Genomic DNA, 68,093 nt, shown 5'->3' with positions numbered 1-68,093 from the left:
CTCCTCCTCAATAGCTACATGCAGAAATGGCACATACTAAGGAAAGCTCATTGTGGGACTGGCTCTGGTGGCTGTAATTCTGCACCAAGGCTAAATTTCGGGAAAGAGACTTCAGATACAGTATTAAGGGACCTATAAGGTCTATATAAAAGCATCCCAAGAGCACCATGTCATGGGACCTTTAAAAATAGGCATAGCATCTATGATACATTACATGGCACTGACCATGTGGATCTATGGATCTAAATGTTATCTCTATTTGAAAAAAATAAGAGACAACATTTTCCATTTGAATACAATTTGTGGTGGAAAATGTGTTTGGAAATAATTTTCACACACGTCAGAATTAGACTCTGGAAGCAGGAAAAAGGATGTTTCTAACACCTTTGGCCTCAAGGTGGCAGTGTCTGCACAGTGTACGATCCAAGGGTGCAGTGTGGCATCAAAGCAACAACACATAAATATAAAAGGCAGGGACTGGAATCAGTTTAGCGTAGTAAGTGTGTAACACACCACAAATATAACCTTACAGAAAAGTGGTACACTGCTCCGTTCTTTGTTCCCAGGTGTATGCAGATGCCTCTTTAGTCTTCCCTCTGATTGTGGCCGAGACCTTCGCTCTCCACGCCGACAAGCTGACTGCTGGAAAGAAAACCGATTAAATGGTTGCCCCCCTTCAGTGCTCTGTTAGAAACAACCAGCTTTGTTCCTTTGGATCTTCCCTTGTTAGACTAATTGCATTGCAGATATCAGTTTGATCTTTAAAACATTTCGGTTTAAAATACATGGTTAAGGATTGGCAACTTTAAGAAGCAGCATTACATACAATGCTGCAATTGAAAACCTTATTTACTGGGAGTTAGTGGTGGGGGTTTCCTGTCTTAATGCTTATGAATGAAAATGTTTACTTGTTAAAACAAGTACAGTCCCTTTCTATTCAGATAGCTGAAATAGAATACTATTGCATGTTCCAAAGAGACTGTCTAAAATGCATCAGGTTTTAGGGTGTGTGTGTGTGTGTGTGTGTGTGTGTTACACACATGAGGGAATGTTATTTAAGAGTTTTGATTTATATTTAAGTTTAGTTGTGGCATGCCACATCACTTGTATATTACCTTATTGCTTCTCAGTATCCACCTTCTTGTCACTGTTACAGGATGGAAGATGTGCCTGTATAACTTAATAAATCATAAATTAATCATTTCTTCCCATTACAAAAAGTCTTTGTGCAGTAGTGTTTGAGAAGGCCACAAGGCTTCCATCATGTGACACTTTAATTTCACATGACTGTGACAGAGCACATAAGACATTACTGCTGATTTGTGAGGACAAATTAATATTTTTCTAGTATTAAAGTTTGCAGCTCCTCAGTTGCATTTGAAACATCTGAACTGCAGAAAGTGGCCACTTTATTTGCTACACTTATACAATCAATTGCAATTTAAATGCTCTGCCATAAATTCTACCTTGTATTATAATGTTCAGCTTTTGATGATGAGAATCCATCTATATTTTTTTATTATTGAGGCCATAGTTAAAGGTGGTTTTATTTACATATAAGGGAGGATAATATTAAAAACACGTCTAAATATAATGCAGTCTGGTCCATTGCCACCACTAACTATGACCTCAATGCTTTAACTTATCATTTACACATGTCTGTGACACGATCAAAAAAAACAGAACATTATAGGCATAATAAAAGTAGACTTCATGCCAGAACGCATAAAGTGGACACTGAGTGTATTTACCTATTTTATAAGCCTTCAATTTGATAAGCTTTGTTTTGTTTTGTAATTGAGAGACCTTCTGTAAACTCTGATTCAGTTTTCAACCTTTTGAAATTTCTCTTCTTAATAAACAGACAGAACTTAGCACTGTGTTCTCCATTACACTTTGAGTTTGTCAAAGTGTAAATAAAAATAAAAATTGTAAGCATCACATTCACGTACAAGTGGTGGCAAACTTGCTCAACAACAATCCACTGAGAGGCGAATGCTGCTTCAGAGATGAAAGGATGTCTAGTGAGATCCTCCAGTCACCTTAGTGCTATTTGTAAGATCCTCCCCTCCAATCCCCTGAGGGGCCCATAAGAGCATCACTTCATGTGTGGTTAGTGCTGCGACTCACAGTTCCTTCCCCTTTTAGCTTTCTTCAGCAGAATCAACCACATAATCTAGTAACAATGTTAAAGCCATTTCCCATCACAATACATCAGACTGCTATTGTGGGAGTGGATATTTCCTCTGGCTAATCACTGCTCCCATATCCTTTACACACAGTCACTGTTACACTCACAACCCAGTTATATTTGCAGACATTGGAATGGAAATGTTGGGTAGTTTTTGTGTCAAAAGTGTATATCATATATTCACTTTTTTCCCTAGAGTTTATAGTGTCAGTGTGTCTTTTTTTTTTTTTTTTTTGTGGGAATGGTGACCTTTTCTTTTTTGGAAACAGAGATGGAGAAGTGGAATTGGAACTGGGATAAGGTCAACTTTCCCAAAACCTCAGCCCCATGTCTGTCTCTCTCTCTCTCACTCACTCACTCACTCACTCACACTCACTCACTCACTCACACTCACTCACACACACACACACACACACACACACACACACACACACACACACACACACACACACACACACACACACACAAATTGGGCGTTTCTGTCTTGGTACAAACTGCTTTTCCATTCAGTCCTTTTATCATTTCCTATTGGCGGTGACACTGTGTGAGTGTGTGTTTACCCAGGGCTTGACAGTTAAAAGATTAATTTAAAAGGCAGTGGTGTATGGATTCTCAGCTCTTTAGAGACGTATGTTTGCTTTGTGCTTAATGGAAAGATAACAGAAATACTGAGAGGACTGAAAAGAGTGAGATAGAGACTGTGTGTGTGTGTGTGTGTGTGTGTGTGTGTGTGTGTGGATGAGCTGTAGTCACGCTATGATAATATTGTGTGGCGTCTGCACAGAGCAGACAGTGTTTCCCCCCTCCTCCTTCTGCAGAACAATCACTACACTGTGTGATGTGCAGGGCCACAACAGTCATAATGGCAATTATGTCTTCTCCTGGCCAGATTGGGAGCTTTTTCTTTCTTTTTTTTTATGGAGAGAGAACCAAAGAGTCAGACATGGAGGGAGAAAGAAGAAGGAAAATACAGAGGGAGAGTTGACCTGCCTCACAGCTGCAGGGTGGGGAGGATCTGGGAGTAGGGCTGGGAAAAGAAAGGAAATACACAATGGATAGATTTGTGCACATTTGCATATATATCAATTTAAAAGTGTGTATGCAAGGGCATTATTTCCCTTGGGGATAGGTGGGGACGTGCCCTCACTTTTCAAAATCCTGTTGTTTTTCCTGCTACTTTTTGTTGTTTCAGGTTTGTTGTTTTTTAATTGAAGTCTCTGAACAGTGTCTAGATAATGTTCAGCCACCATATTCCATTCACAGCAGAAGTGAAGTGCTGATAAAAATGTGGATGTATTTGTCTGAATCACCTTCAGTTATTACCCTATGCTCACAAGAATTAGCTTAATGTGCAGTTTGCAGACTTGTTTGACATGGGATTTGCCTCTCGGGCTGCACAGTGCAAACAGCGTTTTTTTGGTAAACATAAATGCAATCTATATTTCTACAGTTAATATTCTCTTAATACGCTCAAATTCAACAGTAAACCACAAGTTTATGCCCCCCCACATGCATCTTCCTGGCCATGGATGTATTCTAGTCCTGGCTCCTTATCGCCACCTCTGTTTACTTGTTATGTTGCCACAGGAACTCCCACCTCGGAAGCCTATTGGCCAACCTGAGCAAGGTGCGGCAGGTGAGGGAGTGGAAGTGCGTGGGTGTAAAGAGAGAGGGGGAAAAAAAAGACATTTGCAGAGTGAGGAGGGGCTGAGCGAGACAGAAAGACAAACATTCAGATAAAGAAGAGAAACAATAGAGCAATAAACGTATAGAAGGCGGGTAAAGAACTGCATACATGGACGAGAGAAGTAGAACACGAGTGATAAAATGGTGACTTTTACATCTACCTCGCGCTGCTTTCTCAAACAGGAAGTCACCAGTTGAACCGCCGTCTCCTCCTCTGACGCAGCTGGCTGAGGCTGATGACGGCCATATGTCACTGTTGCTCTAGCAACCACCCCAGCAAGGACAAACATCCGGATAGATGTCGTGTCACTAAATCTGTTATAATGTAATACATCCATGGTTACAATTGTAGTTTAACCATAGCGCACTGTCTCCTGTGGTATCACCAGTGGTAACCAGTAACATAGTTTTCACAAAGTATCTTAAATGTCTGTAAACCACAAATAGCCTACATTATTAAAATAGTAGCCTAATCATAGTAGGGGAGAGCCGGGACGATTGAAACATTCCAGTTTTCTCCGAGTGCAATGATGATACACAGACTTCCTTAGGTCAAAACATAGAGCGTGTTAACCTCCTTCTATCAGCCAAATATCTTCCTTTTATCACGGAGTTACAGGCGACAAACGAGTTTTGATGGTCCAAAGTAAACTTCATTAGCGTCCATTTAAATGTTCGACTACATGCTTATTCAGTGTTCTTCACAATCCCATACTTTCATATTGCATGCTTGTTTACATGGAAAGCAAAACTATATGGCATAATGTCTATGTCGGGACGATGTCCCGCCCAGGCTGTAAAATATCTGTGTTTATACAATAATTTATGGAGAGACATGGAAAAGCAGTTTCAGAAAGATGAAAATATATTTGGGCCCACCATGTAGGGGGTCGAGTTTTCCCATCCTATATGAAGACTCTGTTCTCTCTGGAAAACCCGAGTTGTCCAGAAAGCAGACCGAATACTGTGCCAACCAGATCATGTAGGCTAACGTGTGGATTTACGGGAGAGAGAGAGAGAGAAGGTTCTGTATACAGGGGGATGTATGACTGCTGCAGTAGCTACTATTTGTCTATTGTTTATTTTAATTTATTATTTTATAACATTACATTATTACCTTAAATTGCGTGCTAATGCACTTAATTATAATGCTTTTTTTTTAAGTTAGTTTAACCCTTAATGGATGGTTTGGCTGTAGCCTAAAACTGAATTGCCCCTTTGGGGACTAATAAAGTTATCTGAATCTGAATCTGAATCTGAACTGACGGGCTGTGGTGGGTCGTTAAGGGCACTTATTTGGATGTGCATGTGCAGTGGCCTAACCCACGTAAAATCCTAGTGAAACGACATTTTCCACAATAGAAACACGATATAAATGGGAAAACGTATAGCCTACTGTTTTAATTATAAAAATGGCAGAATCATCCACAGTGCATGACATTTCGCTTAATACACACTTCACGATGCAGACATTCACGAAGACGTAGCCCAGCAGCAATCTATCTAAAATAACACATTTTGGGAGTACCATTCATGATATGTAGTAAAATATTGAAGTGGTGGGAAGTTTATATGGCTTAAACTGTATGTTTCATACCCCCCCCCCCCATGCCCGACCAGGAGGGACGAATGAAACATTACGCACGTCCCACTTTTGCTGTAATAATTCCTGAACGGTTTTGTTCAAAGCTGAAAATGCAACTGTATTTGACAGATGACAGGTGTAGCTTGTTAGTAACAAAATATTAGCTTTCAGTGCGATACGATCGCTTTGTAAATTAAAAAAAATAAGTGTTTCAACTGTCCTGGCTCTCCTAACATTTTAAAACTGAATTCATATTTTCAGTGATGTAGCTACAGGCATACACAAACTTGAACAAAGGAGAAACGAGTTGGGATCAAATCACTTTACATTGAAATATATTGCATTATAGTTTTATGTCTGCTGTATTTGTGTGTCTAAATAGTAAAACAATATTTTTTACAACCTACAACTGATCTATAGGCCTAATAATATTTTAAGCGATTATGACTCAAGAGTTGGTCATTTTTATGGTTTTCATGTAGGCCTATTGTAGGTTGCTGGCAGCTTTCTACTTTGTTAGATTGACAAAATGAGAAGTCAGACTTTTCTTCTTGAATGCATGTGGGTTAAGTCAAGTTTACACATTTGATTTATTGTAATTTGAATGTAGATGTGTGTCCTGATTCTTTCTCTCTTTTTTTCTAAGCTGGCACCTCACTAGAATAGGTTTTTCTTTTTCAGTAACACCATGAAACGTAATTGTTATTTTTCTTGTTTTTTTCCCCCTCTGTAGTCATCTGTATAATATTTTCAGCTATGCAAATGTGTGGTAAAAGTCTCAGACTGTGCAGGGCTAAGAGGTAAACAGTTAATGTTGCAAGATCTTCCTGTGATCAAACTGAAGTAACACAACGTGAAAATAGATTTTTATTATTATTATTTATTATTTGGTCGGGAGTAGGCAGTAAGGTGCCATGAGAGTGAGCTGACTTTTATTCCAGCCAGAGACAAAAAGCTGAATGGAGGAACTGTTTATCAGTTAAATTTGCTGTAATCTTTGTTTAAAATGGCCATGTTCCTGACCTGAAACAAGAGAAGAAGGAAAAAGGGAGATAGAGAAAGGTAACGGGTTAAATATATATACTGTATGTTGGGTTTTTGATGTAACATTTATTCTATAATTGTAGGCATAGCTGAAAAAAAAACACAAGACGCATGTACTGCTTTTTCAAAGGCATTTAATTTGAATCAAATTCAATGCACACATTATCAATCAGCCATCATATTTATTTGATACATTTTGGGTTAAAAAGTGATCGGACATATGTAGAAAATGCAACTCTGTCCCTCCCGTATTTTTTTTTTTTTTTACAAACATGGCAACAACAGACAATTAAACAGAAAGTACAAAGTAATTTTGGTTTTGAAACATCAAAAAAAAGATAAGAGCATCACATACAAAACACTGAAACCAATGTAGCAGCAGACCTTATTAGATATATTTTACTACAAGCGAGCTATGGAGTTCAAAGTTTATTTGTTTCACATAGATTTTCTTTAATTAAAGTAGCTTTTATGGTTTCATGAAAATTGAAGATTTTAATAGTCTGCAAATGCAATAAGAGATCAGGCATTAATCCAAGTAAAGTGTTTCATTACATCATGCGAGTGTGAGGGCTACATCTTTTAAGGAAAAACATGTTGCAACTAGGAATTCAGTGAGACAAATGACTTTAACATAAAGAAAAATATTTCATAATTGTCAGTCATTTCAAAATACTTTTATTTAAACATGCACGTACACATCCATACTTCGAGACGATAGCTACAGTCATTATAGTGGAGTTAGAATGAGCTGTGTGTGTGTGTATACACTTTGTGTACTATGTGTACTGTGTGTGGAAAGGAGACCAGTCTCCTGTTCCTGCTGAACTGAGCCAGCCAACGTCACACACTGATTATCAGCACAGCAGGCACAGGAGACTGACCCAGCAGGGGATGAGGGGGGGGGGGTAGGCAGAGGTGACTATATGCACACACACACACACACACACACACACACACACACACACCCTACAGGAACAGGAGCAGTCTTCGACACTAATGAGACAGCTGACATTTAGCAAACACTGACACACTGAAGCTGCACAATTTCAGCTAATTCAACAGATTACCAGTTATTACCAGAAGCTTATGGATAGTGACACCTGCCCCCATACACCCCTCTTGGCCTTACGCTTTCACGACACAATAGTGAGTCATCCGTGAACCACACACACATGCTGTCACGGCAGAAGTGATTAAGTGGGAGTCTGACTTTGTTGGGCCCATAAAAAGAGAAAATGAGCAGGAGCACGTTTTTCCTACTTCTTTATCGAACGGACTGTTTTAAAAGAGGAAGTGCTTTTCCATACACAGTTTTCATACGTTAACTGGCACTGAGCTACACTACTAGTCAAGTTTCCGTCCAAATTTAGTGTACATTTTAACTTTCCAGAAAAGCTACATTTCCAGAAAATGTATAATGGTTACTATCCACTACTGTTATGTGAATATTAGGAGTTGGGCACAAAAAAAGAAAGAGAAGAAGGTGCAACGAGATGATGTACTCAAAATGAGTAAATGAGAATTTATTGATGTATTTTGTGTTGATGTCTTAGAAAAAGAGACGGCTGCATGAGGCAGCTCAAATGACCTGGAACTGTAAATGATTTTGTGTTGATAAGGGGCAGACATTATAAGTTTTACTTCTTTCTGCTCCTTTTCATTCATGTTAAATGCTGTTGTTGCATTTGTTTTTAAATGAATGAAATAAATGAATAAATAAAATAAAAATGTAAATGCCAACGAATGTAAATGAAAACATGATGGAAATATGCCATTTATGTTTGTTTCATGGATTGATTTGAGGAAGGTCTTTTCATTAATGCTCATAAAGACAGGTAGATGAAAACACCCTTTACATCTTAAGCGTTCCATATTTTGGGCTTGTCTGAAATCTGCATGGTGTTAATGTGAAGAGCGGTGGTTTGATGATCCGGCCCCTCCCTGACCTTTACTCTCCCCTTGCCGACTGCAGCCCTGTGGCGGCAGAACTTAACCACTGTGAACATGGCAAACACTCACTGTTCACATGTGGGTTAAGTCCTGCTGCCGCACAGCCAGGTCTTACGAGCACCTGTTCGTGACACAGAGCGGGATGGTGTGTGTTTGCGTATTCAAATTAGAAACATGGATGGGACTGTGTGGGAGTTAGCAAATTAGTGCATTTGTGAGAAAGAGCTGGCTTTCTTCATGTCAGCCATTGGAAATCCCTGGCAATGTGATTCAGTCCTGTAGTCTCAAAAATCACTCTGCCAGGAATTCCCCTGGCCAACAGAGACAACTAGACAGTTTGTGGTCAGAGGACTTAAAAGCATGCGTAAAACTAATAATAAACACCAAAATAGACCTTCTCTTTCATTGTCACCTCTGATGCTTTATGTTAGAGGCTATTAATATCCCTCATCTATAACTTTCTGTAAAGGAATGAATTGTCACAGTAGTCCTATGTGCTACATCTTTTTCATTCACAGGTCGTAGTCAATGCACTTTCTCAGCCCTGTGTGTACTGTATGTGTGCATGGTTCTCGTCCACTCCCAGACTTCCTGTGGCCTCTTATAAAAATAGCTTTTCAATGACAGAATGGAGAATTACGTTAGAAGGAAGTGGCCAGTCAAGTGGCACTCCCTTAAAAAGTTTGCCCCACTCTGTTCTACTGTACTTCTGCCCCTTTATCTGCAAAATAAAAACGGCCCAAGAGCACTGGGCCGTATTTCCTCTGCTGCGAAGCTACTGCTAAATCCATATTGAGTTCAGAAAACTGATAGTGTATATATATATATATATATATATATGTTATTGCTTCTTATTACTGCCTGTCAAACAATACCTGATATCTACAATCACATACGTTCATTACCCCTGGAGCAGCATCTATTAATCTGAATTCCTTTATGCTGAATTTTACCTCTAGAAACGACACATTTAGTAAATAATTGAATGTCATTCCAAACTCCAGATCCACATTGAATGCTATTTTTCCATCTTCTTCAAGTCTCTTTATTTTCAGCAGCATAAATATTCCACCATGTACAAGGTATGAGTCAGTGGGACACTTTTGGGGAACTTCAGACTCTAAATACGTTTAAGCCGGCTGTCTATTGTCACTATGGGCTGAGTTGTTGCAGAGCTGCTCCAAGGAAGCAGTGAACTTGGGCACTATCACTAACGCTGTATCGTTGTTGTCACAAATCTACTGCAGCTAGGTCTGAGAGTTTGGAAAGAGCTGAACATTTTAAACACCACTCACTGAAACAATTTTGTATTTAAATTTTTTAAGCAGGAAACCTAAAACTCTGCTCTTAACCTCACACAGAGTAAAAACCCTGTTAGACGCGTTCTAGTTTCCTCCAGGCCAATGTTCTTTCTCTCAGCCTGTGGTCCAATCAACCAATAACGCCAAAGTATAACCACTCAGAACACACTTTGATTTTGGAGCTACTGGGAAGATAGCGTAATTTTATTATTTGTCACTCAGTTTATGGAAAACACAGAATTATGAATCTTTAACATTTTGTGTTGCATTTTACCGTAGCTGTAAGCGTCTCCTTAAATTCTGTTTTATTTTATGACATGTGCATTATTTTCTTTGGTCGGTCTCCACATGTTCACAATAAAAAAACGTGCCGTCTCAAGAGAGAAGGTCAATTAAGGTCCCAGCACCCATCAAAGACAGTACACTTACTCCTTTTTAACTCCTCTCCTCCATCAACCTAAAACCCTCTATCCCACCGTCCTTTCATCTAGCAGTGGCTCGTCTCGTGTTATTTTCTCTGCCTTTTCATCTTTTCCATCGGTTTCTCTTTTCCCCTTTGCGTTCCCCCAGTCGAACCCACAGCCATTAATGTCTATGAGCTCATTCCTTCCCTTCCCCTGTAATGACAGCACTCTGGTTGATGCACGCTATCCAACACCTCACCTCAAACGCTCGCTGTGAGGATCTCAACGTGTCTCACTTTTGCATTTGGCCTGTCTTGCTTTTTGAGTGCTACGGTGGAGCCAGGCAATCCTGTTGTTACACTCTTCTCAAATTGGATGTTTATTATGGTTGGGAATAATCATGAGCTTCTGCCACGTGGGCTGCAACTTATTGACAGCTCGTAATTTTGCCAATGTGTTGCATCCTGATAGAGGCGCAGAATTGGAAAATTAGTGTCACTGGGGTTACGATCAGCTGCAGATGTTCCTAAGCAGAGTTAAAATGTTTTTAGAATGTTTTCATGGCCTACAGCCTTGTGGGTTGGGTGCTTTGATGGTTTTAGGGTGTGCGCTTTACACTTTGTGTGTGTTCTACTCAGTTTATAACACAGTTGCACACGATGTATGGAGGGCCCAAGTGTAGACGTGGCCACTCAATGTTTTTTCAAACCGGTCTCTCCCCTTCAGTCAGAGTGCAGAAATTGACATTGCCGTTTACACAAGGGCACACAGTTAAGTGGAAAAGCCTCTGTTGAGACAGCTGGATCTCAACCCCTCAGTGTTTCATCACATATCTCCTCACACACACACACACACACACACACACGCGCGCAATCAGTCTCTCAGCACATAATATGCTCACTATCAATAAACAAACACAGGTATGCCAGTGGGCTGCAGGGCAAACATAACATGAGCATTAGCCGGGTTCTCACCCAGTCTCATGAACAGGAATAGTACAAATACATACCAATCTGACACCATTCACACCTCCAGGCTGTATGGCGCTTCACAGAGCAAACAGTGAGCAGGGCAACTCACAGGCTGGCTGTACTTTGCTATTGTGCACCTCATTAATGATTATGTATCAAACTGAAGCATATGTAATTTTTTTGTATCTTTCCATTGCATTAGACAGTTTTACAGAGGGCAGTTTGTTTCCAACCCCAACCTCATGTGAAATCAATCTATCCAATGGTTCAAGACATTATGTCAACATTGGGGCACGAGGGTTATTATAACGCCTGAATTCCCTTCTTAAAGTGGCAATCTGTAAGATTTCAGTCCTGGTTGATTTAGAATTTCTATTTGAGTGAAATCAATGGAATTGTGCTGCGAGTTTAGCAGTCTGGAGCATAGAAATACAATCTCATTCCATTTCTATGGTCTGGAGTCTTGTTGTTGATACATGAGCTTCAAGTTTTCAGAATTGTGTGCATAGTTCCATTTTTTGTGTGTATACAATGGAGAAAAACATAAATATTTTAGGGAGATATCACGCCAGACACCCAGTTTGTAATACTGCAAATATATAAATATTGCAATACTTTCATCAGTGGGCCATAGGCTTAATCATCATTGTGTTACCTCTTTCTGCAATAGATGTTGACTTAACATATATTGTATTTAATTGAAAACCTTCAAGATTACAGCTTTACAGTGTAAATAGGCCACATTTGCTTTTCATAATAGCTGTCGTATCCATTACACCTCTAAAGAGTCTGGGTCTGTCCGAGGTTTCTTCCCAAGAGGGAGTTTTTCCTCGCCACTGTCGCACTGCTTGCTCTTGAGGGAATCACTGTAATTGTTGGAATTGTTGGGGCTTTGTAAATTATAGAGTGTTATCTAGACCTACTCTATCTGTAAAGTGTCTCGAGATAACCTATGTTATGATTTGATACTATAAATAAAATTGAATTGAATTGAATTAAAAACGCACTCGCACTGATAAATGCAGAGGAAGAAAATGTGGAAAAGTAACTATTAACCAGAGTCCACAAAGGTGAGGAGATCAGTGTGGAGAGGAAAGATGCCTGACACAGCAGAAACTGTGGCAGCATTTCCTCTGCAACTTACAGAACATTTTCATGACAATGTTTTCTGCCAGATGCTAATTCAGGCCTGTCAGTTTCTTAACCCCGACCATTATATCTGCAAAACGGACAAAAAAATGCTGTAGTGAAAAACATATAACACATCCCAATGACCTTAACCTAGATCTCTGAACTCACACACCTTACAGCACAGCAGTACCACACCCTGGCTCTCTTGCTAGCAGACAGACTGTGTGTCTGGGTATGTGTGCGCATGTGAGTAAGACTGTATTTGTGTTAGGGCGTAATTATTGCTAAGGCCGTGACATTCAGTGACATTCATACAAGGACTCAGGCTCTACTATGGGCCCTATCTGTTGCAGTTTTCCTGAATCAAAGTGGAACGTTCATTGGCTGGCCTGGAATCAATGGAACGCACCACATGTGGGACATTAGTCTGAGAATAAAAAAAGTATTTCCAGCTCCAGATTTGAAAAAAAGAGAAAAGCTCAAAGTCTCTTTGGGCTGTAAAGCTAGCCTCAGCAGTGAAGAGCCCAGCCCGAGCCCGTGGTCCGCTCCCTGTAGCCCTATGCGTGTAACCCTATCCTCCGCCTGATTCGTTGCCAAACACTCTTACCACCACCAGCCCTGTACTTAGTGTACAACCGCCCTGCTGCCACTGAACCACACATGCACAAATGGATGCAAAAAGTATACACACACACACACACACACTTTTATTCCACTACGCCACGGTTTCCTGAGCCTGGGCCCATTCCTACAGATTGCTGCTGGGCACACCCACCCACCCAGCCACCCCACCAAAGCCAAGGCTTGAGTCCTGGATCCCCACGTTCTCTTCTCCTTCAGCTCCTTCTATTCCCTCTTTCTTCCATCTATTCCTCCATCCATTCACCCAATTGGCCTTCCCTGGTAGGCTTTCCAATCTAATGATTCCTCACTGTAAACCTCTCTTTCTGTCTTTCCCATGTCTTTTGGCAGAGAGGTTATCTGAAGTCACAGTCAGTTGCACACAGAGTAAAGAAACATATCCTTCTGTTACTTTTGAATACTTCCTGGACTAAATTAAATAATTTTTTATCTTGTCTTTCGTCTGTGCTTCAGCATCATGTTAATCTCCTTCAGCTCCATTTTTGCATTCCACTGCCTAATTTGTTCTATACCAACACTACCAGAGGGGAACCAGACAGGACTGCGGACAGTAAAACAGAGACAGCCGTCCCTAAGCTGTAGCTGAAACTGGGTTAGCTACAGTAGCTGCTGGATTCCCTTCCTTTCATGGAGGTTTGGGAGCTCGCAGACTTACAGGGCCTCTGAACAATGAGAGGAATGTTTGAGCGGCTCTGGCCTCGCTTCACTTCTACCATTATGTCTCTCGACTGCTTTTCTAGAACTTTTTGTGACCTCTGTTTTGTTCCCCTCTGTGCTGCCAACAACACCCCGCGGAGACGCACACAGACTGATGGACATGTAGACAGATAGATGACACGCATGTGGTAGACGGATGACATACATACTGTAAGAAGACTGTTGCAAAGTAAGGCAGACAAAAGGGTACAGGCAAACTAATTATGCAATAATTCATTCAGATAGTTGGAGATATAATCCCTAAATCAGACCGGCAGACATACAGGCAGCCAGACAGACAGACAGGCAGGCAGGCAGGCAGACTGACAGGCAGGCAGGCAGGCAGGCAGGCAGGCAGACAGAAAAACAGACAGAAATCAAGTCATCCCATTCAAAGGAACTATTTACGTCTGACCTTTGTAATGGAGCCGGTCCACAGTGGCAGACCTTAGATCAGGGCAATATTCCAGTGCCAACATTACAGTAAATTTGAACAGCAGGCACACTTTACTGTCGTTCCGTGCAAATGTCTGGCCTGATCAACAGGTTGCAGGAATTGCTGTGAAGTGAGTGTGAATGCCTCTCTGTGAAAGACCAGTGATTCAAGAAAAGCGTACAGATTTTTCCAGGTCATAAAGTCATAAAACACTAAAAAGGCAACAATCAACTTCTGAGAAAAGGCAGACGCGATGCTGCACCTACCTGAGACAACAGTTTTTACTCCTTTCCTCTGTCTCAATGTCACTCTCCTCATGCTCTCCCTGCAGTGTCACACTCATAAGTTGAACTTCACAGTTGTTCCCGCACCCCCCTCTATCTCTCTCAGTATTTGTCGGTGTCTCCCAATCTTCGTCTGCTCTCGTGGGTCTGTTTCTCCTTCGTGGGTCTGTTTCTCCTTCGGCTGTGCAGACAGAAGTGTGTGAATCGAGTGTGTCTGGGAGCCAGACAGGGTGAGAGTAAGAGAGTGGGCGGGCCCAGCCCAGTGCAGGGGATTCCTTTATGACGATGTCAGAAGAGAGGAGCCCTCCCCTTACTCGTCTCTTCTCTGCCTCCCTCCCCTACCTCTTCTCATCTCCTCCTCTGTACATGGCCGAGGCTGCTACTAGAACACAGGAAAGGGGGCAGGGAGATAATTGGCCGCCCAGCTGCTAATAAATGAGCAAAGGCTGTTTGAGTCAATAGCAGGCAGGAAGACCAGGCTAAATGTGCAGTGTTTCAGTGGACAAACATACTAAGAAGCGTTGTAACACTGTCTTGTATGCTGAGAATGTTCTGTAAAGAGCTGAAAGTTACAAGTTGCAGATAGTGATCATTTCTCCCTTTGTCTGACAAAGATCTGAGTGATCGCATTTATCCTAAAGACACTGTAATTCAAACCCTTCTAATAGCAGTTAGTACTATTTTGCAAGCTTGTTTGGAGATGTTTGTTTTACTCCTATCCAAGAATGTGCATTTTTGTGTAATCATATTGATGAGTGTATTTGGAATTTAATAGAGTAAATGATCACCAAAGGCCATTAGGAAATATAAAACCATGGTAAAAGTCATATTCACAAGGCCGGAAAAGATAATAGAAAGTCTTTAAGTTAAGCATTAAGAAGTAATTTGAAAGATGGCATAGGTTAAGCTAAAGTCAAATAAATACCGGATCTTGCTTTGAATCAATAATTCAATAAGACGCTGATGATTTGACACTACATACATACGAAACAGTTGCAACCTTGTCTATTCTGAATGTTTATGCTAAGGTTGGTGTGAAGTGGTTGTGTCTCTTGTTTTGGTGAAACTTTAAGCTGCTTTTTTATTGTGAGAGAGGGACTTTAACTAGGGCAGGAGTGCAGGGTTACAGTAATCTAAGCAAGAAGAGACAAAGCATGGCTGACTTTTCCAGATCACTTAAAGCTAGACACTTTTACAATATGGAAATCATTCTCATAGTGACAGAGATCCATGAGTCAACAGATGTGCTTAAAAGTATAAATTTGAGTGCGCTGCAGCGTGACACTTATTGTGAAGACATTAACGTTCCCTTCATAGCAAAAGAAAGTATTCTTCCCTGTATTTTACTGATAAAGAGTATGGGTCATCATTAATCCGTCATCAATGATTCAAATCACCAGCGGTAACGGTGGTTTCAGAAATGAAATAGCAGAAGCGTATGTACATCATGGACTTTGCAACTTTTGGGTTAGTTAGGCTGCTGTATTTTTGTGTGTGTGTTTTGTGTGTTGTATAAGTGTTTGTGTCCAAGCTTGGCTTTATCTGCACCTGTCAAGCATAGGACCCCCCCCCCTTTCCACCACCCTACACACACCCCTTCCCAACAGAGAGACAGTAACACAAGCTTCAGAGAGGGGCTATTAGAGGCTTTATGACTTCCCTTTCTTCCCCTGAAGCCTTTGGGTGTGTGTGTGTGTCTGTGTGTGAGAGCGGCAAAGTCTCGCACAGACAACCACGCCCCTGAGAGAGAGAGCGGACGTCACACATTCCACACACACATCCACACACACTTATGTGTCTCTTAGCAACACACACACTCAAAGCTTAGTGAAATGACTTTGCCAGTAAAGGACACATGACCGCAACACATCATTTATATTCAGGTGGGATAATGTTTGTTTATGGACCTCAGTTTCTATGTTGTCTTCGGAGGGGATTTACAACTTTGCATAACAGCCGGAGTTGAATGACGTGTAATGAAAACTGTAACTTTTTGAATTGTTAGTTAGAAAAGATTGCATGTGGTGTGAGTGAACGGGGTAATGTTGGAGTGGAGTAGAGCTTCATGCATTTCTGACTTATGTGTATATGTGTGTTATCACTGCACGACTATCTGTTCATATTTTGATTTTGATTTATTTTATTTATTTATTTATTTGACAGGGACAATGCAGAGCTCCTTAGCAGTACCAGGGTTAGCTATAAACTCATTTTCGTCTGTAGTCCCTGGGTAGGAAACATAGGATAACCTAACACTATATGTATCATGTGTAAAGGTCAAGGACTCAATAGTCATGTAAGTAAATGAGCTGAAAAGTCTTAAGACAGAGTTATCTGGGTAGTCTATGATGTGATAAACTCGTCTCTGGTAAAAACGAACCCAAAAGCATTTCCATCTCCGTTCTGTGGTCTAAACCTCGATGCGTGCCGTGCACACTCCCCAGGGATGACTATTAGCATAGCCGCATGCAACACAAGCACTAAAATGAGTGAGACGAAACAGAGCTGAAACAAAGATGCTCTCAAAAGCTACTCATCACAAGAAGACTTGAGACAACTTTCAGTTTCAACCAATAACAGTTCATTCAGGCGGGGCAAAATATAATCCAAATAAACTTGGTATGAAACTGTAGAAATGGGGCGCATGGTTAGCTCATCTGGTAGAGCGGGCACCCATATACAGAGGTTTACTCCTCGACGCAGCGGCCGTGGGTTCGACTCTGACCTGCAGCCCTTTGCTGCATGTCATTCCCCTATCTCTCTCCCCTTTCAAGTCTAAGCTGTCCTATCCAAATAAAGGCCAAAAAACATAATCTTTAAAAAAAAAGAAATTGTAGAAATGAGGCCATATCTTGCTACTTTTCAACCAATGCCATTTTATTAGGAGAAAACTCTGGTGCGCAATGTTCTGCAATCATTCCTGCTGGCAGTGGAGGATAGTGATATTTGGGAAACAGTGCTGAAAGAGCGCTCTGTACTTCTTCTTGCCCTAAGGCCACACTCTGTTCTTTATGGTTCTGTAAAACATTATCAGCTCTATGGAAAGTGTAGGGATATGTAAGCATTGTAAATGTGTGTCTCTGTGTGTGCATGCATGTCTGTGTGTCTTTGTTTCAACTGATGAGTCCGTTTTCAAGAGATAACGGGCAGGCGTATCTATAGCAAATGTGTGTGCGTGTGCAGTTTTAGTGTACGATATGTGTGTGCATGTGTATAATACAGAAGTTATTCATTGCAACATTTACCTCTAAGGTCACAGTGAACTGCAGATCTCCATAGTATGAACACACACAGATAAACACACACAGTACACACCTATAGGCCTATGTGTTTATCTGTTTGTACAAATGCGTACCTAATTCAGTGTTTGATCTTACACTCTACGTGGCCGTTACTGTATGCATGCATAGATGTGTGTGCGTCAAAGGGTCACACGGGACATTCGACTGAGTGATCATCTTAGACAGTGAGTCAGACGACAGTAAGCGACTCTAATCTGGTTCACTGGGTTTGGGAGTAAAAAAACAAAAAACAAAATCAACTTCCATTTGGTTGTCATGGTGAGTCAGATCCAATTATGCAACAAGCAGTGGAAAATGGTTTTGGAGAGAAAAAGAAATGCAGGAGAACGATGAAAGCTACTGCCAGCTGATCTGTGACGTATCAACGTTAAACTTATTTAACTAGACGTGTTGGTTGCAAACACATAACTTATTAACAGCAACAGTTTCTGTAGGGAGAGGGAACACTATCCTTTATTGTCTCTTTTGAAATCATTCATTTAAAAATAATTTTTCATTCAACTCAATGGAACTGAATTGTATACAAAGTCCTGACATCACCTCCTCTGTTTTACTAGCTTTGCTAACTTGATGCAGGCTCTCATTCAGCTTTTTTTTTTTATCGTTCTGAAAAAATAAAGTGTGTTCCTGGCGTTCACTTTCCATTGTCAAATCAAAACCAATCCACCGCAGCACTTGCTATTAGCAAAAGAAGCATACAATACAACTACAGGTGTCATGAAAATGTACCTGAGCAGCAGCGCGGGTACTTGGGTCATCGAAACTTGGTTTTGTCCATATCCACAATATCCGCCAATGATCTTTTCTGAAGATATTTTCCAACTTTTTACCTGTGATCTCGTCTAAATGACACCGTTAAGTCTTCTCTGTCCTGCTATTATACATAGACGTGTCTGACTAGCTACTCTTTTGTTGACTCGGGATGTTTAACCCACAATACTTATATAGCTTATGGACGATGGCGTTTATTAAAGGTAGCTAATCATTTCAATATTGAAAGTAAACAACAATATTACTACTAGTATTATTAAGAGTTATCATTCTTTTCTAGACATACACGTATGGAGTACGCTTCACTATAAACTGTAAAGACTTTGGACTTTCTTACTGGATTTTTAGTTATTTGTGTTCTAAAATTTGAATTAGGTTTACTTACTTCTGGACCAGAACATGAAGTTCCAGTTTCACTTAGGCTCTGTATAGAAGTACTCACTACATGGGTTCTTATATAATGGATAATATTTACATTTATTTTATAGATGTATACTGTAAAGTATAATCTTTTACTTTATGCACTGCATTCTGGTTTTTACTTCCGCTCCCTATAATGTGCTGAACTGTATATGCAGTAAATAGATGCCAAATATCTTGAGTAGGGGTATTGGCACTGGTAGCAGAATTGTGTAGGGTTGCTTAAGAGGACTGAACCAGACTGTCGATGGCCTCCGGAATCAACCTATCAATCCTTCATCCCTCTCCTCCTCCTCAGCTCCACCCCTGTATTAGCAGCCCCGGGCACTCCCCCCCCCCCCCATTCCATGACCCACTCCCGTGACATTTGAGGTCATAACTTTTCTACACCTCATCCATGCTGGACCATGTCACTGGAAACCAGTCCAGAACTCGGTCATTAAGTCCAACAAAAGACCAGCATGTCTTAACCGAGCTCAAACCAGCCAGCTAGGAGGCTCCGAATGGATCCACTTGACTTTGAATGGTCTGCCCTTATTTTCTCTTTTTTCTCTTTTCTATGATCTCTCTCTCTCTCTCTCTTCTCTGGTATTTATGTGTTGGCAGTTGCCGAGGAGACAAGATAAACAAACACTGTGGCGGTAGACAGGAAGTGCTGCGGAACCACAATGGCGTCACTGCGGCTCTACACTCGCTCGCCCTCTTTCTCTCTCTCTTTCTGCTCCAGCCAGCATGCATGCTATTATCCTTAGCAAGCTATATGGAGACCACACTGCTCTTGCTTTCTCTCTGTTCTCTCTTATTTCTCTCATTATTATTAACATTGCTTTTTCAGCTGTGTGTGTCTCTCTCTCTCTCTCTCTCTTTTCAACTTTATACCACATTAGCTGGAAAATCTCTGTCTGATTTGTGGTGTCTGGAATGCCTGGTGTTAGTTGATGTGCTGAAAAGCTGTTAGGCACCGACCATTTTAAATGTTCGACCTGTCTGCAGGGCGTTCACTGTCGAGAAGCTGCTCCCCTGTTTCAAAACTGGGTCAAGAATGTGTGTGTGTATACTGAATGTTTTGGAGTTTGTGAGAGGCCTGTGAGTGTGAGCTGATGGGTGAAAAATGTCAACGTTTGTTGGATTTATGGTTAATACATTATGTGTGAGGGAGTCAGATTATATCCAGTGAGTGAGTCAACAGGTGAAGTGAGAGGCCAATATAGCGAGGGCAGTGCCACAGAGAGAATAAAAGGAATGTGTGCGGTCTTATTGCAGACTCTTACATCAGACTGGCATTAGTGTACTGTGCACATCCCTCCTGTTCTCCCTCTGTCTTTTTTACACAAGCCGGCTCTAAATATACTACTCTGGAAAAACCCCTTGAGAAGATACCGCCCTCTCTCTCCCACTCCACATGCTAAAAATATCCAGCCAAGACCACCTTAATAGCCCCCCTCATGTCTTGCACTCAACGCCAGTTCATTATCTTACATGACTCTTAGCTCTGTAATGTGTTGTGACTCCTTTCTTTAGTTTTTTTTTCCTGTGTACTTTACCCTCCTTTTCCTATTTCCACCTTCTTCCTCTATCACTCCCCCCCGATAGCAGCGTCTTCTTCCAATCCGTCAAGGCTGCTTGGCATTTCTGCTGAGATAGCCAGCCATCCCTCCATCCATCCTTCCATCAAAGCAGCCAATCAGACTTCCAGCCAACCAGTCTGTGGACCAACCAGCTGCCCACCCAGCTGGCCAGATGATGAGCGGTCCAGCTATCGGGTTCTGGCTGGTGGTGGAACCCGGTGAACAGATGAGTTCTCTGGACACACAAACACAGAAGAAACCGAGGTGGATTTTCTTGAGGTCAACTCATAGCATGGGAGAGAGTGAGAGAGCAAATCAAGGTAGAGAGATGGAAAGATTAATGTTATGTCAAGATTCAAGATTCACTTTCTTGTCCCACATTGTAAGACATTTGGATTTGGCTTTCACCCATGCTGCATCCATAAAAAAATAGTCCACATACATCCACAAGAAAAAGGCAAGCCAGGAAACAAGAAACATATCAAAGAACATAATAATAAAACATACAGTGATGCTAAAATAGATAAAAACCAATGCCAAGGTATCATCACAGTGTCTTATATTTATCACCCCTTTCTGTAAGAAATAGGATAACGATTGAAACAGCAATGGCAGCTGTGAACTGAATGCTGTTAACAATGTTGTTAATGGTATTGTGGCAATAAAAAGAGGAATATGAAAAAAAGAAGTGAACCATCAGGACAAATTATTGAGAATGAAATGTAGATGTGCAACTGGTCAATGTATATGTTAGTCTTTTTCAGTTTAAGGAAGTGATTAAAAGTAGCGTACTGTACATGTAAGACCATCATTTTCTATCCTTGTTTTTGGTGGTCAATGAGAGAGGAAGCCTATCTGTGACCATATGGTGTTTCTGTTCCTCCGTTCAACCGCTGACATCATTTGGAGTGACACACGGCCGGGTGACTTCCTCCGTCTCATTAATCACTTGCGTGTTAACAGGCGCACACACTCTCCCCAATTCCTGTACCCTTTGCAGCTCCGCACCACATTCCGCCCTCCCTCGTTAGCTTTCCGGTTCCAACATCAGCCTCCAACACTCTTTCCCAGCTGATCTGCCCACTTAGCAGTGACCTTTGACCCTCCTCCTTCTCCCCCATAAAACCTCCAACTTCCATGCCATGTTTTCTCCACCTGCTGCTCACCTACTGTGTGTGTAAGGGATGAAACCAGACGAGGGGAGGATCTGTCTTTAAACATGCCTGAAAAAAAAAAAAAGAAAAACATTTTTTATCGAGAGAGGCATCTTGTTTTTAACTTGAGCTTTGTTCAAAGTGTGTACTTTGGCTTTCCCGCACTACTGTGTTGTGAAACTCAGGAAATGTGAAAAAACCCACAGCCGTTGGAGGACAGGTGATACTTCTAGTGTGTTATCTCTACATGGAGATAAACCTGACAAGAAGGATCATCAACACTAGCCTCTGATTGGCTGTTTTCAGCTGAACTTTTGAACATTGGGGAGGTACAGAGAGAGACTGAAAGTAGGGGCAAGTTGCACACAAAGAAAATGAGACATATTTATTTGATTAGTTTAGATTTTACATGAGTTTATATGGGTAAACTTGAGATATTGGTGATTATGTATATTACTGCACACTTTTAATATTACTTAATGCAGTGTTGGCAAATAATCCTGCAACTAAATTTGGTCATTATTAACAGTTTTAGTACAAAAGATTTGGCCATATATCATGCCAATAAAGCTTACTGATGAATTGGGCAAGAACAAGATGGAAAGAGAGAGAGAGAGAGAGAGAGAGAGAGAGAGAGAGAGAGTCATAGACACTGAGTGGAAGTTAGTAGTCAGCTTTGTGAAGTGTAGCGGAGAGAACTTGCAGTACATCAACTTTTATTATACTATAAAACACACAGATACATCTTTGCAGGGAGATTAAGCAATCTGTGCAGGGGTCTATTTTCTGCTACTCTGTCACGGTCAACAGTAGCCAAAACACATATTAAGTGTGGGATGAGCCATGGTCTGAAGCTGTGTGTAAATCACAGCCCACACACACATAAATCTGCAAACTCCTTAGTGTAAATAAAGTTAGTCATCTCCACCACCTAAAGGACTCCTCTACTGAAATAACGGGTCGTGGAAAAATAAACCTATCAGTCAGAGGGGACGGAGATGACGAACACAAGAATCCTCAAAATTTCAAAATGCAAAAACATTATGTGACCAGTTCTGTTGTAGTAAAAAAAACAACCTCTTAGCTTTGGTAAACGGGTTGCTTTTTCCACTTTGTCACCCCAAAAAACATTTGCAAAATCAAATAAATGAAAAGTATGTTGTGCACAACTAGGTGGCCTTCCTAAATGTGTAGGCGTCAGACAATAAATGGGTGGTTTAGCAAGTTAAGCCAAGGTGTGCACAAACTGGGTGTGTCTGTGTGTGTTTCCGCTACCCCCACCCATGTGAAGGGTGCTTTTGGGAGAGGGTATGTGCCTGCACTCGTGCCCTCTGGTGCTTAGGCTTTCCTCCATTTTGGCGCATGCACCCTCCCATCTCAGCGCTCTGTCTTTGCTCCTTTCATCTTTCTTACTTTTCTTTTTCTTTCTTTTACTTCTTGATTTTTTGGGGGTTAGCATAAATCATCCAACTCGTTCACCTCTTTTTTCTTTTTTTCTGCCCTCTCTGCACTCTCCCTCTCTGTGCATATTGGTGTAGCTGTCCTTATTTGGCTTCCCTTCGAGTGAGTAGGAGTGTGAGCATAAATGTGACTGTGTGTGTTTCCTCCTGACTGTGAGTCACTGCTTGTCTGACTCACGAGCGCTAACAAAAACACACAGTTGCCATGGGGACACGCTTACCCACCCCCTCCCCCCCTTCCTCTCCCATCTCTCTCTGTCTCTCCCTCCTTGCCAGTCTCTGGTTTCTCTCTCCTTGCGGGCACTGCTGCATCCTAGGCACTGTTAACATGGGTGGCACTCTAACTTGGGTGGGATGGTGGTGGTGAGGTGGGAAAAATAAAAAACATAACTAAAGTAAAGGTGACAACTGGTGTAAAAGATTGTTTATACGGAAAACTTAAATCAAAGTCCAGGAGCTTGCAGGAGGACAGAAACCTAGGGTGCGAGACAAACAATCATCTATCATCAATAGTAAGTAGAAATGTCTGTATTGGCTGAGACAGTAAACAGAAAGGGCCCACCTGTAGTTCTATTCTCTGCTTCTGTTCTCTTGCTTTTACTGCTCTAAAATTGCAGACTGCTTTGAACTGGGCCTGTCCTTTGATGTGCTGGCGTCACTACTCGGCCTTGCCATAACCTCCAGGGAGACGATAATGTGCCCACGTGTGCCATTACATTTGAACAAAAGTCAGGTAGGGCCCTGGATGTACCCAAAGCCTCATTCTACTATGGCTGACTTCCTGCATGTTTAATGCTGGTGGTTCGCCACCTAGTGGACAGAATGTATGTTACATATCGTCATCTTCCTAAAATAATGGCCTATGTCATTTTTGTCAAAAATGATATGATTTACTGTAAATTTGGCCATTTTTAGATTACAGTGTCATAATGGAAGTTAGTGTTCTGGTGAATGTGAACCACTATATATGGTGACTCTGACTGACCAACTGATCATAGACATGTCTAGTTTTTCCCAGTTCCACCGAAGACACATTTCCCCTCTGAACTCACATTCATTTAAATAGGCCTAACTGTTAGAGGCCCAAAGAGGTCAATTTACCCAATATTTCCCAAATATAGCTAAGATTAGAGAAAAGTACAACACAAAAATACAAAATTGTGTAGCAGAACTTACATTCTTCTTGTTTTCTACCTCATTAATTATTATTTAAGGACCCCTCAGATTTATAAAGGCACACTGTGGCCTATCTCTAGGTTGGGAACCACTGGACTATCTGCCAAACTGTCAGGGGTGAAAGTAAGCCGTAAAGCTGCAGTAGAAAAGAAGCTGTTGGTGTGTCATCAGCTGCAGGAGGGCTGAGCTCCAGAAAGGAGACACTGGAAAAGTTAGATGTTCAATGTACATGTTCACTGTCAGGGGGGTGTCCGTTGGCAAGCGGGCCTGGGCTAGCTAGTTAGTGAACTGTACAGAAAAGCACAAAAATGCAATAAAATTAAGGATGACATCATTATGAATTATGGTTATCATTTTTGTACCTCGGCATAGATAAAAACAAAAGGTTGCATCATTACTGATTCAATGCTCCACTCGGTGAGCACGCCCAGTGGCCCAAATCAAACACAACATGCTAAATGCTAACATGGTCATGGTGGTTAGTGTTTGGTGTTTTAAGCCCCCAATGTCATCTTCCAGGCAGCGCTGCATGGAAGGCACTACGGTTAGGCATGGGTTAGGGTTAGGGTTAAGGTTAAAGTTAGGGTTAGGGTTAAGGTTAGGGTTAGGTGCCTTGAATGGTTGCAGCACTGCCTTGAAGTCGACGGTGGGGGCTTAAAAAACCATCGCGCCATAGTGGTTCCTCCAGCAGTGATTTCTGTGTTCACTGAGGAATGTTTATGTGTGAGGCCTTTCTGCTGTGACAATAATCCTTGATGTGACTGCAGAGCCTCTTTTAGCTCAAAACCTTTTGAATTTAAGAAGACAGACAGAGAGGTCGAGTGGTCTTGTGGCTGTATATTTATATTTACAATTCATAATCAGTTGAATGCTTGTGGTTTGGACATCAGGGCTCATGTTGTTGCTGATATTGACCATCATAACAACCCCCCCCCCCCCTCCTCCCCCACCCACCCATTTTCCCTTTAAAAAATGCAGCTCCACCTCAACCAGCTACAGCAGTAAAATGCTGCTTATACATTAGTGCGTGCGTTTTAAAAATCTAATACTCTACCTCTATAATACATTTAGTAAAGGGTCCATTTTTTTGCCCAACCAGTACAATTACATTTAAAACTTCAAATACATTCTGCTGATAAAACTTAACTTAAGTAGGATTTAAACTTTTAAATGAAAGATTTTTACTTGTAATATAGTATTTTTGCACTATTCTATCATCACATTTACTTAAGTAAAACATTTGAGCACTTCTTCCACCACTGTCTTTCTAAGACTAACTACACACAGACTGGATGAACATGCAGACAAAAAATACAGTCACACACACATGCACACACTCACGCATACACACATGCGGTTGTCCTATATACTTTTGACCTCTGTTTAACCTTTGCATGGCCTGCAAGCTCACAGCAGCTGGCTGGTGGTGAATTGTGAGAACTGAAACTGTACACCGGCATAATCCTTAGCAAGAGAGACGGAGGGAGAGCGCGGGTTGAGATAAAGAGAGGAAGCGGGTCGAAATGAGAGATTTTGTAGTAACAGGGAGACCAATAAAAAGGAGGTACGTGAGAGAATGAGATAGTTTCGGTCTATGAAGAGGTTCAAAACAAAGTGCGAGCTTGTGAAGCAAATGAGAGTGATGAAAAAAAAATGCTGAGCATTCGAGAGACAGGACAGACTAGAGAAGGCATGAGAGATGGTGACAACAATTTAATATGTTCAAAAACGTCATTGTCACACTTGAAAAAATGCAACCTGCCATATATGCTGTATGCTTTTACTGTAGATACATCAGCCATGGTAACATAGAGTTTTGTGACTGTCAGAACGTACAGAGTGAGCCCTACTGCACACACAGACTGAAGAATCAAGACACTACTGGTAGTGTAGGCTCTGTAAGGGTGTAAATGGGTGCAAAAAAAAGAAAAGATGTCCACATAAACGACTCAACTCGCAGTCCCACTTGTTGTAATACATTGTATAAATACTGCTTGGATTGCGGCATGTATACCTTCTACACAGACACGCATGCACGCACGCACACACATTGTGTGTATGACAGCTGTTCCTGTGTGTGTGTAATAATCCTCAATAAGCTCCATGGCTCCCATAGTCTATTTCACTCGATCCTCCAGAGCATCTCTGACCTCACTGTGTAGCCTCTCTTACACTCCCTCCGCCCCACGACCTGCTCACACTCTGCTCATGTTGTAGCTGATCACATCTTTTCACTCCAACATACTATCTGCTGCTGCTGCAGCTGCACCTTTGAGCCTTAACTCCCCTTTCTTGCTTGGCCCTTATTTAATTAAAGGAACAGTATGACATTTTTGGTAAATACTCATGTTTGCTTTCTGGTGGAAAGTTAGATGAGAAGATGTATACCTCTCTCGTGTCTGTATGGTAATTATGAAGCTATAGCGATCACCCAGTTAGCTTAGCATAGCATAGAGACTACAAACAGGGGGAAACTGCAAGCCTGGCACCTCAAAAGCTCACCTTATATATGGTTTGTTTAATCCGTACAAAAAACAAAGTGAAAAAACAAGAAATTTGCAGTTTTGTGCCTTGAGCTGTTGCCAGGCAACCAGTGGCAACTCCAGGAAGTTACTGCTTCTAACTAAGAAATAGTCTGACACAACCCCAATAAAACAGCCAGCATAAAGATCTACTCTGTTTAGTTTAAGTGCCATTTATCTATCTGTGTTGTAAGCTCGCCCTCTACTGTACACATTAAGCCTCCTCCAATGAGGACGCATTCATCGTGCCATTTGAACCTGAGAAAACTTTCCTTTTGTCTACATTCCAGTTTCCATTGTTGTCCATTTAAGTTAGTGGTGCTTCCCTTTGTTATGCACATGTGCACTGGAGCACTTTGGGAAAAGAGGTTAGTGGTGGTACATTATTAAAATGAGTGCTAAATAACAAGTAACAGGAATTATTTAGGCTGATTTGATAATCAGCTAATAAACTGTATGGAAATATACAAGTAGGAGACGTTACACACAACCAGTATACACAGCCATCCTTTTCTTTGCGAGTCATTATTATGAAACATCTGCATGGGCTGGAGGTGGAGTCTCAACTCTTTCACAGTGATCTTCTGCCAATTTTGGGCTTCCCCTAACTAATGACCCCAAACTCCTACAATGTCCACAATCATTTTTGTCACAATGTCCATACAACTCTTTCAAATGCAGTCCATGATGATGGGATACTGTTTTCTTTTTATAATTGTTTATACTTTTTAAATATAAAAATAACTGTCTCCTTCATTTGTTTGAAACAAGACCTTTAGGAGTGGGGAGAATGGGATGATTTAAGTGACAGGGATGTAGGTACATTTGTGAAAACTTGTTTGCAACATTCCCACCTGACAGAAGTGTTTAAAGATGCTATTGCTTCTGAACAGTGTGATTTTAAGTATACACAGTTTCTGCAGTCAGCACTTTCTTCATGTTGTACGTGGAAGAGGGAAAAGAAGCTCTTAAAGGGTCTCTGAAGTGGCTTAAAAAGTGAAATCCATAGCACAACTTTTTTCTTTTGTCACATTTAATTCCAGGAACAAAATATCTTCGGTTGTATGGTGGATCTTGGTTCTTTCTCTTCACGCAGAGAGCTCATATCTCTGTCCTTTGGTTGTTTGCAGTGTCCTTGGAGGGGAATATCTCAGAAGTTGCTGAACAGCTCGTACTTTTTCATCCAGTCCATCTGCGGCGCCCTCTTCTTTTCTTTGGCATGGACCTTCATCTTTTCTTCTGCTGCCGTAGCGCTCAGGCCCATCTCAGCGAACGGGTCCATCAGCCGGCCGCCCTCATCGTCCGCCAGCTAGACGGGAGATATTATTGAAGACGGAAAGACAGACAGAAGGCTTCAGGGTACTGACTTTCATGTGAACACCAAAGATCAAACACAGCACCATACACAAATGCTCACACTCACCTGTGTGCTGTTGCCCTGGCCGCTGAGGTCAGAGTGCGTGGACCTGATGGACTGTGTGGTGGAGCTGCCGTTGATCTGAGGGTTGTGGGAGCCGTTGGATATGGATGGACCATCATAGTCTGTGGAAACAAACAAACAAACAAACAAGCCCAGATTGTTGTTTTACACTAGTGTTGTTTTAATAATCTTTATACATAGTTCATATTCAAAGGAATGGGATCTCATTTAACATATGAAAGTCTTAAAGCTTTGTTGTAATGTACTTTATGGTCCAACAATGTTTCATGAGTAGAGAGCAACACTTTCCTCTAACTTAGTGGTCACGACTTATTCTTTCATGTTTTCTTAAAAACCTTATTCATTACTAAATCACATTAGTTATTTGTAACAATCAGCTTAAGTATGCAGTGCACAGATCATATCAAGCAGAGATATCTAAGGATGTTAAGTTTCTGTATGGGAGGGGCGGGGTCATTTAAACTGTTCTGTGCTGAAGCGGTGCAAAGGCTAATGGGAAAAAATAGATACGTTCTGAACAGTTTCTGTCCTAGTTAAAGTGTGTTTTTTATAATGTTCTGTTAATGTTTTGGGTGTGCATTTATGTTATCTGGGCTTTAGTTTTGTATGGTAGATTTAGGGTTCATGTACATGACCGAGATCCGTAGGGGAGGGGGGGGTGTATTACGATATTTGCACAGATTGAAAATCATGAACTCCTGTATGACTCTCATCATGCAACACGGTACATTGGATGAATTCAATGTTAATGCCAATTGGTTTCCTTTCTGCTTTTATGGAGAAGTGTATTGAATACAATATTCCTGAAATGATACTGACATAAAGGAAAAAACAATATTTATGTAAACAAATTAATGCTTTAGTAGGGGTCCTAATGTATTATATTTGTAATGTTTCTTTGCATATTTAGTTTCTGTCTACCCCATGAGGAATTCGAAGTAATGACAACAACACTGTTGGGGCGTCCACATTAAAACAGCCTTCCGTGATCGCGCCCCCACCCCTCCTCCACGCAGTTGCTAGTATGCAAGGACGTGGAGGATTAAAAAAACATGATGGACTCTTCAGAAGAGGTAATTATCTTCACTTTGCGGCAAAGTCGCCGGACGCCACAATCTTCTGAACATAGCCATACTGAGAAATACAGAGAGAGTTGTGTGGAGCTGATAGTCTTAATTAGCTTTGTATCCACTCATTCGGCAACGAATGGCATGAATGTAACAGACGTTCATTAATATCTAAAAGTTATGCACTAAAGCTTTAACATGCTTATTTAAGACAACATGACTCCAGAAAAAAATTATATGTTTACTAATGATTTTTAGTAATGACTACTAATGTAGACTTGATTTGTCCACTGCTTCAACTTATCACTCTGTGTTAATACAACATGACCTGTTAAGTTTCACCTTGTGTAAAAACTTAGATGGTTTAAGGCAACGGGTTTCCACGCAAATTTCTAGTAAAGTCCACTAATTATAATAATATATAATAACAGTGCAGTAAGCGTAACCTCATTTTGTTTATGCTTTACTTTACAGGTCTGTAATTTCCTAATAATTTCCTAGAAGTTTCCCAGAAAGGACTATATAATTTGTTCCTAATTATAGGAAAACTCGAGACAGTGTTGAATTGGTTTGTGTAACTTCTAATAGTTTAGTCAGTGCACAGCAGGTCAGCTGAACACACAGGAGAATAAAGTTTCCAAAAAGAAATGAATGATGAATAAATGGGTTTTAATATTCTTTCCAGGAAACTTTCTAAAGAAATGATGGAACTCATGTTACCCAGATTTGTTGACAACCTAATTATTTGAAGTAAAATAACTGCTATCACTTTCTAGTATGACATCACCACAACTTACTTGACAATGTTGCATCCTGAAAGTTTATGTTTATACTGTATGTGACAGTCTTTTGTTAGTATGGTCCTACCTCTGAGATGGCTGACTGTGGGGACAACTCCCCTCGTCTTGAAGTGTTCGTCTGTGTCTGGGTCCACCACCAACAGCCAGGTCTCATCTCCCCCTTTCTTTATGAAGGCCACCACCTCGGCATGCCGTATGCCCTCGACGTTCACACCGTTTACCTGGAAAACACAGAGACAAAAAAAAAGTTTTTTTTGGTAGGAAGGAAGGATATTTTTTATGGTTTTGTAAGTTGGCTGTTATAGCTCTTGGTGCTTCATCAGTGACTACACATGCATTTTATAATGATTTTATATGTCCTCTGGCAGCTATAGTGGATGTCCACAGATCTTGGTAAACACAGCCTGATAAAGTGATTACTTCACTGACTCATTGGACTACATGCATGTTCAGATAATTTGTGAAGGCGACTATTATCGCCTTCACACCCCCAACCGGCCCCGTCAGACACCGCCTACCAAGAGTCTGGGTCTGCCGAGGTTTCTTCCCAAGAGGGAGTTTGTCCTCGCCACTGTCGCAATAGCCATTTATAATGCTTGCTCTTGAGGGAATTACTGTAATTGTTGGGGCTTTGTAAATTGTAAATTATAGAGTGTGGTCTCTATCTGTAAAGTGTCTCGAGATAACTCTGTTATGATTTGATACTATAAATAAAATTGAATTGAATTGAATTGAAATTGAATAATACCAGCTTGTAATCATAGTATATGGTCAGAAAGCAATTTCTGTGTCATTGTTAGGACATACAACTTTGATAAAAGTGCGTAAGTATGCAGGTAAGCGTGTAGCTAGCATTATCATCAGCTGCTTTGTTTTGACTCAAATTGTACTGAACTGAATTCAAACATATCACATCCCAAAAATGCTGAATAATATGTTCAATACCAAAACGTGCGCATGGTCAACCAGAACCGATCTACATTACTTCCAGCAAAGGTCCCAGTCAATTGGGATTTATGCTTAGGGGTTATAAACAAAGTTTTTCCCAACATAAATCTCTCCAGGTCAGTTGATTGGTTAAGTTCACAATCACCTTTAAATAAACCTTCCCATCACTTTTTTCTTTTTTTATTTATTTTTATTTATTGTTGACATACCACACTGAGGGCCGGTGCTACCTCATTCATCCAGTAGGTGGAACCGTGGGACAACATACTGATTATACACTGTTCAAAAATGACTATCAGAGGGCCTCCACCTCTCCACACAATGTTAGTCAAACTCTTGTTATGAATTATGAATTCTTGCAATAGCAGTTCAGGAAAGCGTTTAGGACAGCTGTACCTGCAGCTTTTAAGTTATGAGTAACCACAAGAAACGAAGACTTTTCGTAAATACTTTCTCAAAGGAGTTACAACAGTCAGGAAACATTAGGGCCAGAAAAAAACCAACAAAGCGACATAATGTGCGAATGTGACTGGCCATCTATGAGACAATATTGCCATAGCAAAACACATAGCCTGTTATTTTTTTGCGCTTATCTAGATGCTGCATGCATTTGGAGGCCTGCTTTGTCTAGACCTTGGCTCCTCTGAAGCAGGTAGCTTTGCACCATGCCAAGTTAGTGTTGGTGCACAATCAATTATGGATGGCTCTCCTGGGCTCCGGCTATAGTGTTGGTTTCAGGTGTCCAAGTCCTGAGAGGGAATTCGTTTAAAATTCACTGCCTATGACAAGAAAGGGACGTAGTAAAGCAGAGAAAGGGAAACTCTTAAAATGTACTTTGTGGGTGAGGAAAATGGGGTGAAATTAATGCAGAAATTTAACTGTAGGCAAATATGTGCAATGAGACAGACTTTATGGGTCTTTCGGGGAAGAAAGGAATGGGGAAACAAGATCGTAAGAGTTGAAGGAAGACAACACGAAGAAAGAGTTGAATCAACAGATGGAAAATGTGAACAGCTCCTCTCCTCTCCTTCATGAAAAAAATGTATCCTCTCTTCCCAGGACTCATGGCAGATAAGACAGACATACACAAAAACAGACATCATCAGTCAGGCATGGACACAGACAGACAGTTTGATACAGAGAGAACAAGCATCTTTGTATTTGGCCAACAACAGGTGTTGTGTCATGTTTCTCAGCCCTTCATTAACACTCCATCCTACACAAAACAATACACTCTGCTCTCTGCCCATTGTGCTAATTAATACATGCTGTAGGAACAGTACAGAAGCTTATTTCTCATGGGACTATTCCTCTGGGAACCTCTTGATAATAGTGTGTGTGTGTGTGTGTGTGTGTGTGTGTGTGTGTGTGTGTGTGTGTGTGTGTGTGTGTGTGTGTGTCTCATCAAAGTCATAGATAGTCCAACCACCTGATGTTCACTGGCACATGTTTAATGTGGTTTGTGTGTGTGTATGTTTGTAAGAGCAGGTACAGACTAACCTTAGGATGATCAAAACAAACAATTTCAAATGCATCTGCGCATATGTGATTATGAAGCATGTGTGACTTTTAACTCTTCGCTCTCCAGTTTACTTTCGCTAAGAGAGACAAAATTGAATGAGCCCAGTTTTCACACTGACCATAAAGCACATTATGACAGATGTTGACAGGAATTGAAGCCTGTTGAAACTCCAGGAAATTGTTAAACAAGCTGTTATAAATATGTAATGCGTGATTCAGCAACTATTTGTGGCCCCCAATTAATTCAGACACTGATTTGGTAGATCAATTAGTGACAATATTCCCACAACAGCTGTCATGGTTTTTTTTTCCAGTGGAAAGAATACTTTTCATTCTGTGCAGAAAGATTCAATGGTGATGTCTCAGCGCTAACTTTGTTCATTGTCAATGCCCCGAAATGAAATGCCTGCTGATTCCTACCTGACCACAGTTAGAGTAAGACTAAGAATCATCTGGGTGTCTGTATAAAGCAGTTCAACCATGTTCACCAAATCTGGTCTGTTCTACTAGATGTGGTGAACATGGTTGAACTGCTGCTGTATTTGATACAAAAAAGGACAGATATACTTTGAAACTAATGTCATGTGGCATGTGGTGCACATGTAATTTGTGAATGTACTTACTTGTTACTTAATTGGCTGCTAAAAATATCAATAAAAAAGAAAAAAACCAAAGACTTTACAGCCATGCCAGTAGCTCTGTGAGCTGTACTCAGGTACAGGGGTGCTTTAAGCTACTGTAAATGCTAACGTCAGAATGCTAACAAGTGACAATGACAATGCTAACATTCTGATGTTAAGAAGGTAAATTGTGAACCTCGTAGAGGAAAAACATCGTCAAACATCACAATATATTATACTGGATAAGTCAAAAAAGGTGCCATGCTGGTGATGCAGGGTAAACTGCAGGGGATCACCAAAGCCATTAGGATTATAGACCTTCATGGCAATCCCTCCAGTAGTTGTTGAGATATTTCAATCTGGACCAAAGTGGTGGACAGACCGACGTTATCATCCCTAGAGCCATTCTGCTAGCATGGTTTAAAACATTTCTATGTTGGCTATGTTAAGGTAAACACATAGTGAGTCCTGTGTGAGACAGTCTGGCATTGCCAGACCTTCCTCCACAGTGCTGCGGAGGAGGGTCTGGCTAGTCCACATAGCAATCCGGGATGGGAGAAAAACGTGCTCTGGTTTATTGGCATTTCTTTAAACCAAACACAATCACAATCGTCTTGGGCGGTGCTAAGCGCCGAGCGGGGCCGCTCAGGAAGGAACTTATTTTGGTGGAACGTGTACGTTCAGAAGTTCAAAACTCAGCTTGAACAGATAGTCTAGCTTGCTGTCTCAATTTGATTGACATTCAGTGGACTTTCTGGCAGACCGTGAGCAATCCCGGAAGTGGAATGTTGAGGATATAGACTAAGTGTGAGACAGCAACGTAGGATTAAATGTGTGTGTGTGTTTTATGTGTGTGTGAGAGACATTTACATTTATGTTAAATCACTGTGGAGCTGATTTGTGGGCAGCCATGAATTTAAACCCAAGTGCGTATGTTCTTTGATGTCACCCTCAAGTTTGTGAGAGGTCCAGAGTACGCACTGTTGAGCGCAGGCAGAGCAGAAAGACTGATGAGGCATTTACTGGTGTCACTGCTTCTGCCAAACATCGGCAGAAAGCTGAGCTCTCATCATAGCCTTTGCAACGCTAGCTGCTGCTGATACACCTCCAGTGTAATGGGGCGTGGTGAAAGAAAAAGACAGTGAGAAAGAGACATCTGTCATGGTTGTTCGCCTCTCTAACAGGCTGCTGACAGATAACACAAGCGCTGTCTTGACGCATGGCCAGAAACGGTTACAATTATCAGCGCGTGAACACACACACACACACACACACACACACACACACAAACAGTGTGTGTGTGTGTTAGAAATAACTTAATTAGAGCAGCAACCAACCAATCGATTTTCTTGATTAATCAATCAACTGTTTAGTCTTTAAAATGCCAGAAAATACATACAAGGAGACAGTTTCTTGTTTTGTCCGACAAACAGTCCAGAATACAATGATATTCAGTTTGCAATTACATAAAACAGATAATGGCAAACCCTCACATTGGAGAAGTTGTGTTTCAAAAATTAATGTAAACGAGTCTTTGATTATCAAAATAGTTGCAAGTAAGTAAGTAAGTTTTAGCTTTATTTTTTTATGTATTTGTATTCAAATATTTGCTTTAAACCTGCATCATGCACATAAAGCTCCTTTAATTAAACTAGATTTGGCTTGATGCTGTCTTTAGTACCTTCCAACTTCATTTGTGTGTGTGCATGTAAATGCGATCATTAAGTTATTTGTCCATGGAGAGATGAAGGGAGATGGTGGACTGTTACTGTCATCAGTGACCTGCTACAGGATGTTCCCACACACTCTCATCAGCCGTCTAATGTTCCAGTGGAGCATCAGTACATCAGCATGCCAGGACTGAAGTGTGATCAGCAACATTTTGCCTTTTTACAGACTTTAACTTTGACAACTGCAGCTCTGCTTGGTGGTCCTGGTCATATCGCTCACGTTACCCATATTTTAGTCCATTAACTACATATTGCCTACAGCTTATTTTGAAAAAAAACTAAACAGAAACATAAAGTATTTGATTGATTTCCTATCTAGAAATTGGTTTCCATTCAGTGAGTTCACTATGATGTGAAAATCAAATGTTATGACCTGATATTGTTGGTGATACTGTAGATACAGTGAACAATTCATCATCTTTGTAATTTGATCCCATCTCTAGAACACCTAAGACTTGGGAGTTAATATCACTTTCATATCTGTATGGTAAATATGTAGCAGCCAGTTAGCTTAGGTTAACATAAAGACTGGAAACGGGGAAACAAGTAGCCACAGGTCATGCGTCACATTTCTTGGCACATTACATTTTGAGAGATCCTAATTGAAGTCTGTTTAACCTCACTATCAGGTCCTGTTTGGCCTGCTCTGCAGCCTGGTCTGGACCCTGATGTACAGCCAGCGAGGGCAACGGTCATGGGAATGAATGGGAATGTTGTGTGTGTACACTCAGATTAAAAACTGCTCATAATGAAAATTATGTTATAACACATAAACAGTGTAATGTTTATGTTTAGCTTTGTCGTTGTTTTTAGCCGTATGTCTATTTATGTGTATGTACTTTGAGAGCAACAAAAAGCCAGAGTCAAATTCCCTGTATGAGTTCCCGCTTACAGTACTTGGCCATTAAAGCTGATTCTGATTCTACTGCCAGCATCATTTTTTAACCTGGGCAAAGCTGACTGAACACCTATGATCTTTGTCAACCATTTCCTCTTCTAGACTTCTAGGAGATTGACTAATGACCCTTTAACTTTCATGTGACTGCCACTTAAATGCATGCGTTTCTGTTTGTGACAGAAACTTTGTGAAGGAAACTCTCTTCCTTTTTGTTCCTGCATGCATCTTCGCTCTCAGCTACTTTCTCCCCCTCTCTTATTTAACACGCACGTCTGCCTCTATATCTCTCTATGTTTTATAAGAAGCGACAAACACATACAAACACACTCCTCCCCCATGTCTCTCCCCCTGTCAGCCCGTGCAATCAGACTAATTTATAACCAACTCTCCTCTCCCCTATCACCGGCCTCTTCTCTCTCTCTCTCTCCAGGCTGACACACAGTGAAGATTGAGTCCAGGCTTTAGGTCCTGTTATCTTTAGAAACGGGCCGGGCAACAGACACAAGTGTGACTCCTGCCATTTTAATTACAGTTGTGACAGTATGTGTACATGGGGTCACATCTGTATTCGATAACTGTTGCAAACTTTGGTAACACTTTACTTGAAGGAATCTACATGACACTGTCATGACACATGAACCCTAACCCTAACTCTAACCCTAACTTGTCATGACAAAAACCGAATGACACTTAATGAGAGTAGCGTTGGTAGATGCGTCATAAACGTTTATGACTTGTTTATAATGTTTATGACACGTTCATGACAGTGTCATGTCACTCTTAAGATACCTTCAACTAAAGTCTAACCCAAACTTTTTTGTAGCTTTTGACTAAAGTTTTTAGACTCTCCTAACGGCTTTGTTCTAAAATTGGAACACACTATAATTAATGATAAGTCCGGCTACTTTTTTTGGACCAGTGTAAAACATTTGAGTGATAAAGCACTCTGTATAGTTGATCATGATGAGTTTATATATTAATAATCGTCAACAGACTTTTATTTGTGCTATATTGTTAGAATTAGTTACTCTCCAATAAGGTGGTGCATTCAGGTGTTCTCCATCTATGGTACATACATTTTTTGTGTTTAAATTAACAAAAATAAATCAGTTTATATGAAAACACCGCGCAAAGACATCTGTCGACTTCTAGCTTCTTTACCTGCACTGGCAGCGCAGCATGTTGGTGTGTCATGAAGTAAAGGTCATTCAAGCGTACATGTAGATTTATTTAAAGGTAATGGATTGGATGGCTGTGTGGAAATGTGGGCACATGTGCAAAATCAGGAGTGTAGGCACACAGCAACACGCATATACAGTTCAAACACACCTACAAAGATACAGAAAAACCATGATTATCCAAAGTGGCAACATGAAGGGCTACAAGAGGCCTCTTGAGGGATTTTCTCACACCTGGTCAATCATATTATTCTCTGACATGTACCAGACTAACCCAGAATCATTTATCAATAATCACCTCATTAGCGTGTGCACATTTGTTACAATCTCCTCATTCCTCTGCCGGGGTCTACTGTGCCAAGTGCATGTATGCATGAAAACACTCACTTACTCACTCACCTTTACTGTGAGTACTTATTGAAATTCCTTCCAGCTTATCAGGTTCCCCTGACCCTGTTGACTTCTTACTAAGCCCACATTTTCAACTGCTCCACCACCCAGTCTCATAAACATCTGTATTTGTATCTGTATTTGGGTTTCCAGAAGAAGTTGTTAGAAATCATTTACATCGCTTAGCTGTGTGTTAAATGATTTTTGTATTGCCATCTATATTAAATGAGAAGATAGTGTTGACAAAAACGGGCCATGATAGCTAATTTTGTCATAATGAATACTAATAATATAAAATAAAAAAGTAAGATGTGCATTAAGTTGCTAGCCTAGAAATCTAGACGCACTCTAGCGGCAGCAAATTTAATTTGCAACCAGGGGGGTCTAGGCACTCTCCGTTGACTTGCGAGCTGGAAAAACCAAACTCTGGTCAGGCCAATCACATCGTGTATAGAGTCGGTGGTCGGGCTTATGGCTGCTGCTGCTGGGAACAGCGGTCTTGTGGAAGACTTGGAGTTAAGCTTTTCTTTGAGAAAAGAACAAAGCGCTATCCTATTGCGTGCAGAATTTGAAAGACAACCGTTTATCCTGCCCCTCGGATTGAGCCCTGTCAATGGTGAGTTCCCAACATCTTGATGTGGGTCTGGCTTGTCAGGCTATTAAGTTGCAGGAAGTCCAAATAAAAAATAAAGCTAAATTGAAGCGCTTATGAAATTAAAATGAAAAAGCTATTGACAAAAATCTGAAAAGCTCCCTCCCCAATTTTGCATCCACTCTTGAGACGGCCTGTAAATTAAGGGACGAATCCATCCATCCATCTTCATCCGCTTATCCGGTGTCGGGTCGCGGGGGGAGCAGCTCCAGCAGGGGACCCCAAACTTCCCTTTCCCGAGCTACATTAACCAGCTCTGACTGGGGGATCCCGAGGCGTTCCTAGGCCAGGGTGGAGATATAATCCCTCCACCTAGTCCTGGGTCTTCCCCGAGGCCTCCTCCCAGCTGGACGTGCCTGGAACACCTCCCTAGGGAGACGCCCAGGGGGCATCCTTACCAAATGCCCGAACCACTTCAACTGGCTCCTTTCGACGCGAAGGAGCAGCGGCTCTACTCCGAGCTCCTCACGGATGACTGAGCTTCTCACCCTATCTCTAAGGGAGACGCCAGCCACCCTCCTGAGGAAACCCATTTCAGCCGCTTGTACCCTGGATCTCGTTCTTTCGGTCATGACCCAGCCTTCATGACCATAGGTGAGGGTAGAAACGAAAACTGACCGGTAGATCGGGAGCTTTGCCTTCTGGCTCAGCTCTCTTTTCGTCATAACGGTGCGATAGATTGAATGTAATACCGCACCCGCTGCGCCGATTCTCCGACCAATCTCCCGCTCCATTGTCCCCTCACTTGCGAACAAAACCCCAAGGTACTTGAACTCCTTCACTTGGGGTAAGGACTCATTCCCTACCTGGAGTAGGCACTCCATCGGTTTCCTGCTGAGAACCATGGCCTCAGATTTAGAGGTGCTGATCCTCATCCAAACCGCTTCACTCTCGGCTGCGAACCGATCCAGTGAGTGCTGAAGGTCGCAGGCCAATGATGCCATCAGGACCACATCATCTGCAAAGAGCAGCGATGAGATCCCCAGCCCACCGAACCGCAACCCCTCCCCACCCCGACTACGCCTCGATATCCTGTCCATAAGTGTTACAAACAGAATTGGTGACAAAGCGCAGCCCTGGCGGAGGCCAACCCTCACCTGAAACAAGTCTGACTTACTGCTGAGAACCCGGACACAGCTCTCACTTTGGTCGTACAGAGATTGGATGGCCCTGAGAAGAGACCCCCTCACCCCATACTCCCGCAGCACCTCCCACAGTATCTCCCGGGGGACCCGGTCATACGCCTTTTCCAGATCCACAAAACACATGTAGACCGGTTGGGCATACTCCCAGGCTCCCTCCAGGATCCTTGCGAGAGTGAAGAGCTGGTCCGTTGTTCTACGACCAGGACGGAATCCGCATTGTTCCTCTTGAATCTGAGGTTCGACTATCGGCCAAACCCTCCTTTCCAGCACCTTGGAGTAGACTTTACCAGGGAGGATGAGAAGTGTGATACCCCTGTAATTGGCACACACCCTCTGGACCCCCTTTTTAAAAAGGGGAACCACCACCCCGGTCTGCCACTCCTTTGACACCGTCCCAGACTTCCACGCAATGTTGAAGAGGCGTGTCAACCAGGACAGCCCCTCCACACCCAGAGCCTTGAGCATTTCTGGACGGATCTCATCAATCCCAGGGGCTTTGCCACTGTGGAGTTGTTTGACTACATCAGTGACTTCCACCTGGGAAATTGACAATGATCCCCCATCATCCTCCAGCTCTGCCTCTAACATAGAGGGTGTATTAGTCGGATTCAGGAGTTCCTCAAAGTGCTCCTTCCACCGCCCTATTACCTCCTCAGTTGAGGTCAACAGTGTCCCATCCTTACTGTACACAGCTTGGATGGTTCCCCGCTTCCCCCTCCTGAGGTGGCGAACAGTTTTTCAGAAGCACCTTGGTGCCAACCGAAAGTCCTTCTTCATGTCTTCTCCAAACTTCTCCCACACCCGCTGCTTTGCCTCTTTCACGGCAGAGGCTGCAGCCCTTCGGGCCCTTCGGTACCCTGCAACCGCCTCCGGAGTCCTCTGGGATAACATATCCCGGAAAGACTCCTTCTTCAGTCGGACGGCTTCCCTGACCACCGGTGTCCACCACGGTGTTCGTGGGTTACCGCCCCTTGAGGCACCTAAGACCCTAAGACCACAGCTCCTCGCCGCAGCTTCAGCAATGGAAACTTTGAACATTGTCCACTCGGGTTCAATGCCCCCAGCCTCCACAGGAATGCACGAAAAGCTCCGCCGGAGGTGTGAGTTGAAAGTCTGTCAGACAGGGGCCTCCTCCAGACGTTCCCAATTTACCCGCACTACCCGTTTGGGCTTACCAGGTCTGTCCAGAGTCTTCCCCCACCCTCTGACCCAACTCACCACCAGATGGTGATCAGTTGACAGCTCCGCCCCTCTCTTCACCCGAGTGTCCAAAACATACGGCCTCAGATCAGATGAAACAATTATAAAATCGATCATTGACCTTTGGCCTAGGGTGCTCTGGTACCACGTACACTTATGAGCATCCCTATGTTCGAACATGGTGTTTGTTATAGACAATCCATGACTAGCACAGAAGTCCAACAACAAACAACCACTCTGGTTTAGATCAGGGAGGCCGTTCCTCCCAATCACGCCTCTCCATGTGTCTCCATCATTGCCCACATGCGCATTGAAGTCCCACAGCAGAACTATGGAGTCCCCCACTGGAGCCCCATGCAGGACTCCAGTCAAGGTCTCCAAGAAGGCCGAATACTCCAAACTCTTGTTTGGTGCATATGCACAAACAACAGTCAGAGTTCCCCCCCCCACAACCCGCAGACGTAGGGAGGCGACCCTCTCGTCCAAACTCCAACGTAGCGGCGCTCAGCAGGGGGCTTGTGAGTATCCCCACACCCGCCCGGCGCCTCACACCCTGGGCAACTCCGGAGAAGAAAAGAGTCCAACCCCTATCCAGGAGGACGAATATTACTTAAAAAATTCTGATACTGTTTGTATTTGATCAAAGGGCAAAATCTGTTCATATCTGAAAAACTTTTGTTTGTTTACATTCCACATTCATACACACCAACTGTAATGCAGTCCAAAACAACACTGTAAGCTAAAAGTACAAGAAAGTTGAATCTGACAGTGTCAACAAAAACTGAAACAGAGGTAGGATTTACTGCAGGACTACTGTATCGGATTGCATTATACTTTCATACCCTGACACTCCATCCAAGCTCCTCCGTCCTACCTCAATCAGCCTGTCTTGTGGCCGGAGCCCGGCGTGGTCTGCAGGTGATCCTGGGTCCAAGGAGCGGATGTACTGTCCGGGCCTGGACCGATCACTGTGGAGGTTGAAGCCGTAGCCCGTGTCAGACCGCAGCAGGTGGCACAGACGTGGAACAAGCTCGGACTGGTCGACTTGGGGCCGTGACTGGGATTGGGGCTGGGTGTGGGCTACAGCCTGGGCAGGAGCCTCCTGGAAGAGAGTGAGAAAAGTGTGTACTTGTCTTTTATACAGGTAAAATATATAAACAATGCAAAGGTTCATCCATTAGTTTATGATGACAAAGACATTGTGTAGAAGAAACCACAAGAGCTCAATAGAGAGATTGGTTTCTATATTACTTAAAGGCCTATACAAGATGTTTAAATTGTGCAGCATATGTAGAAAGATTGGGCAAGGCATTCTGCTGTCTGCAGGGCATGGGAACACAGCAGGTGACTAAAACACACAGTTGTGTCATCACTAAGCTTGTAGGGTGAATGTTTCATACAAGACCATGTGGGTGAAGTGTCACTTCAAGGTACTAATGATTACTGTATTGTAAAGGATATATATATATATATATATATATATATATATATATATATATATATCTATATAAGAATGATGTGCAAGTAATTAACTATTACTTGCACATCATTTTTTGTTGATACAGATTAATTATGTGCATTCATTTTGTGTCATTCAGTCGTTGCATACAGTAGATGTCACATTTTATTAGAGTGTACTTTATTTTGGAATGAAACTGTCCATTTGCAGCATATCACTGACAGCTCCAACTGGCTGGATGAAGACATTTATAGAACCGGTTTAATTGTGCCATGAGCTCTACAGTGTGATCACACTGATTTACCACCTACGCATCGGGAAGAAAATGTGCAATGAGACGGATGACAACTGGTTGCCAGCCCTGTAACCTCAGCTGATATCATCTGTGAGGTAACGGACAGGTAGAGTGGGTGTTGGGTGACCAAATATGAGTCTACATACGGTGCACATATTGTGTGCACAGGACAGACCTGCAATCGTATTACGCAACATGAGAAGTCTATTGTTTTCACTGGATATGTGAAGCTACCATCATGGTCCAGCTTGTGCCTGCTAAAAATACATATGGAGTATGTGGGCAGGGGGAGAGAGAGAGAGAGAGAGAGAGAGAGAGAGAGAGAGCGAGAGCGAAACAAAGCAAGTACTGTGGTGTGTAGAGGGGAAGATGGTTTATGATTTATTCTGACAGAAAGAAAGAGGACAGCTTTAAAAAAAAAACTTTTGACTAACTCCCCTTCAACATTCTTGTGATTACTGCAAATGCATGTTAGAAATCATGGCTGAGCCTCGGTCACCAGAACAGTGCCTGCAAATCTACCTCAACACTGTATAAAAAAATAACACAGATGGCAACATATAATTTCATTTCAGGCACTGAATTCTTCTTTCGGCTAGCGACAATCTAGGCAGCTTGCCCTGAGAAGGAAGGAGAGAGAGAGAGAGAGAGAGAGAGAGAGAGAGAGAGAGAGAGAGAGAGAGAGAGAGAGAGAGAGAGACAGAGAGAGAGAGAGAGAGAGAGAGAGAGAGAGAGAGAGAGCGAGCAACAACTCTCATGAATCCCTTAAGATCCTCCTTTCCAAGGCTGGAAAGGAAGTGCTTGGATTGAGCAGCTGGGTTAGATCTTCCAAGGGGGAGAAAAATCAATTTACAATTAAATGTATTAGCATCCTGGGATCTATGCAAAGGAGAAACATGGCAGAGAGGAGGAAGAGAAAAAACAAGGAGGGAGAGTGTGAGTGGGAGGGATAGAAAATTAGATGCAGCGAGAGGATTGAGTAAGAGAATTCAAGAAAAGAAACAGTGCAGTTAAGAGTATGTAGAGCCCAGAGATATACAGCCGACAGATAAACAGAGTGGTTCAGAAAAATCGAGATGAGAGAAGTTTCCAGTTAGCCACCATGGGAAGGAAAAGAGTTTGGAGTGGAACTCGTCTAACATAAACAGTAAAAGTAGCACAGCTGGGAGTCATTATGTGGGGGAGACGCAAGTGTCTGCCAATCTAACCTCGGACTGCCTCTCAATAACCCCACTAATCACCCCCTGGGGCCTGTGCCATCTCTTGAAGTCTCAGTCTTTGACAGTTGTGTGCATTTTGGACACTCTTTTTGTGCCGTGGGTTTGATCTGTACAAGCTCAATTGTGTGAGTTCCTGTCAGTGATGGAGGGTGATAACACCACTGTATGTGTTCTTGGCTCCCTACTGATGGTTGGTGTATGCAGATGTCTGACCTATGTGTAAAAGTGTAAAGGACAGAGACTCCTGGTTCAAAAGTATTTTTTTGGGGTGTTTTTTTCACCTTTAATGGATAGGACAGCTAGGTGAGAAAGGGGAGAAAGAGGTGGACGTGAGACATGCAGGAAATCGTCACAGGTCGGGTTCGAACCCTTATGCGTCGAGGCATAAACCTCTATGTTTATGTGTGCCTGCTCTACCCACTGATCCAACCCGGCCACGGTTTGAAAGTATTTTTAAGAGTATCAGCCAAAGAGGCTGAAGTTGCCACACAACCTCTCCAAAACCGAGAGGCCATCAAATGAAATGTGGTCACCATGTTTGTTTAAACTGTGGGTGTTGAAACTTCCTGGTTTTTGTGAAAAATATTTTGATAGGAGAGAGAGAGAGACAGAGAGAAAAATGATAGGTAATGTTTTCCCCCTTTGTCAGCAAACCAGCTTGTCATCAGGAAAGTGGATGGTTATCAGCATCTGTCATTGTTTTTAAAACAGAGTCCCAATGGGGGGGAAACACAGTAGGAACTGATGGGAAAACACAGTATCCATGTTTTGTTCCAGGCTCATAAATGTTCACATGGAAAATTCTGCAATAAATCAGAGTGCTTTTCTATAAGCTAACCAATATGGAATATGTCACGCCCACAGCAGAACATTATGGAGTTTGATGCCCCAACACAACACACACACACACACACACACACACACACACACACACACACACAAATTCCTTTAGTTTCCTGTCACAATCAGCCTTCTGTCAGTCTCTGTGAGTACATGTTGGGAGTACAATGTAGACACAATACTTGTGTTTGACTGTGTGGCTCGGTTATGAAATTTTGACTACATTAGCAATTAGACAATTTCTTTTGGCTTAATGAATTGAACATGAATCATGACACAAGGTTAGAAGCTTTTTTGCAGCACTGACCTGAATTTAAGGCCAGATCACTCATTTTCTGTTTTATTTGTGCGCATATTTCCCTCTGCATGCGACTGCTGGCAGTGGCGTTGGCAGTTGATGAAACTAGATCGCAGCTTGTTGAATAATTGAGCGGTGGCCTACTGCGATGCATGGATCATGACCGATGTTAACCCTTTCACAGCCAAGGATCATTTGCTCATTGTTGGCCCACAACCCAATGAAGTGTGTTTGGGCACGCATGCATGTGTGCTGTTATACGTGTCCAGTGTGTGTGTGTATGCAAGCATGTAAGTCATTTTTGTCAACAATGCTCTCACTTGCATGCTTCCCAAATGGGGATTAACGTAAACTTAATATCCCCATTCTAATAAATCAGGAGGTCAAGTTTCTTTTAAGCCCTGAGTCAAAAGGTATGCCTTTTTCCAGCTGAGTTTGGTTTGCTAAAAGCAGATGTGGCAAGGACTTAGAGTGACAGCATATAATATCTAGGAACTATTTTGTTTAACGTACTACAAACACACTAACCCTTTCTTCACCAAAAACACTACAATAATGTGTGCATCTACTGAATGCAAATACTAGGTAAATCTAAAGGAAAACCTGATAACAAGCATGCATAAACTCATCAATCAATGGACGGCAGGTTAAACAAACAAGAAAGTATTGTGTCAAACCATTTTGAAGGAAAAGTCCATTCATCAGTTTTTCTTCCATGGCCCTAACGTAATTTTTTATTTTATGACTTTCCATAACTTGACCAGAGTTCTTCCATGACCCAAAAACTGTATCCCAGTTTGTCAGTGTTATTTCTCTGCTTGGAAAAACTCTGCTGGAGTTGACAGCCTGTTTTCCAGTTGGGCTTGCTATGTAGAAATTACCAAAAGCCTACAGTGTTTAAAACTGAAAATATTTACTTCTGCAGCATTAAAATATCAATCAATTTGGAGCAATGATTATGGCTTATTCTGCTAACTGCTTTACTTTTGGACATTTGACTGGTCCAAGTACGTTTTTCTATAGTAAACATCCATATAAAAGAAGGATAAAATTGTGGGACAAGAAGCCTGCATTTATTTACTTGTGTAAGATCATGCCCCTTGGATACCGTTGACAGGCGTAGCAACAGTAACTTTGGTAACAGTCAATTTTTAGTAATGATCAATGGTGTCCTCAGTGACTGATGTACCAAACGTTCTAGTTTTATTCCATGTTACATGCTTGTTGATCTTCTATTTAAATATTGAAATGTGTACATCAAATACATCAGTATCTTGATTTACTCACTGCAGGGTTGATAAAAAAAAGAAAAGATTACATCTCAGCATTTAGCTTGATGATTGAAATGCTCACAAAGGGACATTTCCCTGGAAGCAGCAGAGAAGCCTGGTGATATGATACCCACAAAATCTAATTATAATTATTCGCTGAAAAAACGTTGCTCATGTGGCATGACGCCAGTGAAGTACAGAAACAGAAACATCACCTGCACGTTTGACTTTAGCTGATGTCATGGTTGACAACCAGTTGCCATGGATACAACAGTGGAACCAGTATAGCCAGTTCCATCTGTCCGAGAGAAGCTGAGCAGAAGGGTAACTTTTTAAAGTTTTCTAAATTAGGTGAGCGAATACATAATCATATCTTTTTATGATTATAGATTTCATGTTGATTTTAAAAGTTTTGTGTGTAGTCACATTGCTCTATGTCTGCGTGACAGCACAATGCAAGGGTTCATAGCTTTTCAAAAGTGTATCCAAAGCCAATATAAAGGATCATTTAAAAGGGCTTCATCAAATTAAGAAAATTGCCGTGTCTCAGATATTTTGGTCATGACAGCTTTACCCTCAAATTGTTAGTGTGTACTGTACAGTATATGTGTGTGTATGTGTGTGTGTGTGTGTGTGTGTGTGTGTGTGTGTGTGCGTATGTGTCTGCAGCTGCTTTAAGTGTTGCTCAATCAGAGAGGAAAAGAGCAAATATGGCCAGATCTCAGTGGGTGAGAAAGAGAAATAGGAGAGGGAAGGGAACAAGAAAGAAAGGAAATGACAGGCAGTTGAAGAAAACCATGACAGGGATTTGGAATAAAATGAAAGGAAGGGGACAAGGGAAAAAAAAGATACAGGAGTGAGCAACAGAGAAAATGAAGAGAATTAAAGCTGCAAGTAGCGATGAACTAGCTTGGATGCCAGCCGAACTTAGCCCCGCCCACAACGTTTGAGGTCGGGAAGTTTGGTCTGGACTTGATCCGTTGTGGGAGCAACTATGCTCAAACCAGAGCTGTTCGGACCAATTAAATTGTCAGGGCGGGCTTTATACGATGATGGACAGATGATCAACAGTAACGTAATCAAATCACCAAAGAGCGCTTGGGTTGAATTTGTTTATAACAAAAATGGCTGCCATCGCGTCTGTTATAGAAGATATCGACAGCGCATTCGTTTTAAAAAAGGAACAGAGAACCGCAATCATGTATGTACGCACATTGCCACACCCGTCCGCACGACACGGAAACTGCCGCCTCTGCCTTTGCTCTGTCGAAGCCTGCCTTTGACTTCTGTGTTTACAGCTTCTGTAAAGTCTGTCTCCGTTGCTCTGATTGGTTGTAGGTCTATCCATTGCTCTGATTGGTTGTAGGTCTATCCAATTGAGTACAGAGGCATTTTCTTTCCTGGATGCACGGCATATGGGAGACAGCAAGAAAAGGCAGCACCATAAAGAACAAAGAGAACACGAAAACATGAGGACTGGCCAGAGATCTGGTTAACCAACAGTTTTTCCCACTGGTGTGGTGGTGTGTTGCATAAGAGCTCTGTGATATGAAGGCTAGCTGAGTGTGTTTGTGTGTCCAGTGCTGCTCTACCAGGACTGACCTACGGATATATGTTTACAAAGTCTCCTGCTTTGCTGCAGTATATATGTGTGTGTGTGTGTGTGTGTATGTATGTTATGTGTGGTACCTGCTGTTTAAGTGTTTCCTAAGATCATAACTCAGGAGCGAGTGAAAGAGAGAGAGGAGCATTGAGGTGGAATGTGTAAAAACAAGAGTGAATGCATCTCCTGGAAAAAAAGATTAAGTAGCCAAAGAGCAATATGATAGATTGGAAAATGGGTATACTGCATTAGTCATGGAGCGAGTTGTCATTCTGTACTGTACTCCTAGTCAGTAATAGTCAGATCTATCATCGCAACTAGTTGGACTCAATGGCAGAATTCTGGGTTGATGGATACCACAAGTTCGAGACCCCCCAAGGTACACCCCTGCTCTTTAACACAAATTAGGTTTTTGACATTTTGGAGTGAAAAAATACCCATTGTAATAAATCTCAGAATTCAATAAAAAAATTGATACAACTTTCATGCCTGTACGGTAAATGTGAAACTTGAAAGCCGGCAGCCGTGGAAACAGTGTTTAACATATGGGGGTATGCGTACCCCTCGGTGTACTTTGGGGTCTGTCTGCGCTACGCTGATTGTTATGCTTGTAACATCATGCCTTTATTTCACTGCTACAACCTTTCTATTTCTATTTGCAGTTTAGAAATGTCAGTACACTTTAAATATACAGATCTGTCTCTTTTCCTAGAAAGTTCAATGAGTGAGAAATCAATTATATAAGGAAAATAAATAATGCTACTGGTCTAGATCCAGGGGACAAAAAAAAACTATTCACTTCCTTGCATCCATAGCACAAACTATAAATACAGCTAACAAGAGTATAAAAAAGCAATTTATTAGCGTGCTATTACATTGCAATGCTGAAACTTACTAACAAGCTGCTTGTTATATTCTGCCAACTTTTGTCACACTGACCTAAATATCTAATGAAGCGGACATAGATTTTGATGTTTGTTGTCATTTACCAGCTGTTCCAGATGCCTGCAGCTCTACTGTCAGGCTAACTGAAACGCTGCGCTGAAGCTGCAAAACTCCTGAGTGCAAACATATTGTGAAGGGCATCGAGCTGGAGGCGGAACTGTCACTGAGGGCAGATGAGACCAGTGGTGGAAGAAGTGTTCAGATCCTTTACTTAAGTAGAAGTACTAATACCACACTGTAAAAATAAGTAAAAGTCCTGCATTGAAAATGTTACTTAAGTAAAAGTATGTAAGTGTCATCAGGAAAATGTATTTAAAGTATTAAAAGTAAAAGTCTTCAATGCAAAAAAAATCCTCACATTTTAGTAACTGGAAACAATCATAACAGTTCTGTCAATCAACTATGTTTTTAATCGGCTAATCATTTCAGTTGCACTTGTAGGCCTATATATTGTTGGGTAGATGAATTTATAATAAAACATCGTATTTTATAAACTATTTGCACACTAAATAAAGTGTGCAAAGATCTTAATTTGTAAAGTAGTTAGTAACTGAAGCTGTCAGATTAATGTAGTGGAGTAAAACGTACAATATTTCCCTCTGAAGTAGGAAGTGGCATGAAAAGAAAAGACTCAAGTACCTCACATTTGTAATTAAGTACAGTACTTGAGTAAATGTACTTAGTTACATTCCACCACTGGAACAGACTGTGTGTGGAATTAGTGTTTGTGGAAAAAAAATGGGAATTACACAACATACTGCATCAAAATAATTCCAAAGTTTTTGTATAGATTACATCATTGTACTGTTTTTCCTATCTGTAAAATAAAAAAGCCTATCAAAAGCCTAAGCTGTTACTCAAGTTTAAACCTGGTGCAATGGCAAAGGACCATAATTAAGCACATTTTTCATCATAAGGCTTTTGACAACGTGAGTGCTATGGAAACACAAGTGTGCATACATGTCTCGCTGCCTCTCTGTGAGAGAAAGTGCAGCTTTAGTTTCCATGAGAACCTGCTGTATGAAGTTGATTGATTTTCATGGACCTGTTTCATGTTACAATAGCTTGTGGACACTGGAGAAGGACAACGATCCAAAGCACTGGTGTAGAGAAATAAAACGTCTAAAATGATACTCGAGGTTAGTGTCCAGAACACTAACACACATCAAAACCGGCTCTTCCATTCATCAACCCCTAATGTCTGTGTTAATGAGCCTACTGTACAATAATAGCGTCTCATATCCTGCAGTGTTACAGTACATTTTCACAGTTTGAAAAATATCATGAGGAGGTTAGTGAAACTATGCAAAGACAGAAAGAGTGAGAGAGAGAGAGAGAGAGAGAGCGAGAGGAAAGAAGTGAAACCAACAGGTGGTTTAAACCCCTCATATACATTCTCTTCATTTGTCTCTTACTATCTTTCTACACTCCATTCTTCCTTATTAATCTCATATTTACTTTCAACCTCCATGTCATGGTATTTCATGTCTTCTTTCAGCCCAAATTCTTTAACCCTTTTTCGCTTTTAATTTCTGTCCCTCTCTTATCTTTCAGTACCTCATGTTACAACACATTCACATGCAGTGAAGAGGCTGCACAATACAACATTTCTGCCTTTTTGCATTTAAATGTCAATTTAAATTGTGTGGGCTACTGGGGAGGCTGATATATTCAGAAGTTTTGTGCTGATATGTGTGTGTGTGTGTGTGTCACAGATGAGGGAGTGAGATTTTAAAGGTGAATGCAGCTATTTTCATCTCTTCTTCTCTGTTAGATTAGTTTTTCCATCAGTTTTTCCATATGTCTGTGTGTGTCCACACCCCTGTTATCAGTATGTGGCAGATATCCCTCGTCCCTCGGTTAGGACGTAAAAGTAAGAGAGAGAGAGAGAGAGAGATATATATATATATATATATATATATATATATATATAGAGAGAGAGAGAGAGAGGGATATATATATATATATATATATATATATATATACATATATATAGAGAGAGAGTATTCTGATAGAGAATCTGAAGAGGAGGGTGGTGGATGTTTTGTGTCACTAAAACAAAAATCGGCGGTATAAGTATCAGTAACCTTTGACTCTGGGAAACTTTGACAGTCATTTTATTTATTTATTTTTTTAAACATTTTATAGACCAAACAATGATTTCATTAATCATGAAAATAGTCAGCAGATTAACCGATAATGAAAATAATCATTAGTTGCCATCTCAATGTGTGTAAACCTCTGGGCCCCAGAGCGATGATGAGGCACTGTACATGTGACATCACAGAGACCCAAACATGCTCTGTGGGGGGAAGTCTCATAGATGACATCAGGCCAAAGATGTACGTAGCTATGTGTGTTTGTGTGTCTCTGCACAGCAGATAGATATTCATTTCGCTCGCCCACTTTCCAAAGCATAATTAATTAATTAATGCGGATTCCTGTCTGCTGCAAAACACACATTAGACTCAACCTCCACTTCTTGTTTGTCAAGTGTTACTCAAGTATCGATAGAATTACCAGTTGATCCACATGGATACAAAGCCTGTTTCCCATCATATCTAATTGACTCCCACAAACAGTGAACACTGTGTGGATTGATCCGTGGGAATGTATGTGGGCTCACACCTGTGAGTGCAACAGTGATCAGGAGTGAGAATAACAGCCCAGTACAGCTATGGATAAACCTGTGATAAACACAAAGTTGTGACATAGACTGAAGTACATGTGCTCACCAAATCCACATATTAACACATAATAATAGCTACACACAAGGGGCAAAGCTCTCTTCACTGCTTTCAATGATTTCTCCATCAATGGAGCAATTGTTATAGGTGTGGAAATGAAGAATTCTCCATCTCTACAGTGTTTGTTTATCTTTTTCTCTCTCTCGTATTTGTTGGCGATGATGTTGTGTGGGCAGCACATTGATCGATGGTCGGCCTGGCTACAGCTGACCTACTCTCCACTGTCATTCCACCACTGATATTTTCCCATCCAACAACTAAAAGATGATATTAAAGTGCCCATATTATGAAAAAAGAAATCATGTTTTCTGGGATTTGGGGTGTTATTTTGTGTCTCTGGTGCTTCCACACGCGTACAAACTTGGAAAAAGAAAACATCCATGCTGTTTTGAGTGAGATAGAAGTTTCTGAATGTATCCTCCCTTCAGTCTCCAAGTGAGCTGTTCAAAATCGGCAGGGCCGTCTACGTCATCGGCCAAAACATTTGGTGTGTGCTAACCACTTTAGCTAATACAGCACATCAGCTAGCTGTTTCTCCAACTTAGGTCAGTACAAGGCAGGATTAGCCGGGAGACTTCTTCTAAACGAGGGCGCACTTCCAACTTTGCGTGGAATACCTACAGACGAGGGACATGTAAGTAGTTCTATATAATTTATTTTGTAGATTAGGGTGAACTCGTGTGTCTTGTAGCAGTGTTTTGCCATTGAGAACGAGATGGCTAACCGCTAGCATCGCTAGCTTCTAGCTAGTAGTCCTTACCTAGATACTGCGCATGTGCGACTCCTAACAAAGATGGGATAGAATTGTGATACCTCACTCTGTAGCTAAAACAAAGAACTCAACACACAGGGTCAAAAGAGGAGATGCAGCAATGTTCAGTACAACAAAAAATATGGTGTTTTTTGAAAATTGAATCATGTAAACCTATTCTGGTACAACCTCAGAATACAATTATGAACCTGAAAATGAGCATAATATGGGCTCTTTAAGAAAATAGACATAGATAATCAGTTAGTGTATGTTTCAAAAACTTAGACTAAAAATTACATAGACCCCTTAATCCAAAAGTTGTAGGAACTGACCAAATGCAAGTGTTAATGATTTCAAAAAAGTATTTTAGAGATACGTCCCAGATGATTTGAAGATGGCAGGCCTGTTTTTGCATATTCTGACCCAGTAAGGGCAATATAAAGATAGTGCAATCTATAAATAATGCTGAAGAATTGGGTCAAGTGTCTCAATTGCTATTGTTACATTTTGTGAGTTCAATGAAGAAATGTGAAAGCTTCATAAGCCTTATAATTTATTTGCATTTTTCAAAACTAAGTTAAAAATAAATGCTTTACAGCAAAAAAAAGCACAGAAAGTCCAATTAATGCAGAAATGCAAGTTTATAGAATTTGTTTTTAGTAGAAGTTTATAGGAAGTCACTGAGCTACATTTCAACATTTTAAGTCTGTATCCATCGGTTGACTGCTAGCAGCACTTATGTTGCAAGATCTGAGGTTGAGTTTAGGTACATATCGACACAAAAACTCACAATAATGAAGTGCTTCAAAGCCTCTAAACACCCACACAGGTGATTTCAGTTATTTTGGCTGATTAGACCTTGGCTCAGGTTAAAGTGGGCCGGAGTTTAGATCGGAATTTAGTAGGTCACAAATCTTTTCTACCAGGAAGTATGAAAAACCTTTCATTTGTCCTGACCTAAAAGTTGCAACAAAAATAACAACAGACTCAGGGAGATGTTAATCAATCAGTCTATACACACCAGCACAGTCCTGGGAAGAGGTCCAATCATCCAGATTAACTGAAAACATCTGTGTGGGTGTTCAGGGCCTAAGTAATGAGTACAACCTTAAAATCAATCCTAATCAGCTGAAGGCCAATGCAAAGAGGATACATTTTAGTTAGTAGTTAGTTAACAGTCTATATGTAGCATTCTAAACTTAAAACTTTAAGATGAAACCATGAATAACCATATTCAAGTAAGAGTGATATAAGCATCAGATTTTCAAAACAATAGGAAGTTGATAAAAAAAAAAACCCACTTAACTTGCTAATCAAAAGTTGGATTCAAATTGAAGATAACTCCTAAATATTAATGAAGAAAGCCAGGTTTCTAAAATGTATTATTAAATTCCGATGTGTTTACAGTAATGACTCAAACAGGATTTTTCTTCATTGAATTGGAGGAAGTTAATTGTCAGTTTTTTAGGGATGTCCGACTGCTGGTTGTTCCTGATTTTACAGATACATAAAGTTGGGTGTCATCGGCATGGAAATGAAAATTAATATTATGATTACTTATTATTCAACCTAGTGGAAGCATAGATACAAAAAAAAGAAGGGGACCAAGGACAGACCCTTGAGATTCTCCACAGTTCAGAAGGGCAGTAAACTTAACCACTCAAGAGCAGTGTTTGTAATATCTGTCTCCGAGACGACAAATTGAGATATTATGATCTATTCTATTGCATCAAATGCAGAGCTTAATTCAATACAAATCTGGACCGGCCCTTCACCAGCATCCCTAGCAAGGAGGAAATTATTGTCACCTTAAGTAGAGCAGTGTCTATCAATGCTATGCTTTGCCAAATAAAAACTTGAGATCATGGGTAAGGAGGTGTTCTTTATTAGTTTATATCAAATTATGTAATCACTGCAACTTGACATGAAACAGTAACAAAGACATTTCCTGTAGACGTCAAATAATAATTTTTGCTGGTAAACTAAGTCACACTGAGTCTATAGAGAGACAATCAGGTCAATGTCTTCTGGGTTAACAAGGGCAACATTTGAATATATTATCAGCTCTGCATGGGGAGATAATACATGGAAACACACAGCTGTGTTCACTCATACCACACACCCACACTCATTTAATACAATGCACTCAGTTGTTCATGTCTCTCTTATATTAGCCACCTTACTAATTCCACCATTTTAGTTCCTTAATTCCCCAGACACACGCACACCCTCTTTCCCCACTCGTGACCCTTCCACATCCTACATACCGTGTTTTTACTCCAGGAGTTTGGTTTACTCTCTCTCACACACACACACACACACACACACACACACACACACACACACACACACACACACACACACACACACCGAATCCGAACCCCTGCATCTTGATGTAACACAGTTGGTATTCAAAGGAGGGGGGTTGGAGGAGGTCTTGAACACCAGCTCCAGATGTTAGTAAAAACGTATTGCACACTAACTTACTCGCACCAATGTCACTTAAAAATCCAATGTTTGTAACTTCATATTTCATTTGACATTTTATGGATAGTTTTATTCTAAGAAAAAAGACAAAATATTCACTTCAATTCAACAAGAACCATTTTGTTTGTTGACATGCCAGGTTAAATAAAGAAATAAAATGCCTCCTCTTTGCTAAAAAGTATTTTTGACATTATTTCCATGCTACCGTATCAACTGTACAGCTACTATACGGCCGTTCAAAGTATGGTACTGTACACAACCTCAAACGCTTTGTCGAAGCAACAAGAAACAACCCCAGATTTGTCTTGTACTTTGCAGTAAATGTCTGGGTGGCAGGCAGAAATCGTGCACAGATGATCACACAGGCTGAAGTGCTGACTACCTCCAGACAACTCCTGTGCTGTGTCCTGTTACATTAGAGCCGACAAGCAACATCTTTTCCCTATTATCCCGGGTAAAATGAGAAACAAAGTCAGGGACCAGGATACGTAAGAGATGTCAGGGAGCCTGACCTGAGCCATCATTTCATTTTGTATTGTTATAAACGAATGGCCAGAGATTACTATGTTTTCATAGCAGGGCCTCAAAGACATTTAAAAAATAATGTGACAAAGAAGAAATGAAAACCGTTTGTCTATTCATGACAGTGAATATCTTTACAACATCTGCAAAGACAGAGGTCTGAAAAAAGATGTTTACTGCAGTTGTGGGTCTATTTACTGCTGAAGATCATTGTAGAGAGCATCTCTTCTGTTGTTCTCTGTCTGTCTGTCTGTCTGTCTGTCTCTCTCTCTCTCTCTCTCTCTCATGATCACGAGTGTTACTATTTGTGTTTATTTAATTCTGACCCCATGACCTCAAGCCCTGACCCTTAAAAACAGTGCTCTCTGTCCATCGTTTTCTCACGCAGATCTCTTTCACTCCATAACTGCAAAGATGCACAGATTTAAATTCTCTAGGAGGATTTTGTGAAAACTGTTAAGCCTCTCCTGTGTACTTCTTCTCCATGTTTGACTTGTTCAGTCTCTGATGGTGTTTAGATGGAGTTTGTTAAGGTTTTAGCACCTGTGACACACATTGTGTCCTCTTATTGCTGATGAACAAATATGCACATAAACTTGTATGCTCGAGTGAGCACGCAGACACACACACACACACACACACACACACACACACACACACACACACACACACACACACACACACACACACACACACACACACACACACACACACACTGAATAAATGACAATGTGTTGTGGATCCCCCTTTCTATGTTTTAACAGATGTGTGTGTGTGTGTGTGTGTGTGTGTGTGTGTGTGTGTTTGTGTGCTCTATAGAGAGCAGATGATCACTTACTCATGATGTAGTGAAGTTTATTCCAACACAAAGTGCTGTTTGCATGTTAGTGTGTTACAGTAGTACGCTAGCAGCTGGATCAGTCATCTGGACTACTGCAACTGCTTTATACATTTTATGTCTGACTGAACCAAACCATTCTGTTTCAAAGCTCTTGGAAATAACCTTATTAAAAGTCAAACTCATAATGGACTCATTACTGTAAAGAGAAAAAAAGAAAGAATGAAAAGAAAAATGTGTACGCATGTTTTTGCAAAACTCCATCTCCTCCCTTTTCTTCCTGTCTCTCCTTCCCTTTCTCATACACTTTATATCAATCCTCAAGTTTTTGCTATCTTTCCACTGCTATAATCCCAATGCTGACTGTTACCATAGCAATGACTTTCCGTGTACTTTGGCTTTGGCCGCGACTCTGGAAGACTTGGAGTTCAGCTTTTCTTTGAGAAAAGAACAAAGAGTGGCACTGAAGTCATTCTTGTAAAAAAGGAAGATGTGTTCGGAGTTTTGCCGACTGGATACGGCAAAGGTTTAATCTATCAACTAGCTCCGCTACCTTCTTCGTTGCTCTGGTTGGTTGTAGCGCTATCCTATTGCGTGCAGAGGGAATTTGAAAGACAACCGTTTATCCCGCCCCTCGGATTGAGCCCTGCCAATGGTGTGGGTCTGGCTAGTCAGGCTACGGTGTTGCACTAACCAACCAGAAGTGCAGCAGGACTGGAAAGAACAACAGCAAAAGACAACAGTATGTTTGTGCATGTGGTGGAGGCTTCCACACCAACGGTGAGGGTAAAATCAGGCCAGGGAGAGGTGGGAGAGGAGAGCACAACAATATATCTCCCCCACAATGCAGCCACTTCCATGCCAGGACCATGGCTGTCTCCATGTGGTTGTTGAACAAATTTCATGGTGACTTCTGATACTGTATATCCCTGTTTATCAGTATGCACAACATTATTTAAAGGAAGAAAATATCCATCACAATATCAAATGTGATGAAATAAACTCTCTTGTCTTCTTTGACCAAAAGTCAAAAACCAAAAGATATTTTATTTACTATGCTTTACTACAACTACTTTTCTATTATGAGAACTTTTAATTGATTATCAAACTTTTAATTGATTATCAAAATAGTTGCAGAATAATTTTGTGTGCATGTGTATGTGCTTGTAAGTTAAAAAAAGGTTCTGGTGAGAAAGTGACACCTGACACTTTATCTTGAGCTTTAATGACACACCCACATGACACACTTGAGCATGTGTGTGTGAGCACGCGGGAGACAGTGCACTGACACCTCAGGTGTGTGTTAAGGTAAGATGATACGTCTCAAACTGGAGTCATTATGTTCTTGTCCCTATTAAAACGTCTCTTCCCTTAACTATACAACAGGTACAGGCAGACTCTCTCTCAATCATTGTTTCTGTTAAATGTGTGCTATTGTCTGCTGGCCAGCAAATGATTGAGCATGTAAGTGGACAGAAAATTGTTAAAGAGACGATAACAAAGAAAGTGTCTGAACTGAATACAGTTACCTTTAATTGTGTCACAGACAAGATGTGTTTTTTACCCTCTGAGGTTCAGTTCAGGTCTGTTTTATAGAGCCCACTTTATTTGACTTGGCTTTAAATGACTAATTACCAAAGTAATGTAAAAGACACACAGTGCATATTATTGTTTATATTATTTTCTAAGTGAAAGTGCATTGATTCACATGCTTCTTGTCCAGCAATTCACTTATGTTAACACATATTGCACAATGATGATGGCTAAAAGAAATTGGTTAGATAAGGATGACAGCCAGGGAAATATTTGTACTACTTGTAACTTTAAACTTTAAACTTAGGGGTTTGGTGAGCAGACTTATTATTGAGTGTGAGTCAAAAGTAGTTTAAAAATGAGTGATGTGCTCAGTGACAGTGGCATTCCTCTTCAACAACGGCCTTTGAGTCTTCGTGGCCAACTACAACAACAAAACAGCTGTTGGCTATACTAGCACCCCTACGCTTACCAGCTTATATAAGGTTATGTAATTCACTGTCGGTCATGATCAATAGTCACGGCCTATTAAGGCCTGAAAATTGGATTTCTAACAGCCCAACATGACTCAACTGTAATCTTGTTGTGCCAGAGAGCATTGGTGAAGAAATGAGCAAAATAGAGAAAACTGATTTTTGTTCATGTTTTATAGTTTGTGAAATTATGTTAGAAATTCAGTAATAAAATGAAGGAGGCAAAACACAACCTTTGTTTCTGTACACACTGCATATTGTATGTAGACTCAAGAATGTACACACGCAGACACAGAAGCAAACACAAAAGAAACATGGGGGATGAGCGCTATGAGTGAGAATGTGTAGCAATTAAACTGAGGAAAAATACAGGCAGTGTCATGTAACCTGGGGAAAACACACACATACACACACACACACACACACACACACACACACACACACACACACACACACACACACACACACACACACACACACACACACACACACACACACACAAAACCCTTAGTGAGGAAATTTATTGGACAAATGTGCAAGGGATTACAGTTGAAATGTAAGTGTGCAGTCTGTTGTGGGTCTTTTTGGGCCTTAGACTGAAATCTTTAAAAATCCTATTGCTTTTACAGAGAAGAGTGGAAGGGGATAAAAAAAAAAAACTGTACAACTTTTTGAGTTTTGGTGACACAATTTCACATATGAGTCCAGTACCACTTTTCTAATATTGACTCACTTTAACCAGATCATTTCTAATAAGGACATAACTTCTACTCTCGGGAAAACTTGTGGCTTCTGAACTGGTTGCAGTTCCACTCTGGTTCCATATGAGGGCGCTCACGGGCGAGTGCAGAATGAATGGAGGTCTATGGAGCTATACCCCTGAAAATTCTCAGGATATAAAGGGGAGGCAAAGAAAATATACACTGCTAGGTGTTAGATTATTTTGTTCTAAAAAGCCTTTTAAAATGTCATTGACGTCATACACATCGTACGGCCAGAGATACTGCTTTACGGCAAGCTCTGAGTCACTTCCTTTTTTCTCTCTTAAGGCATTGACAACACAGCTGACAGGTTAGGCTCTCCCTGTCAATACACCTGCTAGAAAGAGTTTTGGTTTGCTAATGTTTTAAAGACCATGCCGAAATATTCATGGACGGACATAGACGGGCTTTGACATTCTGGTTACGCTTCGGATGCCATCAAGCGGGATCTCTGGTCGTAATCAGTCCTTCACTGACCAATCAGCATTCATTAGCAGAATGCTAGCGTGTTATGGGCAACAATGACTCAACCTGTAAGAAATCGAAAGGACATAAGTACTCGTTCATTCAACTTTCTAACTAACTAACTAATCCATGTTGAACTTGCAAAAACATCACATCTAAGATTTCTCACAACAGTCAGGCAAAAGAGATAAATTTAGCTGTCTAGCTTGATAGACTCCCATTTATTTTGCACTTGCTCGCGATCACCCCCAGTGGAACTCTGGTGGAACTGCAACCAAATTCAAATTCGGTAATGGGTCTTAATAGGGAGTGAACAGGCTCTCCATAGACGGGCTCTGCTTTAACACATATTTCCTTTGTAGTGGTTTTCAAAGTCTGACACTGTGGTGGTTGTGAAGTTGGTTAGTTAGCTGTTTTTTTTAGCCTTTATTTTGGCTAATTGCCACCATTAAAAGTATGCAAAGTTACTTAGCTATTAGCTGTTTCTGTTTGCAAGGAAATGGAAGCAAAAGCAAAGCACGACCAGTTAGCCCTTTTCTCTGGCAGCCTGGGAGTTGAATGTTTACAGACTATTTTACAATCTTCAGCAAAAGACAAGGTGTTGAAAACCTACAGTTCACAAAGGCACATACGCTACACCCACACCCACGTCAACCTGTTCAAAAACTGTCCCCCTTACTGTATGACTCCACTACCCTGCAAACTTTTGCTTTGTCCTCTGCCCCACTGAGGGGGGGCCCACTTCTTGAAACTCCTTCCAACAAATCTTCAAGGTTGTTATTGGCTGCCCTCACTCTTGGGTTTCCTCATTCCAAATGCTGTCTGCCCCCCATCTGTCCCTCATGCCTTCTCTCCTGCTTTTTCATAAACAATAAAAATATGAGAAGAAATGTGCTGCTCTCAGCAGTCTCACTGAAACATCTCACAGCAAACTGAGTTGACTTTTACAGCTACGAAAGACAGACAGACACTAAGACAAAGATTTTTTTTAGCAACGATTAATCACTTGGTGATTAATGGTTTCATTGCTGATCAGTCTGCTTTCCCCTCTGCTTTTGTGGCGCTAATTACACTGCACTGACTGCCAAAGCTCCTTGCCAGCCACATGGACGAATGACTACACACAATACGTAATATGCTGTATCAGCGTGCAGTGTCAATACTGAGTCTGCATAAATGTGGTGGAACAGCTTCCTTTGAGATCGGACAGGAAACAGAGACATCCAACTCCATGCAGACTATAAAGGTACCAAGCAAGTGACATTGGTAGGTTTCAATGTTCCAGCTCCAAAAGGAGGTAGTTTATGGTCAGTCACAGTGTAAATAAAGTTAAAGTCAATGTTCCAACAGCAGTTAAAACATTGTCCTCCAATTTTCCTACTTTTCATTTGCACTGCTGATGCCTTTTGGCTCATCCTACTAAACTTTCTTTCCATCCTTTCATTAGAGTCATTAAAGAGAAAAAGAGAAACAAGAGACCTCTAAGCATTTCCTGAGCTGGGCCAATCCGATCCCAGCATGCACTGGGAGTTCTCCCCACAGGTCACAAAGGCAGAGCTGAACAAAGACACACACACATTTAACATTTAACTGATTGGCCCTGTCACTGCTCTTGTAGAAATAGGGCCTGAGTGCCGCTCACATATGGGCAGGGCAAACCTAAGTGAAAACACATGTTTGTGTAAATGCAGAAAGCAGAAGTTGAGCGGCCTTGACTAGATGATCGGGGCCATGAGAAACCAAAGCCGATCAGACATTTGCATCCCAGCAGAGACAGAGCGGACGGAAACACATCCTGTTGTCCATGTCGACATGAAATAACCAAACAGTGAATAAAAAAATAAAAACAACCGTATCAAATGACTATTGAGAATTATGCAACCAACTGTGACAAGCAGTATGTGTAAATATGTGTAAAACACAGGAAAATGAGATGTGTATGCCCTGTAAAACAACATTCCCTCTGGGAATATCATTTCACAATATATATTATATCTATAGGCATTCAGAATCTCCCAACCAGCCGTCTTTATTCATATTTCTTTTACGATTTCTGTGGATTTCCTGTTCTGTAGAGTCACTGCGTTGCCACTCCGTTGCCAGATTCCTAACTTCTGACGGGTCCGCCCTCTGACCTCTAAACACAATATGTGGAGCGCTTTGAGCTAGCCATGTTCTTCCTCCAGGACACACACATTAAAGAACAAACATACACACTAAACATGCATGGAAGGCTGCAGAACAGGATCCAAACTTGCATGACACCTATTTATCGAATCTAAAACTGGCAAAGCAGCGAGAGTCTGGGGTGAAAGCATGTCGGAGCTGATGAGAATCTGTTCGAAGGGATGACTCACTATGTGCAATCTGTTTACTAATGTGTTTAGTGTTTTTAACTCTTGTGTGTTTGCAAGTTGCAAGAATGCTTGTGGACAAAAGGTGTCCTAGAGGGGCTGCGAGCACCACATTTGCTTAGCTTGATAATCTAGTTTAATTAATTAATTAATTAATTTAAGATCCAGACTCCCGATTAATTAAATCATTCATCAGGTTAAAATATATAGGTAAAACTGGATCAAAGTAGCCTAGAAATCTAAATTTGCTGCCAGGTTCAGTTTAGCAACTCTCCGTTGGTTTAAGAGCTGGAAAAACCAAACTCTGGTCAGGCCAATCACATCATGTATAGAGTCGGTGGGCGGGCTTATGGCTGCTGCTGCTGCTGGCGAACAGCGATCTTTTGAATCGGCTTTGGCCGCGACTCTGGAAGACTTGGAGTTAAGCTTTTCTGTGAGAAAAGAACAAAGGACGGCACTGAAGTCATTCTTAAACAAGGAAGATGTGTTCGGAGTTTTGCCGACCGGATACGGCAAAAGTTTAATCTATCGACTAAAGCTCCGCTATCTTCGTTGCTATGCTTGGTTGTAGCGCTATCCCATTGCGTGCGGTGGGAATTTGACAGACAACCGTTTATCCCGCCCCTCAGATTGAGCCCTGCCAATGGTGAGTTCCCAGACCCAACATCTTCATGTTGGTCTGGCTTGTCAGGCTAGGATAAAATGTCGATTTATGACAGCTTCTGGCAGACAACCACAATGTTGACGCATGCGCAGAGGGCATATGATGCCATTGACAGCTGACCAAATGTAACAGTAACCTTGAATATAATTATTTCTCTGGGTTTGAACATTGTTGGAAACATTTGGGATAATGCAAGTACACAACGCAACAAAATATATAAAATAAGTCTAGTCATTTATAGACATTTTAATGCGGAAATGTTAGAGTTGCTAGTAGGTTTACATGCTTGTCTGACATGTGAGTTTGAGATCAGCTTCTATGAGCCTGAGAGTGTACCTCAATTTCTCTACACCAACCAGGAGGCCGGCAGCTAATGAGATGCGTTTGAGCAAAACAGGAGAACCTCACATCTTAATAGTTCCACCTCCCCTGGAAATCACACACCATTACTTTCAAATTTTGAACAAACAAAAGCATTACAGAGAACCAAATTAGAGACTGTACAATGTCCACTGGTGTCCTGCTGTGGTGGAGGAGGGCCAGCTTACCTTCTTCACAGCCTTTGACGGTGACCTCCTGGTGGGCTTCTGCACCTGGCTGGTTAGTGGGATTGGCTGCTTGGACACTGAGCCGTTCTCCCGCTTCTTGCTGGGGGAGGATGGGACTGAAGATGGGGGAGGTGAGGGGGAGGCTGGGGGAGAGGAGGAGGAGGAAGGAGGCCCGGCCCCGAGGACAGCCATATCCTCTGTGGCTGTGAGGCGGAGGCTGCGCAGACTTTCATACGTCTCATGGTCCACCACCAGCAACCTGGTCTCATTGTCCACGGCTTTGATCCGCTGTACCACCTGAGGGATGGGATAGGATGGTAGTTTACTGGTGACTTTATTTGAAAAAGCAATAACATAACATAAAACTCGTCGCTCAATAAATGAACTCCACAATTTGGATACAGAGAACCACTACAGAATGCAGCTATCGAAGAATTAGTCCAATCACATCAATATGAACAGTATTAGGTTAACCAGTCCCTCTAAAAGCATCCGGTCAGCACTAAAACATCCAAAGTATTTAACACATTCACACTTCTTAGACATGTGGGTGTACAGTGCCTATCAGACTGGTGATAGAAATATGTCAACATTGACCAAAACATCAACATTTATGTACTGTAAGATGGCAATTCATAAATTTTTAAAGCACAAAGCAAAATTGTTGATGGTTCCAACCTCACAAATGCTTTCCACTGTCTTCACATTAAAAACAATTGAATGTCTTTGGTTCTGACTGACAAAACAAGACATTAGATGAAATCATGGGCTCAGGGAATCAATTATGACGCCAAAACATGCTTTGAATCAATCCTTTATATCATTAATTTACATCTAAATAATTTTGTACAAACATCCCTCAACATACTGGGCTCTCTAACAATTAATACGTAGGCTTTAGGTATCATTATCTGACAACACAATGAACTGATGCCCAGCATCCTTTGTGTTAACCACAATTAAAAGCACCAGGTCAGCAGAAATGTTCTGAGAGCTTCAAACTAAATAATCAACAGTTTTTTGTTTTTCATCTTCGCTGCAACCAGATTACAGAGAACCCTAATATACAGTGAGATTGTTGGTGCTGACGGTCCTCTATGTCTGTGAGCTTGGGGAAATTATTATCAGCGCCTGCTGTCTCTATCTGACCCCCAGCCAGGACACAAATAGTCTTCTCAGCCTGCTTAAAGCCCTTTGAAGTGCCTACCTGCTTTCCAAACAAAGGGACTGTGCAGGTTAGGCGCATAAAATGAAGCATTTTAAAGTGCAACTACGGCAAAGACAGGTTTTTAATAAAAGCAACATGTGGTTTAATGTGGGCAAACTGTCGGGGCTAAATAAAGAAGGTGACCAAAACATGTCTATGTTTCACAGTTTGTTTCCCACCACGCCAGGAGGAGGAAGGGTATGTTGTTCGCCTGATGAAACCGTCCCATGCCACGCTGATGTGTCAGGATGCACGCACCAGCCAGTACGTGTGACCTGTTGATATACCACTGCACAGGCAACTATAACGCTCGTCCTGTAGCAGATGATGTAAAACCACAAATATGAATGCACATCTAGGATACTTGCCTGGTGGTGTGTCTCTTTCTCCACGTTCACCCCGTTCACTGCAACCACACGGTCCCCGGCGCGCAGTCCTGTCGCTTCTGCAGGGGAGCCAGGCTCCACTTTGCGAATGAATTGTCCGCTCTTCCCTTTCTCGCCATGCAAGTGAAATCCATACCCGCTCTCCGCTTTTGCCATGACACAAAGCCGTGGTTTCCGCTCGCTGGCCATTTCCCACTGGCGTTTTAAACCCCTGCAGCGTTCAGTTAAAATATACTAACTAAATGCAAAGATGTTTAGGAGAGCGGGCGCAAGGCTGAACTTACAGAGCGAAAACATATACGATACGCACGCTTTCCCCCATATTAAAGAAATAAAAATAAAAAAACAATGTAAACAGCTTCTAACGTAGGGTACTTTAAAATAAGAAACCCCACTGATAAAAATACATGCAAAAAAAGGTAAGAAACTTTAAGAAAACGATGCGACTAGTCCTCGTGATCGTATGTCCTCTGTCCAGCTGAAGCGCACTGCTGGCGACTCCAAAACTGATCCGTCGCAGCGCGCACAGACTTCAGAGCTTCCAATAGAGCATCATTGATGTTCCTGCAGACGTGTTAAAGTCAAAAAGCTCACCTCTCCCTCCACATTGATCCATAACAACTGATCAGAGAACATGCATGCAGTTATAGTTTGCGCAGGGTTAGCGCCTTGTGCGCAATAGCACCACCTCCCTCTGGCCAGGCTACCTGTTTGTTTCACTGAAGAAAGTGCAATATTCAGGGCATAGACAGAGGATTCAAAGTTATACAATACTGCCCCTGGGTGGCAAGAAATAGTTTGTGAACAATGTCATTAAAACTGATGAGTGCGATGCCAAAGTAAGCATTCAGTACTGTAAATAGGCTATATAAATATACATCTTGAACAAGATGCAACAGGAACATTCATTTATACCTGTTTAAAACTATTAGCCATGAGAGGCCTGACTGTGTATAATCTTAAGGCCAGGTCCTTGACTAATTAATTGGAAATATTCATTGAATCTTAAATCAAGAATTGCCCAATCCTGGTCCGGAGGCCAACCGATCATTAGGCCTACTGGTGTGACTGCTGTTGTAAATCATAAGCACATTCATTACATGGTGCTGGTGTATTATTACAAAACATATATAATTGACAACAGTTAGACTGTTCATATATCAGATCTTTACTAATATAATTATCCCAATACTGATGTTACATCTATGTATAATGATAACACAACAAATCTGTTGAACTATTGATATTAATAACAATATACTTATATTAATGTAGTGTTGCAGTTCCTCACGGTGACCACTGGAGGGCAGTAAACACTCAGGATTTTACAGACACACACACACACACACACACACGCACACGCGCACACACGCGCTCGCATACACACACACGCACGCACGCGCGCGCACGCACACGCACACACGCATACACACACACACACACACACACACACACACACACACACACACACACACTTCGGTCAACCGTCCACTGCTCTAACGTCAAGGTAGACACAATATCAAACTGACATTTTCGGTCAAAACTATAATCTTGTGACCACCGGAAGTAAACAAAGGCAGTTTTTTCTTTTCTTACAAATATAATTAATACAGGTAATAACATCAATACTAACATGGCTGCTAATAGCCTACCTTAATAGGTAGATATAAGAAAAAGCAGCTTACAGCAATGAAAAACAAACAGGCAATTATTATTCCCAATATGCTGTCCTTCATTGCACCATTGGCTCAATGCATCACTTCCTCTATCAGCTCCTCTTGAGAACACACACAAGCTTAGCATTGTTTGTCTGCTCTGGAGCACTGACTCGCTCTTTTTTTTTTTTTTTTTTACCCAGACGCCCACTTGCTGATAGATGGTATAATCTTGATGACCGTTCCATTTAATAGCCTTCATCAGTTTCCAGTCAGGCCAGGAAGGATCGTCCTTTTCATGGGGCGGTTTAAGTGAATTCAATTTTAGCAGAGACAACACAATGACAGCAAAAGTGTTTTACTGTATATTGGTGTTCCTTCTTGGAGGTTTATTTTATTTCTAGATTGATGTTAGCATGTTCTGGGGAACAAACACATTTTTGTTGATTTCTTCTACTGAATATGTGACAAAGCCAGTGACGAGTCTCTAGATGAACCACCAGCAGTAACGCTTTGATTAGTTGGTAAAAAAATAATTGGCAACAATTTAATCATTTAGAAAAAAAATACTCTGCTTCCAGCTTCTCATATGTAAGTATTTGCAGGTTTTCTTTGTCTACTACGATTGTAAATGCAATATTTTTGATTTAGACAAAACGAGACATGTAACATCACTTTGGGCTCTGGGAAACTGGAATCAGACATGTTTCACTATTTTCTGACATTCAATAGACTAATCAATAATTTGAGAAATAAATGGCAGGTTAACTGAAAATAATCGTTAGTTGCAGCCCTAAGCAGAGATATAAAATCAGTAGCACGATCATTTGTTTCAAGTTTTTCAAGCTGTCTTTCCCTGTGTATTTTTGTGTGCACAAAGGAGAGATTAAAAGTGGCAGCCTGACATTCGGAGCACAAGGTTTATATCAGTTACAAGAAATATATGACATGTGGCACGTGCACTCACTCACACAGAGACAAGCCTGCAAATTGATAAAAAAAGAAAAGAAACGTCAATTATAGTAAGCATCACATTAATTTGTCGAGCCTTGATGGTGTTGAAAGAGTTCTAAATTTCTCCTACTAAGAAAAAGAGACAGATATAAAAAGACAACCCTTTTCACTACGAACTCGTAAAATACGGACGTTTGGACAGTGGCTGTCAGCGTCTGAAACGACGATAAAAGCGCCCTTCAGCGTGTTTGTATAACGCACCGGGGAGAGCAGCAGCTACACAGGGTTTGAAGGTGACGTAACACTAAGAGCGACTACGTTAGCGAGTAGTATGTAAGGCCGAAATTCAGTGTAGAGAGATTAGTCGGGGTGGTGGATGGGTCAAACATAGGACTTTCACCCAGGAGACTGGGGTTTGTGTCCCGCGTGTCATGTTACCTAAAGTCGGTTTCTTCTTTTCCTAAACCCAACCGTCCCGTTCTTCCCGTGTGTCACAGAAACGTAAGCCCACCCACGACCTTTTCCTTAACATAACTGCGTCAAAAGGTACGCCAATTAGTCCCGACCAAGCGCGTTTAGATAAAGTGCGTTATATGACATTAACGCTGCCTTCACACTGGCACTTGAAATCAGCTCCGCAATGCGCCCCCAGTGGACGTCGTACTACACCTTTGAAAGCGTCGGAATAGTAGAAATCGGGAGTAGAAAAAAAATGGCGGAGAGAACGACTCATTCTGTCAGTGTCCGAATGTCGAATTCTCTATGACCTCTCATCTGAGGGCTATAGAGATATAAACAGAAAGGCTGCTGCGTGGAGAAAAGTATTGCTCTGAATGCTGTCTGAATGAATAATGTCAATTCACTTGAGCTAGCGAGCTCAGGCTAGCTGATGTTAGCTAACACTAACAAGTTAGATAACGCGAGCAATTGTATTAACTGCCCTAATAACGTTAGGAAATCATGAAAATTAAAAAATGACATGACAACATATCGTTATGAAATCATTATTTATTTTATTAAAAGTTAAGAATTCGAGTGGAAGTTAGCGTTGCTATGGTACTGATTATCAGTACCATAGCAACGCTAACTTCCACTCGAATTGTCGGATAGGAACCGTCCGTTGCCTGTCGCAAGAGTTCCATTTTTTGTACGCATCCGGATGACCAACGGACAAGTTTTTTTTTGCACCGCACTTGTTTGTATCGGTCAATATGTCAATGGTATCGGTTCGGACCCATTTGCATGCGGTCTGCGAATCTCCATAGGAAATGAATGACTTCCGGTCGCTTTGCAGCTGTATCGGAGCTGATTTCAAGTGCCAGTGTGAAGGTGGCATAAAGGAGACCATGTAACGACAAAGGCACATCGTCAATAACAACAACAAAGGCACCTGACCAAGGCTCGGTATTTTACGAGATGGGAGTGAGAATCTTTTGAAAAAGATAATGTTGAGTGCAACATAATCATCATCCTCTCCTATTGATTTGTACATATTCTATTGCTCTCTTTTGCTTTCACATCTCCCATTTC

At 41.4% G+C, this 68,093-nt stretch overlaps 2 protein-coding genes across 2 annotated transcripts in view; one reads left to right on the top strand and one right to left on the bottom strand.

Moving 5' to 3' along the window:
* dhps (deoxyhypusine synthase) overlaps positions 1 to 1,874 on the top strand; it is a 12,304-nt gene extending 10,430 nt beyond the window's left edge. The window contains exon 10 of the mRNA XM_028599794.1: positions 567 to 1,874. Coding sequence (XP_028455595.1) covers positions 567 to 662 — 96 coding nt within the window. The 3' untranslated portion in view covers positions 663 to 1,874. The remainder of the gene's footprint in view (positions 1 to 566) is intronic.
* Positions 1,875 to 25,873: 23,999 nt separating this feature from the next.
* LOC114569635 (Na(+)/H(+) exchange regulatory cofactor NHE-RF2) lies at positions 25,874 to 64,616 on the bottom strand. The gene is made up of 6 exons (XM_028599594.1): positions 63,937 to 64,616; positions 62,362 to 62,658; positions 41,162 to 41,389; positions 30,073 to 30,226; positions 28,121 to 28,239; positions 25,874 to 28,006 (listed from the first exon to the last, which is right to left on the bottom strand). The coding sequence occupies exons 1-6, from the start codon at positions 64,141 to 64,143 to the stop codon at positions 27,848 to 27,850; spliced, it is 1,164 nt and encodes a 387-aa protein (XP_028455395.1). The 5' UTR covers positions 64,144 to 64,616; the 3' UTR covers positions 25,874 to 27,847.
* Positions 64,617 to 68,093: the final 3,477 nt, after the last annotated feature.

The sequence above is a fragment of the Perca flavescens genome, chromosome 15 (genome assembly GCF_004354835.1).
Source record: "Perca flavescens isolate YP-PL-M2 chromosome 15, PFLA_1.0, whole genome shotgun sequence".
In the NCBI taxonomy this organism is placed as follows: domain Eukaryota; kingdom Metazoa; phylum Chordata; class Actinopteri; order Perciformes; family Percidae; genus Perca; species Perca flavescens.
The sequence above is the reverse complement of the archived record's forward strand: the minus strand, read 5'-3'. Positions and strand labels throughout refer to the sequence as shown.

Excerpts from the sequence above, each read along its gene's own strand:
- LOC114569635 (XM_028599594.1), bottom strand. The coding sequence starts at position 64,143 with ATGGCCAGCGAGCGGAAACCACGGCTTTGTGTCATGGCAAAAGCGGAG. Across the intron at positions 30,227-41,161 it reads CACAAGACAGGCTGATTGAG|GTAAACGGTGTGAACGTCGA; the intron begins GTAGGACGGAGG and ends TGTGTTTTCCAG. Across the intron at positions 28,240-30,072 it reads CACAGTCAGCCATCTCAGAG|ACTATGATGGTCCATCCATA; the intron begins GTAGGACCATAC and ends TTGTTTCCACAG.